This window comes from Mesoplodon densirostris, chromosome 9 (assembly GCF_025265405.1).
Source record: "Mesoplodon densirostris isolate mMesDen1 chromosome 9, mMesDen1 primary haplotype, whole genome shotgun sequence".
Classification (NCBI taxonomy): Eukaryota; Metazoa; Chordata; class Mammalia; order Artiodactyla; family Ziphiidae; genus Mesoplodon; species Mesoplodon densirostris.
The window spans coordinates 80,668,132-80,729,079 of NC_082669.1; the positions used below are offsets into that span (position 1 = coordinate 80,668,132).

The 60,948-nt window shown below is 38.7% G+C and overlaps 2 protein-coding genes and 1 pseudogene across 3 annotated transcripts in view; 2 read left to right on the forward strand and 1 right to left on the reverse strand.

The window, feature by feature from the left end:
* CAV2 (caveolin 2) overlaps positions 1 to 6,454 on the forward strand; it is a 7,599-nt gene extending 1,145 nt beyond the window's left edge. Inside the window, exon 3 of the mRNA XM_060108249.1 lies at positions 4,109 to 6,454. Within this exon, the coding sequence (XP_059964232.1) occupies positions 4,109 to 4,259 (151 nt within the window). The 3' untranslated portion in view covers positions 4,260 to 6,454. The remainder of the gene's footprint in view (positions 1 to 4,108) is intronic.
* A 7,129-nt stretch (positions 6,455 to 13,583) lies between these two features.
* Positions 13,584 to 14,475, reverse strand: LOC132496332 (mitochondrial carrier homolog 2-like; annotated as a pseudogene).
* An 8,501-nt stretch (positions 14,476 to 22,976) lies between these two features.
* CAV1 (caveolin 1) lies at positions 22,977 to 56,588 on the forward strand. 2 transcript variants are annotated; one of them, XM_060107651.1, is made up of 3 exons: positions 22,977 to 23,083; positions 24,512 to 24,676; positions 54,366 to 56,588. In XM_060107651.1, exons 1-3 carry the CDS (start codon positions 23,054 to 23,056, stop codon positions 54,705 to 54,707), a joined length of 537 nt encoding a protein of 178 aa, XP_059963634.1. In that variant the 5' UTR covers positions 22,977 to 23,053; the 3' UTR covers positions 54,708 to 56,588. The 2 variants fall into 2 exon arrangements, with proteins under 2 accessions (XP_059963634.1, XP_059963635.1); XM_060107652.1 differs by lacking the exon at positions 22,977 to 23,083 and adding an exon at positions 23,707 to 23,787.
* Positions 56,589 to 60,948: the final 4,360 nt, after the last annotated feature.

Consider the following 60,948-nt stretch of genomic DNA (forward strand, 5'->3'; position numbering starts at 1 on the left):
CCCTGTTTTGACTTGTGCCCGTGGTTCTGGGCAGGGCTCTTATTTCTTTCATCACCTTTTATTCAGTCACCACCTGTGCTTGGGGTAAAACAAGAGATCTCTGAGCAGAATGCCAGTGACAGTATCATTGCAGTGGGATGTCAGACCTGGTTATGGAGAGGCGGCTCCAATCCTGTCACTGACAAATGGCAAGGATGAGAACAGAGGAGAGGCAAGATGTGTGCAGTTAAGGTGAAGGGGCCCCCAGCACACATGAATGAAACTCAAACTGCAGGATAATGAAATGAGAAGGCTTCCAAGTTACTTTTTCACCTATGAGGCACCAACAGGAGTGGCATCTAGTAAAAGGGAAAATAAATATAGAAACCTGTTGGACATTTTGGGACATTTTGAGTAATTTTATTCACACACAAAATGCATCATAAAGCTATAGAGAACATTTCTAAGCGTTAAAAAATTTAAAAGGAAATGTCATATTTTACCAAGAAGTTTTGTTATTGTTGTTTTAAAAAATGTCCACTTTATTCTGAGAGGAAGAACATTCAGATTATCCCCTGTATGGCAACAATTGCCAAGCTTGTCTTTTAGGGCAGTCCTGCAGAAATGTATAACCCCAGATGTCTCCATGTCTTTCTTAATCACTTTATATGGTATTGCCACACCCTAATACATGTTTTATTCATTGTTAGAAGTTATGAAATTGTTCTCCATTCCCCTTTACCATCTGAATCAATTTCTTTAGTCAGTTAGCTAGCTAGTTAGTTCAACCAAGAAAATTTATTGAGTGCTTAGTTTGTGCTGGCCACTGGGCCCAGAATGAATAAGATGCAAGATCTGCCTTCAGCTTATTCACAGCACATCAGGACAACTGGCTAGGTACAGAGGTGGCTGCTGAGGAAAACCCAGCTAGATCTGTGGAGGAGGGAAGCACAGGGAAGGCTTTTAAAAAGAAAAGGGTCTACAGAGGCTTTTAAAGGATAAATTGAAGTTCACCCAATAAGTAAAGGATAAACAACAAACATCAATTTAATTTGATCACTAAAAACTGTAAACAACTAAACTATATTGAAAGTGCCAAAAAACTGACAGAGGAATGAAAATCTTTGCCTTTTTACATGAGCAGATCAACAAAGGATGTATAGTTAAGCTTATATTTTGACATTAGCACATGCATTTTTTTTAAAGATGCCCAAGTCAGCACATAAAATTTTGGATTCCTAATTGAATAAAACCAGTCATCTAAACTCTGTGTCCATTTTCTCACTTTCCAAAATGTGAAAAACTGAGTGACCACATAACATATTGTGAAATGTTGGCTATGAAGCTATTTGGAAACATGGAGTGCCAGTCAACAAAGCTAGGCTTTCCTAAAGCACTTGTGGAATAACTGACAACAAAAAGGTTTCCATTTACTAAATGGTGGAGAGATATAAGTAAAACTACAATTAACCAAATGATGCTTCTCTCCACCTGGCTCTCCTGAGAATGGGAGATGTTTTTTGTGTAGTGCTTGCAGAGGTGAATCATCAAACCACTTCTTTTTCAGCCACAGAAAATGTATTATTTAACTTCAGCTTATTTTTCCAAATTACATTCATGTGGGACATTAATATTTAACTGTCATACATTTGTCATCAGGCAGCTGTGATTGCAAGTAGAGGAGTAACTTCAAACAAAAATGTTTAAAAGTTAGTTTATACCATGATAAAATAGATTTATCATTAATGGATCACATTCCAGTGACACAATAAGACCAGATCAAGGAGAGGCCTTATAGAAGAGCAAACACATTTGAGTAAACTTTTTTTCTTGGTGATCAAAGCTATGAAAATATGCAGTAATAAGTTCTTTGAACCATACTGCATGGTCACAATGGATCTGACTTTAGATTATTTAAACAAACAAACAACAAAAACAAAACACTCAGAACTCAGTCTGGTGATGTTGGATCCTAGGCCAGAAGTACAGGTCATTAGGGACTGGTGAATTGGTTTGAGTCCATACCATAAACTGAGGTATATGCCATTTGGCAACCACAGGTTATTGGTCATAAGTGGATCATACCAAAGAAATGTGGCTTGGACCCCTCTACCTTTTATTTTTGCTGGGATGCAATTCAAATAAATGGTTCAACTGATGGAAGTCCAGTAGTAGCAGTCTCATTTCCCAGAAGATTCTTTAATATAGCAAATTGCTGTGACAAGGCAGTCTTATGACACTGTAGTTAATACAAAGCTAAACAAAAGTCCCAGTTCTAATGGATTTATTATCCAATGGATAAATATATACTCTTCCTAATTATAAGATTTATTTAAGCAATATTTGGTTGGTCACATAGAGCCCCAACCAAGTTTTGGGTCACTCCAAATTGCCTGGAGTTTCAGAAAGGAAACTAACTGGGATGTTGAGAACACAATTTAAGTTTGTTGTCAGTGGATCACTGGATCCTCTGATCCAAAGTGAGAGAACGGCAACTTGAAGAAAATAAAATTAAAATGAGTTCACCACATCCTATGAACTGAGTCCTCAAATGTGGGCAATTGCACTTTGCTGCACTTTTGTCCTGTGTTTAATTCCCTCTTAGGACATGGAGATCTAAGGAGTTAGGGGAAAGAAAATTTCTCAGCCTAAGAAAGAATGGAAAGTGCATTATATTCTGAGGGAAGTGAATTTGGTTAGGAAGCTTTCCAAACTAAACTTAAGTCAAATTGAGATTATTTTTTCGTAATTGTTTTCATTATATATTCTGACTTCAAAATAGTTCTATTTATTATTCATTATAATGACAGCATCATATGGACCTGTCAGGGATGCATAATAAGTGTTAATCCTGATAGCCGGTCTATAAGATTTCCTATTCTTACTTTAATTTGTAGTGATTTGCCCAAGGCCACATATCAAGTGAGAAACATAATGGGATAAGAAGTCAAAAGTTGCCATCATTCAGGTTTCTGTTAAACTATTTAGTTCTGAAACACCTAGTACTTTTCTTTAAAAAATTGCTTCAAGTCTTTAGCACTTGGAACAAAACACAAGATAAATATAATCTATGCAGGCAGTCAATATGAATAATTCAGTATTCTAAAAATATCTCAATCACTCAAATGCCTGATCTTCTCTTTGCTTTGGGCTAAATACAACAGACCTTTATTTAAGTCACATTTTAATAGTAAACCAAGAAAATCAACCTTACTTCTTTGTGCCCACCCGAGTAATAATAAAAATTCTATTGAAGCCCTCCAGCAATGCCTGAGAGTTCACAAATACTTTTGTGCCCAAAAAGCATTACTATGACAAAGAACATTATTCAGAGGACTACAGAAAAAATTAACCAGCCTGAGGAATATGAAAATATGTGGTTATCTTAAGAAAAGGCATAAAGAAAAAATAAATTCAGGATACTCTAGTTTTTCTTGTCTAAGAGTTCTGACATAATTGAAGGGCTCTTTTAACTGTACTACACAACCCTTTTCAGTGTGTGTAATTACTATGGAAAATTAATAATATAAAGCATATGAGAATGCTAAATTCACTTCAGCTCAAATATTTACTAAGGGTAAAGGATGTCCTAACTTAAAAAGCTTACATTCTAATAGGAAAGACAGAAATATAAGTGGTAAGCATCCATTATGATATCTTTTGGTAAATTTGAGGATTAAGAAGTTTGTTTCAGTACTTTAGATGCACAAAAAAGGGGTATCCAACCCAGCCTGGTCCAACAGGGAGGAAGTGGGATGAGACAACAGGAAAAGCTACCAGGAAGTAGAACCTCAGAGACATATGAAGATTTAGGCAGGTTAATGTTTAGGGGCAGAGATCAGGTAAATAAATTTACTATTTTCTTTATTTTTTGCTTTACTATTTTAGATTGCCTGCTACCAATAGAAAGAATATTGGTGTTTATCATGTACATTCTTGTTTATTTTTTTTAAGCAACATATGTTCTGTGCATCTTATCATGATGTGGGTCACTGTTCATTTGTTTCAAATGCTCAATCCGGCTTAGGTGAACTGGGCCATTGATATATCTTTTCATGCATGTGCAATAGTCAGTGGCCTTATTTGGTAACACTAATAATTTTTACACATCTCTCTTCCTCCATTCCAGGATTATAATGCCTTTTGTAAAGACCTGCCTAATGGTCCTGCCTTCAGTGCAGACAATATGGAAGAGCGTGACAGATGCTGTCATTGCCCCATTGTGTAGGAGCATAGGACGCAGCTTCTCTTCTGTCAGCCTGCAACTGAGCCATGACTGAATACTTGGACCCCAGGTCCAGAGATTTGGATACTGTAATACTTCTTTGTTGTTATAACATAAAGGCACTACTGTTCTGTTAATTCCCCAAATGTTCAAATTAAGAAAGCTATTAAGATGGGCAACCACATGTAGAAATGTTTATTTTCAGATCTTTTCAAATAATGCTTTTCTATATTAAAAGCCAAGGATTTCATATCTAACTTTATAACCAGAATTATTCAGTAGGTTGGCAACACTTAATTTTGAAGGCAGACAGTTCTTGCTTTAGTATGTAAGTATACATTTTGTAATGATGAATCTATAATGATCAAGGGACATTTCTCTCAAACACTACAGTAGTTTTGTGTACAACTGCTCATAAAAATATGGAATTTCTAATTTTTCTTTTACTTTGGAAGTAATACTTTTTAAACTACCTTTGCAGGTAAAGTCATGGGGATACTGAGAGATAAGATAATACAAAGATTCTAGAAATTATAGTAACAAAAGCATACAGTGATGATAGGGGCTCTCAAATATGATAAAACAAATGTGAAAATAGATTCATGAAAATATGTTCCTTTAAATAGGGCATAGTTAACCTACAGGCATATTTAACAAGATGTTTCAATTTACTGTATATTTTGTACTTATTGTAAATGTTACTCTAATCAGATTGCTTTAAAGAACTCATTATATTTGTTATCTTGTTGAGCTAATATATAGGAGTAAATGTATCTTCCACAAGGAACTTCACTGGAGAGATTGCACTGTCTTGATTACATAAGCATATGCATCTTCTTTGGTAATAGAATGGAAAAGAGAGATATACAAGGCTTTTCTTTCTAACTTTTCCAAGCAAAATCCTGAAGTGTTTTATGGCTGACGTTTATCTGGCTGTGATCTTAATACAAACCCAACTGATATTTCATCTAGGAGATGCTTTCTGTCTTGTAATTAGAAATTAAACCTGTATTCTGCATTCCTATTAATGTTTCACTTTACCTTCAAGTAATATTGCTGCTATTTAATAACATTTTAAAATAAAGGCTATTTCTAAAACTTAAGTACAATTTCAACTACAGTAATTCATGTAGTAATTTCAGGAGAGTTGTCAATTTACTGGGTCCATGCTACTGAGCTACGTATATATAAATTAAAAACTAACAGCTGCAAACTTTCAAGATGTTATCTAGTATGAGTCTTGTTACACAGTATAAAATTATTCTTATTATTTTTGAACTGTAGAGTCCTATGTCAGTGTTATGAGTCACTGTTGTTTTAAAAATCTCTATTGCAAAATGATAGGCATGTACAAAAGATGTCTCTGATGTGAGTGGTTAACTATAATTTGCATATCTTAAAAGTGTATAAATGCTCAAATTTCAGAATTACTATTAGAACTTGGATTAACATTCCTTTGAATATCTTCACAGAGGACAACTCCTCATTCAATGAAGATTAATTTTATTTTCCCAAATTCTAAGGCTGGTGAATATACAGGATGATTGAACTGGAATACTATTGGGGACCAAAGCAAATGAATGATCAGATTATGAAACTCATATCCTTTTTTTTTTGAAACTCATATCCTTTTGAAGGTAGCTACAAAAGAGATTTTTCAAAGCTGCCTTAGGCCATTCATCCTTAGAAAACACTCTCATGATCATTAACTTCAAGCATTACTACTCATTTGACTATATAGATGTTACTATATAGTTAGTTAAAAAGGTCAATAAGTCTCATGACTTTATACCTTGTATTTAAGATGTTTTTTAAAAATATTTGGATATGTTGATTGGGCAAATGTATTTGATTAATAAAATATCTATTTAAATAAATCATGAGCTTCTATCTTCTAGTTATTGGCAAGTTTTAAAGCCAAAATATATACACAGTCATATAACAAAACCTATTAACTTGCAAAAAGTAGAAAATATGATTTCCTTATTTCTGAATAACATTGATCATTTTCAAAATAACTTTTTATTGAGATTTGCCATTAACTATTTTATTTCAAAGATTGAAATTTTGTACCAAGTGAATCCAGGTTTCATGTGCAAATATGTTGGTTCTTTTATTTGGGGGTGGGGAAGCGGTGGGTGATGATGGGACTTTCCCAGTATCCATAATAAACTTTTAAAAAACTCATAAAATGTGTTTATTGCTTTTACTACATGTCAAACTCATCAATAAAGAACATTTTAAAACTAACTTTTCCTTATTAAAAAACTCATAATATATAAAAATACATGAGTTATTGCTTATTCAGGAATGTATTTGTGAAAAATTACAAGATTGGTAATTTAACTTTTTTGTTTTCCCAGCATTTAAGAGGTTCCCTATAAACATTTCTATCACTTGATGAATATGATAGAATAGCATGTTCTTAAACCAACCATACTTCATATTCTTCATGAAATAAAGTATCTTGCTAATGCTAAATAAACTCATATTTCTGTTTTCAATTTTTTAAATAAGAAAATAAAACAATATAAATCACATGTTCTTGGATACCAGTACCATGAAGCCAGACCAGAGTCCAAAATTATTTTTGGAAAGTCAATATGTGAAGAGTAGTTGCTGATATTGGCATAGATTTTCTTGTTGTGAGTTAATCTGGAAAAATGACCAATCTCCAATAACATAACATGCATTTAGCTTTTTAAAGTGCTCTTTTAAGTTGTGAAGAACTTAAAAGTCCCTCTTTTCAATAGTTGTCTACATCCCATGAATTTATTTAAATGCCTTTCTTGGGAAGCTGTTGGAGTTTAGTGAAAAGAGCCCTGCCCTCCAGGTCAGGCATCTGGATTCCTGTCTCAGCACTGCCATTACTGAGGTGTGTCACCTCCTGCAAATGGTTTAATCTCAAGGTCTCAGTTTTCTTATCTTTAATGAGAGGATTAGACTCAAGGATCTCTTAGGAGCGTCCCATCTCATTGTTTCCTGTGACTTCTGTAGAATGAAGACTTGGCTATGTATATGCATGTATATGCAATCTTGCTGTTCAGTCCAGGAATTTTTTTAAAGGCGTTTTTTAAAATCATGAATTTTCTATCAATTAAAGGACTGGCATGCTATAAACACAGGAATTAATGCATTCACTTTTCACAGTTCTGTTGATTATGAGACTGTGTATGTGGCTTTGATTCTTCATGACAGGGATTTCTAGATTTACAACAATTCTAAGTCTTTATTATTGTGACAGTTTCCCCCCAATAATATGTTACTCTGTATTTTAAATGAATTACAATTTATTTTATTTATAGATTTTTCTACCCAAATCACTGCTATACCACCATAATCACGGCCATCTTCATCTTTTGCCTGCCTAGTTGCCACAGCCTCTTAACTGGTCTCACTCCCAGCTTCAATATGATCTTTTCCAATCCATCTTCCCCTTCAATAAAGAAGTGATCTCATGAAGACTCCATGTCATTCCCCTGCTTAAACTATCAATTATATGCCATTGCCCTCAGAATAAAATCCAAACTCTTGAGCAGTGTTCACAAGGCCTTCACTATCAACCCACTGTTGTCTTCAGCAACTCTCTTCTGCAGCCCTCACTGAAGGGCCCAGCCCTCTCCTGTCCATGGCAGCATCACTCTTCCCCTCATGGCCTGTCTAACCCTTCCTGTTTCCAGAACTCCTCCACATTAAGTGCTGCTTCTATGTCTTCATATAAAATCTTGTACAAACCCCTATTATCACTTACCACATGGTAAAACAAACCCTGTTAAATAACCCCACTAGACTGCTGGTTAGGTCTTTGAAAACCAAAAATATGACTTCATCTTTGTTTCCTGGGGTTCTAAAATGGTGCCAAGCACTTAGTGAGGTCAATCAGTATTTTCTGAATGAACAACTACATGAATAAATAATTGAAGAAAATTTGGGATGATTGCAGAACTGGAGTGGGAATCACATTTTGACATCATAATTTTCTTCATTTGCATGAGGGGTTTGAAAAGTACTGATCCTAATAAGATTTTCCTTCTCATCATTTTCTCACTCATGAATCATTAAGTTGGGAAAATGAAAATGTATGTAAAGCATATCAAGTATATTTCATCTTTTGGGGTAATGCCTATCTTTACTCTCAATTTTCTTGCCTGAAATTTATTTTCACGGCTTCAGGGGTAGGAAATGCTAGTACTTAAAACTGGTTTGGAAACATTCTCTCTGGCATTTTAGAATGTTGCTATTTCTTTTACTATCCTATTTCCCATTTTGAAATTTATACTAAAACATTGTCTTTATCGAGTTTTACATGTTAGAAAACACAGTCCCATACACTGTCTCATTTGAATCCAGAACAAATTAAATAGCATAGTGGAGAAATCACATAAATAATGGCTCAGTTTCTTTAGCTTGCAATTTCATCATTTTTGAATGTTTACTTAAGATAACAAGAGCTTAAAGAATTTTTACAAGATTACATATTACTTTCAGATAAAAAAAAAAAGTAGGTAGTGTTGCAATGAAAATGTTGCACCACTAATGCAACTTATCATAAATCAGGATTTGGTATATTTCCTTCCTTCATGGTATATGTGTATGTAAGGAGGACAAGAGAAGGAATTGAAGGAGGAGGGAGCAGAAGATAAGGATATACTAGATATCTAGGTTATATTTTTTAGGAATAAAAATAATTTCGGCTTCCATACCTAATCTTCCCAATTTCTTCTCCCTCTTTACCCCCAAATAGCCAAATGAGCAAAAGAAGGCACACTGTTGTATTTTAAAACCATTTTTGCATCCACTCTTCAGCTTCTTTCTTCGGACTATATCTGAACTGCCACCACTGGAGCCTTACACCTTGATGCTTGTTTAAATGAATGATACCTTTGGGTGAGGTAACATTTCAGTCTATTAGTAGACATCCATTACTTCACTGTGAATGGATGATCTGAGAAGGGGATGCTGAAAACTATGTAAGGGGCCCTAGCATGAGGGCCTTGAGTGGAGTACCACCTGAGAGCATCTTACACATTAAAAGACATGCCACCTAAGTTAAAGTCAAGACAGAAAAGGGAGAACAGGAGGCTCCAATGACACAATCTTTACCCTTCACAGTTTTGCTTTTGGACACCTCTGTTCAAACCCCTAGTGAAGGGGTCAATAGAAACTGAACAGGGTGGAAGGAGTTGAAGTCAGCTAAGACCATAAAGGAAAGTTCCTTATGCCTTGTTAAATGAAAAGGGCCCTGGGAGGGGGCATGAGGGCTCTCCTAGAACCCTGTGCCCTAAAGACAATGGCAGAAGAGCAAAAGTTAAAATGAAAACTGTACTACAACTTGTGACCATCTGTCTCTCTTCCACCTCACCTCTCTGTGCTGTTGACTGTTGCCATGTATCTGTGGCAAAGAAAGAAGACCATGCAGCAGTCAGAGAAATCAGAAGACACCACTTCAACAATTATCCAAAAATAGGACAGACACCTATCTGCCTGCACTTGGACGTGTCAGGTCATTCAGCTTGGCTGCACAGCTGGAGAAGTTGTTTTGCCATTATAGGAAGAGGTAGGGGTGGAGAATGATGAAAGAAAGGAAGAGACATGATTCAGAGAGGGAAAGAGCACGTAACCAAGGGCAAATATTTCTCCCAGACATAAATGGATCAGGAAGAGATAGGAGCTACAGGTCATCTTTGGAGCATTCTTTTCTCTCCCTGCCTCTGAGTAGCCTGTCATCGAGCACCTGCCAGTAACAAAAGGGGAGAGAAGGGCAGGAGGCAGGACCTGCCTCTCTAACTGAATGGCACAACAGTTCCAGCCAAGTGCTGGCTCAGCTAACTGGGACAGTGAAACAAGGAGTCATTTGGAAAGTTGCAGGGATAAACACAGCATTTCCCAGGGAGGCAGGTGGCAAAGATAACATGTTTCTTTTACTGAGGAGGACACCGGTTGGAATCCTTCATGCATTACAACAGTGGGAGAATCCTGATCTCTGGTACAAATAATAACATTTCCATTTGTTAAGCATTTATTACTTGCTGGGCGTTTATTTAATCTGCACAATAACTCTATGATGTGGGTTCTATTATTGTTTTTCAGATGAGAAAACTGATGTCCTTAAGGTGAAGAATTTTCCCAAGATCACATGGGAGTCAAGATCTGAGCCAAGAGAGTCTGACACCAGAGTTCAGGCTCTTAATCACTACAGAGATTATCGGCTATTTCTAGGATGTGCATATGGCTGTTCTAATGTCTAATTCTGCCTTCCGACCAAAATCTTCTTTTTCATTCATTGTTCAGTCATGTCACCTTTCCTGCTATGACAAGCACCTTTTTTCTTTCCTTTCTCCCATAAATGGAGTCAGTTCAAAGTCCTCAGTGGTGGGAGCTCCCTACAACCTGGTATCTGGGCTCCCTGTACCTTCCTCACTCTGCCCCCTTCTAATCCCTGAGCCCTCCCCTAGCCCTATTATCTACTTTCCTGCGCACACCATTTCCTTCCCTGTATGATCTGTGCCCTAGGCCCTAACACTCCAGCTAATGCCAGAAAAATATCTTTCAGGGACTTCCCTGGCAGTCCAGTGGTTAAGACTTCACCTTCCAATGCAGGGGGTACAGGTTCTATCCCTGGTCAGGGAGCTAAGATCTCACATGCCCCAGGGCCAAAAAAACAAGACATAAAACAGAAGCAATATTGTAACAAATTCACATCAAGACTTTAAAAATGGTCCACATCAAAAAAAATCTTTTAAAAAAATTTTTTAAAAAAGAAAACTATCTTTCACATGTTATTATTCCCATGTTTTGTAAATTTCATAAAATTGTACTACCTTTAACAAAGACTTTCTTATTATGTATCAGAAACACAATGATGATCTTTCTTCTCAATACTAGACACCTAGACATGTAAAATCTTAATAATTACAGTAATAATTTCTAGTTAGGCTAAGCATATACCTTTCAAGATAGGGGCCATATTTCATATCTTCATTTGGTTGGAAATTTCTTATCAGTTTGTACAGCTTTTAGTATGTTATCCAATCCTACTGTCAGTTATTTTACCTTGAAAATTCTAGGGAAAACCATATATAATTTTATTTTCCTCCCATAGGATAATTTGCTCACGAGGAATTTTAAAAACAGAAAAACCAGATTGGTGTATACAATCATATTAATGGCTTGGTTGTATATTGTCATACTGCTTTTCAATAGGCTTGTACAATTTACAATTGCAATAGCAGTGTATGTGTCTCCACACATTATCAGCATTCATGTGTATATATGTATATCAGTAAAAGTTACTAAGATATTAGGTGGTATTATAGAACAACATTATAGTATTCCGTTTTGCACACATAAAATTTTAACAAACATTTTTCTACAGTGCTAACTAGTATTGTGATCCCCACACTCATTTTCCCCTAATTTTTCATTTACCTTTAATATAGTAATGTTGTCTGTGCTTTGCAATAACGGTTATGCTGAACACCTATCATAGGGCATGGTGTTTATATTTCCCACTATTGGCAATGGCTAGCAGAGATCCACCCACTCTTCTGCTCTTCCTTCCCTCTTTCTCCTCCTCTCTGCTCTCATCCAGTCCAGTGAACTGAATACTTTATATGGTTTTGAAGGGTGAAGGCTTACAATGTTTTGCTGTGAGACAAAGAAAAACTCAGTGGATCACACAATATGATCTTGATTTCTTTAGAACTCTGTCTTAAATGATCTAACGAAGTTTAATATTCTTTCTGATTGAAACTTTGCAAATAGTGCACCAAAATAAAGAAATCACCAAATGAACATGTCTGCAAAAACAAACATTTTTTACATACATATTTTCTCACAAAGCACTTGTGGTAAACTAGTCAATATCAAAATAGGGAGCCATATGGAAAAGGAGAAGTCATGACACTGGAATATATAGAAAGCATAAGATACAAGCAAGCCTTCCTTCCCAGTTTAGATATGACTGTGTTGAGGCAGTCACAGAAATAGCACACATTATTTAGGGTTAGGTAATATAAACTAAATGAAATCACAGAGTATCTAGCATATTCTATCAATTTCATGGTAGCCTCCGTGTGTGCAGGGGCCATGAAGAGGGCGGAAGGGGTGGGGGAGGGCCATGATCAAAGCATTGGAAATAAAACATCAAAAAAACTTTTTTATCATATAGAAAAAACAAGTGAGTAATCAACTGAATTATTTATGTACATTTTATTTAGACAAGAGGAAGATCTTATGATGATTATAAATTTGAAAATAGACCCCTGAAAAAGAGCCAGAGTTGTTATTATTTATTCTAAAGGTGAGTAAAGGGCCACATAAAAGATGAAAAATATTGTACAAAGAACGATTTTATTAAAACTTTTTTTTCTGAGAGAGAGAAAGACTAAGTGGGGTCATCTTAAGTGATAATTTTATTAGAGTAGGCACACGCAAAAAGAATTGTGATCCTAAATATATTGAACAAGAGGAAATGGCAAAAAAGATCCTAAACTATTTTTCATGTTAGAACTTTTGGAATGATGAGACAGATCAGATGCAGGCAGTCTCTATGCTGCATGATGAACTAGGGATTCATGTAAAGATTTCCATGATTTCATGATTCTTAGAGTTGAAGAAATATTCAGAATTGGAAAGGAAAATCCTCCCAGTCTTAAACTCTTCAATGAAGTTGGCCCAGCATGACACGCTTCTAGTGCAGGGTGGGTTTGGGCTACTTTGAAGCCCTCCCTAAGGCCAGTGCCGCCTCAGCTCTTGCCACAGCCAACACGTTTTGGGTGTGGCTAATGGGAGAATTTAATGCAGCTCAACTCCTTTCATAGCAAACAAACAAACAAACAAAGCAAAAAAAAAACAAAAAACAACCCAACAACAACAAAAACCCATCCTGGCTGCTGTCCAGTTTGTAATTCTTGATTTCACATTCCAAGAAGATTTCAGTTTACAGAAATGGAAAGAACTGCCAGTTCCCTGCAAACAACTTGGCCAACTTAGCCTGTAGGGTTTCCCCTTAAATGGTGCTTCCTTCAATTTCCTTCAAATATTTCTTTAATAGTATGTTACTTCTTTTTCGGAGTTGGGATTCCCTGTAAGTCAACCAGGCTGCCTTACTACTGCTCTTCCTATGATGATGTACAAGCTCTGTTATGCATGTATTTGTGGAGGTTTTTCTCCATTTGTGGTTCTTATATATGAGGATTTTTTGTTTTGCTTTGTTTTTTAGTTTATTTGCTGACATAACTTCTGCCTTTTTTTCATTTTCCCAAGACTGAATGATTATTTAATAAAAAGCACTCCACACTGTATAGAAACCAACACTCTCTCCCATAATTCTGTGTATATGGGACTACAGAAATGTCACTGTCCCTGTCCCACATCTTCAAATTGACATTCTCAGGTCACAATAATAAGTCTTCCTAAAGGGAACCTTCTGGAAAAACAAACTATTTCCTCGGCTCATACTTCCCTCTTTTTGTAGCAGGCACCAGCCATCTATCCAAGAAGTATATATTGGGGAGTAAGGAGGGCATCCATCAGCAAGCCCACAGCTGTTGACAGCCATAAGATCAGAGACAAGCACAAAGGGATAGGTCAACATACTGGCAAAAAATCCTGTGACAGCTAGGGAATAACTCATTTCATTCATGGGGGAAACCCCACCGTTTGGTGCAAGGACATTGATGAGGTAGGCCACTGAGTTACAGAGCCACAAAGAAATGATGTCACCTAGGAGGCGAGGAATAACACCCACAAAAATCCTAGTATGCCCTCTTCCTGATAGATAGTTACTATGGAGTCATGAAGCCCATGGTACTTGGATTCTCTGCCAATGAATTGTACCACAGATCTCAGGGTGCTCACGTGAAAGGGTTGAGTGATGAGAGCAGCAGCAGAAGAAGCCATCATCTCTCCAGTTGTCTCCTTGATAACTCGGTCAGAGATGAAACTTCTTTCTGCACATTTCCAAATCATGACTCCTCAACCTTGTCACACTACTGGTAATGTTGTAAAACTTTACCATGGACCACAGTTCCTAGGACCCCTGAACACAGTCTTGGAGTTAAGCCTGTGAACAACCCACGCTTCCCATGAATGTTTGCAATGTGCTGAGCCTAACAAAAAAGACCAGGAAGCTGACATACTTGCCACCCCAAAATATATTGTCCAACTGTTGGAGGAAGAGGCTCATATCCCACCTTCACATACAAGAGTGGCTGGGACAGGATGGTGAGACGAGAGCCCAGGAGCACCTGACTGGCCACGTCTGCCATGATGGCACCCACTGAGGGACATACAGACTGAGCCACCAAGCAACATAGCCGGTCCGGGATCATGTGCCAGGGCCACGGGGTTCACTGGCCCACCCTCGTGCGCACACACTCACTCCCTGCCCAGCTTCTGCCTAACACCTCCCTAACACCTTCAGAGAATAAGCATTTTCAAGTTTCCCCTAGAATGCTGCTTTTCAAAGTTTAATATGCATACGAATAACCTGGCGATCTTGTTAAAATGCAGATTCTGATTCAATAAATCTGGGATTGGACCTGAGATTCTGGTTTATAACAAGCTCCCAGCTGATGCTGCTGGTGATGCTGCAGGGGCCTTTGGGTAGCAAGGCCCTAGTAATTAGCTTGAGTAAGACATGGAGAGAGGTGAAGATGAAGTAGCTAAAGACAGAGAAAAGAAGAAACTGAAAGAGAGATTATTTGACCCTCTGAAAAGATTCTAGGGCTTACCTGGTGGCGCAGTGGTTAAGAATCTGCCTGCCAATTCAGGGGACACTGGTTCGAGCCCTCGTCCGGGAAGATCCCACATGCCCCAGAGCCACAACTACTGAACCCCCCGGGCCTAGAGCCCGTGCTCCTCAGCAAGAGAAGCCACCGCAATGAGAAGCCCGTGCACGGTAACGAAGACCCAACACAATCAAAAAAGAAAAAAGAAAAAAAAAGATTCTACAGTCTGTCCCATAACTATAATCCCCCATACTAGCTTTAAAACACATTTACATTCCCTCTGAAGTAAGTTGAACTGATTGACAGCAAAGCCAGCAGTGCCGAATTAAACCCATCCTCCAGTATGTACAAAAGCTGATGTTACAGACCAAAATTTTCCCTGGAATTGGTTAAAAAAAAAAAAAAAACCTTCAATATACTCAATATATAATTATACGAAAGTAAAGTTCTCTATAAAGACCACACCACTTAATAAATGGTCAATATGAACTGATATATACTTTTTGAAGAGTGAAATATTTTATAATTAAGCATTGTTGCCTCAAAGGGAGTGGTTGTAGACATAAATTTCCCCCAGGTAAAAGCAACTCCTGGTAAATAGTTTATTTACTAGGGAAAGGGCCAAAAGGAAAGAGAGTTTCCTTTGTTAAATAATAGAGCTCTGACAAAGCCAGATGGGTTAGTTACAAAACAAAGGGCTTTTGTAAAGGACTCCTCCCAAATATTTACACTAACTTAAGAAAAATATGAAAGTTTTACAGTGTATATCTCCTTATAATTTCACGGTAGTATTCAGGGACTACTACCATTTTTATTCTTTATCACTTCAGTAAAATAGAATTTTTTAATTAATTATTTGTTAAAATAAAATATGTGATGTTCTAAATTTAGATTTACTTGTAGGCTGTTCAAACACTCTACTAGTATACCATAAAATGCCATTTATCTCAGATATAGATTATATTACATTATATATTATATTACATTTTGTTGTCCTATTAGGTTTTCTGAGAGTTAGTCACACTTTGAATAAGATTTATGGAGTTTCCATATTTATAAAGGGTGATCAGAATTTTGTTTCACTTGAATAGGAGGAAATGTAGTCATTGTCCACATATCTAAAATTCTAATTCTCTCAACTAGAGGTAATGTAGCAATCTGGCTCACCACTTGACACCAATTTTTCTGAAAAATTGCTATATGCCTAAGCCTCATATTAAACATTTTCAATCTTGGATTAGTTAGGACTGTAATTAGCATTACTTTTATTATTTATATAAATCTACCTAGATAAAAACAAAATGAGCCAAATATTGATATTTTTACCTCTCTTTTCACACTTTCTGAACATATTATTCCTTGATTATATCAGTGTTTGGATTAAGACTTCCTCTCTCTAATAAATGTTGGAACAATTATTTTGGTAGGGCTATTATCCAGTTATTAAAATAGTCAAGGTAGGTAGATCCCCCAATTTCACAGCAGTTAGTTTGATTTCTTATATGGTATCATGATGAAACGAGGAACTGAACCTGGAATTTTAGCACAAATAAGAAAGAACTCAATGTGATTTATGTTTGCTTACATTTAGCATTTTCTCAATATTTAGATTTACTTGTATGCTGACAAATCAGATTGTATAATGATTTTGTTTTTAATGTAATTTATGGGGAAAAAACTCAAGGAAAAATTTACATATAAAAGAAAAAGGAAGTCTGTAAATTTTGAATACCTAGAGACAAAATTTCACGCATTTTCAAAGAAAAATCACAAGTTTCATCATATTGAGTTCTAAATCTGGAACAATAATAATGACGATGACAATAAGATGGCCTAATTTTTGAAAGTAAGGTAGACTGTCAGCTGCTCTGAAAATCATATTCTGCTTAAAGCCAAGAGAATGTATTTTGTAACCTGCTGGGCCCCTTGATCTGAGGCCCTCTGTCAAGCATCGTATTTGAGAATCCTCATATAGAAAATTTGCATTTAATGTAAGATTAAAAGATTTAGTTATTGTTGTTACCAACTGTTTAATAGAAAGATTTTTAAAACATATGTAAAGCTTTCTGAGAATGAAATAAAAGATAGCAAAGGGTATATCGCAGAAATTAGATTAAAACTTGAAAAATTGAAAGCCAGTCGCTAACGACCACACACAGGTGACGTAGATTTGGGCTTCTCACATCTTGCTGCATTCACACCCTCACCTTGGCCTCATCTTGGTGGGATTTACTTGTCAGTCCCTTGACTTTGGGCTGAGTCATATGACTTGCCTTGGCCAAGAGAACAGGACAGATGTGTCAGTATGTCATTTCCAAGTGTAGGCTTCTAGAAGTCTTGCATATTTTATCTTGTCTCTTGTGCCTCTGCTACTCCTTGGAGCATGAGAAGAACCTGCCCTAACTAGCTTGCTGGTCCAAGGAGGGTGAGAGACACATGGAGCAGAGCCAGCACAGGCCTGCCGTGGGAAGCAGAGCTGCCCCAGCCACCCCAGCCTAGACCAGCTGAGCCCCAGCTAAGCCAACCCATAAATCTGTGAAAATAAATGGTTGTTCTTTAGAACCACTGAGCTTTGTAGTACTTTATTTGTGCTGAATTATTGTAGCAATAATTGATACACCCTAAAATTCAATTTTAAAATATGTGTTAGATACATGATGACAAAGAAAGAACCAGTTCACTGCATCTTTTGCTTTTAATTAGCTGTTGTGAATTCAGACATAGTCATCTGTACTGATTTAGCACTTACAACTATATTTTTACCAATTTTAGTTAGGACACAGACAAGAATTGTACTTTTCTACACAAGATTTCCTACTCAAAACTTTTCCCAAGAATTAAACTTATTTCAATAATACTGAATAACCAGTCAGATTGATTTGGTCTTGAATAACAAAGATTTGACAGGAAAATTATATAGTAAACTGATACAGTAAAAGCTAAAGGCTAAAGATATTATTCCACCATCAATATTTTGAGCTAATTAGAAGGATAGAAGCCTTAATATAAGGCTATCAATGAAATATAAATGTTGGCAGAAGTTCTAAAAGTTATATATTTGGAATTTGAATTTGAGGGTTTGTTATAATTCAGAAAGACCAGATAGATCTTATATGTCACCAGCAAAATCTTACCAGGATTATGTTTTCTTCCAGTTTATTGAGATATAATTGATATACAGCACTACATAAGTTTAAGGTATATAGCATGATGATACATACATCATGAAATGATTATCCCAATAAATTCGGTGAACATTCATCATTTACTATATATATAAAATTAAAGAAATAGGAAAAAAAGGTTTTTCCTTGTGATGAGAACTCAAGATTTACTCTTTTAACAATTTTCATATATAACATACAGCAGCGTTAATTATGTGTATCATTCACACATTACATCTCTATTACTCTTATAACTGGAAGTTTTTACCTTTTGACTAGCTTCATCTAATTCCCCCTCCAAGGGAAAGAGGAAAACTAGTGAATGATGACACTTTTGAAATGTTTACTGATGTTCTTTTCTGGATGCCCATGGAGCCTTCCCCTACCTCACCTCCCACCATACCTAGGGAAGGATTATTACAACGAAAAAGCAGAGATAAAGCTTCTCTTGATTCCAAAAGCCTTGGTCCTGGGGGAATTCAGGGCATTAAAGAAATTGAGTGATATATGATGAGCAAGGCTTCCTGTTCAAGGGAGACGAAATTAGGAAAATAAGCAAAGTAATTTTTGACACACGTGCATCCCTAGCATGAACCCAGATAAAAGAGGATCTGAGAGCAGAGGTACTTGTGCCTCTTGCTTCTGAGTAGGGCCTGTAGAGATAGCAACCCTCTAGAGTTCCTCTGCACGGTGGTAGGGCATTAATTCTGTTCTCTACACCACATTTACCATAGGAGGCTCCGTGATGCTGCATCAGGCCTGCCCACCCAGATTCATCAGACTTGCACAGAGCCCCAAGAAAAGGACAGAAGTAGCAAAAGGTGTCTCTAGCCCTAAGGGTCATATTGAATCAGCATGAGGACATTATAGCAGCATCCTGAACGGACAAATGACAGACAGGATATGTACCTATCAGCAGATCCAAGATGTACAACTAAGGAAGAGACTCTCCTCCACAGACCCACCCTGAGACTCCTTGGCAATAAGCCCCTGGAACTTAGATGCAATACAACCTTAACAAAATGGAAGAAACTAGGACTTGACTGAGGTGAAGTTTCTGCCACCTGAAGGAATGGGGTTTGTAAAAGAAATTAAGTCCAGTTATTAATAAAAGAGAAAGTTATACCTCACAGGAGACCAGAATAATATCTATGTTTTCCACTTTAAAAATCTGAAGTGAACCAGGCAAAACAAAATTATTTGATCAGGCTTATGGTTAGTGTTCATTACACTATTTGGTATATCTTAGATGGCTGAACTATTTTACAATAAAAATACTATAAAAGAAAATACATTTATTCCAATCCTGAATCTGTGGACTGAAATTTATCTCCTTAACCCTAGCATCTGTTTTGATTTAGGCAGTATTCTCAGTGGTTTAAATGCATCACCTCATTGAATGTTCACAGCACCCCTCTTGGGTAGACGTCAATTATATTTTTCATTTTACAAATAAAGAAAGTAAAGCTAATTTAAAGAAACAGTATAAAAAGAATACTTTTTCAGCCATCTTGATCAGATTTTTAAGATGTAGAAATAGTTGTCCTTTTTTTTTTTTAAAGAAAATAAATAGAAAAAAAATCATTTAAGAGAGTCAAAATGGAAAGACCAATGAATTCCTCAAACTGAGGAAGATTCCAGTGAGGCCTTCAAACCAGAACAGGGATAGGAAGGGACTGGGTGATGAGGCAAAGTCTTCTTCTAGAAAGCCATTTCTTTCCATGTATAAAATGGAAGGTATGCAAGAAGGTATGGCAGGTATGGGAAGAAGGCCTGAATGGGATCTGGGGTATGGGGGTGAATAGGGGAAGGTATGAGAGGTGGTGATGGTGAAAACAGGGTAAATACTCAGCTGAAACACAGATTGTAAAAATATTGCCATTTATGTACTTGCGTATAAATAGTCACTGCTCTAAAATGTACTCCCTCCCCTCTTGTCCTTCTCCCAAGGGCCCCCAACTCCCAATAAGCCAGCAGCTAGCCAGCAGGACACTAAGGCACAGCTCCAGAGCTGTGACTCAAGACTAGAATGACTGCTTGGTGGCTCTGCCATACTATTTATAAAATTGTTTTTATATCACACCTAGTGATAATTCTTATTATAATCCAAGCTACACACACTTTTTTGAACTCATCAACAAAGGCACATTTGGGCAGTATCAAGCTTCTGAGTGTTGAGAAAGCTTGGAAAGATGACTGCTTTTTTAAACCTTCATATATGGTCAAACCTTAGACTCCTAATCTTGGAGTGGGAATGAAATGAAGCCAGCTGAGAGTATGAAGAGGACCTAGAGTGGAAGGGATGGGAAGAGGAAGCTGTGCTCAGGGGTTAGGGGGCCTAGAGAAAGAGATAAGAGAACACAAAAGGCAACAAACTTCACAGTATTGCCACAGCCGTCCTCATTACACTACTTAAGAATCCCACGCCTAGTAAGTTGTTAACAGGTGCTATAGTTATTTATGAATTTTAAAATGTTTCATTGCCCCACAAAACTCCTTAAGAACACATCATTTTCATGTATTTAAACTTCAGGTTCCTTATTTCGAAGATGGCTGGTTTGATGATCTGTGTCCTTTCAGCTCTCTATATAGTAACATATAATGCATGAGCTGACCTTTAAGGCTGCTTCCTAAAAAAAAAAAAAAAAAAAAGTAGAGGGCAAATGAGTTGCCATTTACCCATTTTTTTTTTTTTTTTTTTTAGTAAATGATTTGGAGAAGTTATTAACTTGCCTCTAAGCCTAAAGTTATCTCTGTGGGTATCAAAGAAAAAATATATATCTTTTTACATCATCTATTCATTTCAAATCTCTGCTAACAGTGTTCTACTTCATCTTTTCTTTGTATCTCGTAAAGTTGGATGGAGCCAATTATCCCAATCAGCTATTATAACCAGAATATGATCTGTTTCTCTTTGGTGTCAGCTTCTTGTTGGGGCAGGTTAATGAAGAGTTTGTGGTTTTTCTTCTCATTAGGAATTCATTTTGGCATTGACAATGCTTCACTGATCATTATGATTCCATGTGCTGTGCTGACTTTGGGGTGGACTTCCCCAGGGAGGCTGCTTTCCCTCCTTTGAGTGCTAGTTAAGCATTCACTCACGGGCCTCCCCACAAAGTCCATTCCTTGCTGGAATGCAGGACATGCTCTCTCCCTGTTCCTGTTGACTTTTTTCACAGTCAAGATTACTCATTGTAGCTGAAGACTGAATAACAAAAGATGGGAAACAGCTTCCACATTTTTCCATAGAACAAAACTCAACTGCTTTGCAGCCAACATTTTTATGAAGGAGGAGTTAGAGGAATAGCAATCTTTTCGCAATCATTAGAGGTAGACTAGGCACTACACAACACACTGACCCTGACACCTCCTTTTTCTAGAATATCATGTTTGTTAACATGTAATCTGTTCAAAGCATTTAGAAATGCAATTTGGCAGAAGTAAAATTAAGAAGACCCAACTTTGGGAAGATCTTTAATATTCTAATGATGACTAGTCAGCACAATTAAAGTCATGCCAACATTTGTGACATTTTCTCTGCCATCTAGTTGAAATTGATCTTTTCTCCAAAAACTGTATGGCCTTTCTGCTATCAACAACAACAAAAACCTGTGCTTTGTCATTCTCTTTTATGTTTATGTCTTCTCTCCACCTTGATAATCAACTCTAGGAGTTCCATCCTCTGTTTCCCTTTCTCCTTCTCCTTTTGTGTCCATCCCCATTTTCCCTCTTCTAGACTGCCAGTATTTTTAATGTATCCTGTGCCCTTTCAGGTAAAGTCCCAGCTTTTTCATTTCAAATCATAATTTGACTTTTGATCGCATGTGGAATGTAATGCAAAATGTCCTTTCCGTTTTTGGATAGTGAATTTCCTTATTATTTCCCCAAAGTAAAATGACTGATTATTGCTCAATTCATCTTGTGCCACTTTATAATAAGGTAAAGAAAACCCCGATTTAGGAACAGATAAAATATTTTCATTGCTAACAACTTTTTTTAAAATTCTAACCAATTACTAGAAAAACTAAGCCTCCTCTAACTCACAGCCAAGCACTTAAAAAAAAAAAAAGAATCTTCTCTGGTAAACTTGAAACTCCAATTAAATATTTGTACAATTGTAAATATTTTATGTATTTTGTAAATATGGCATCACCTGTTTCCTTTGTTCCGGGGGAAAACAGTAATAAATTAATAGAAGAGTTAAACATTTTTATTTCTTATTTCAAAGCATTTGAGAGACATTTCAGAAGCGGTTGGTAAATGTTAAATTCTGCATGCCTGTTTCTCCAAGTTTCCATCCACACAGACTAGATGTAAACCAGTGTCACCAAAAGCACATCACACACGCACCCACACAGATTCCTTCTTTGTGTTTAGATGTGAAATGCACCTAAAGGTTCCGGGTCATTTTTCATCCCTTCCTCTGTGAAACAGGGAGATAGTTGTGTCTTAACCAGCGAAGGAACGTGGGCGATGAGAAGAAAAGGCTTAGAACAGGGCAGAATTCTTTCTGAAGTTCGGTTGCCCATACTGGGCATCTCTGCAGGCACTCGACTTCCTCCACTCCCCACCCCTGCTAGGATGATGCACTGCGAAAACATTAGCTCCCCCGCCCGGACGCCTCTCAGTGGCTTAGAGTTGGAAAATGTTGCCCCAGGTTTAAAATATCTGCCCAAGCAGCCCAGCCGGTGAAAATGCTTTCTCACTGCTCTTTATTCCCTGCGAGCGCTCCCCGCCCTCTGCTGCCAAAACCTTGGGGATGTGCCTAGACCCGGCGCAGCACACATCCCGGCCAACCGCGAGCAGAACAAACCCTTGGCAGAGAGCCAGGAGGCTCCCTCCTAGCCACCGCCCACCCCCCACCCCCCATACAATACAAGATCTTCCTTCCTCAGTTCCCTTAAATCACAGCCCAGGGAAATCTCAGAGCCTTCATCCAGCCACGGGCCAGAATGTCGGGGGGCAAATACGTAGACTCAGAGGTAGGCTCGGGTGGGTGTGCTCCGGGATCGCGGCGCGCAAGAAGTGCTTCTTCTGCTATCCCCCACTCCAAATATTCCGACTGCTTTGCTTGCCTCAGCCCTCTCTCGACGTCGGAGCACTCCTCTCCCTGGCATTGCTGAGGAATGGGTCTGGGCGGGGAGGTGAAGAGGAGGCAGGAATGTTTTATGTTTTCCTGTTAGGAAGGGGGCCAAGGGAGCCCCTAAGCTAGAGGATCGCGGAAAAGGGGGTCGTCGGGGTCCTCAAGTTGGGTCTGCCAGACCGAGGGTGCGTTTCTGAATGGCTCAGGGGCACTGCCTTATTGCGGGACCCCCACGGTCCGGCCCCAGTCTGCTGGGAGGCAGAGAGCCAGAGCAGAGGGTGGGAGCTCATTCACTCGCAGTCTTGGGGACAGTCCCCCCCGACTCTCCGCCAGGCGCCTGAACCGGCTGGCCGGGGCGACAGCGCGCGTCTTGTTTGCACTTTCCAAAGCTCTTGGGCCACCTCAAGAACTCTTCCTGCATCTCGGCGCCTGGCAGGGGTGTTTGGAGAGGAGCGGCCCTCCCCTCCCCCTAACTACCACTCCCCACCCCCGGCCCTTCCAACCACCTCCCGGCGCTCGGTCTCCACCTGGGTGTGGAGACCTCGTTTTCCCAAACTCAGCCGCCGTTCAGCGACCGGCCGGCAGCCTGGGAGTGACCTGAGGGTGGGTCGGGGTGTTGTGCAGATTAGATACCGTTCTAGAGAGTTTAGGAGGGTCTAACACTTGGCTCGATCCAAAGATGGGGGATGCGGGATTGTGAGCACCAGGGGAGTGGTGGGAGCTGCGCAGGAACAGAGACTCCAAAGGGAGGGTGGGGGACGCGGACAGGTGCGAAGGATACTCGTCTAGGAAGGAAAGAAAACGGGGACACTCCATGGGTCGGGGGGGTTCCAGCTGGGTCTTAAGGATGAAGCTAGAAGGGATTGTGGAGGGAAGGGAAATGGAGGCCAGGGACGGGAACAGGTGAAGAGCTCGGGTAGAGGGTGGCGTGGCGGAGAGAGGGGCTGGAGAAAAGTCGGAAGTCTGGTCCTCTCCCCTGCGGGGGTCTCCGCGGGGTGCCGCGGGCAGGGCTTGCGCAGGCTGAAGCCGGGGCGGATCTTACGGCGGGGTCTGCCCTGACCCCTGGCGGTGGCGGGCGGGGGAGGCAAGAGCTCCCTGCCTGGTACCGAGGGGTGTGGTGTCCTCTCCTCGATCCTCTTAAAAAGCTTGCGGCTCCAGGGAGTTTACTGTGCGCGGAGCCACCGCTTCCGAAGCGGTTAGTTCGATTTTGAGCCTCGAGGTTTGCCGCGCTACTAGGCTGACTTTTCTGATCGCCGGTTTTTCTTTTTGAAATTTTCTTCCCACCGCCGGTGCCACCCTCCCCCTCCTGGCCGTCCGCCCTCCGCAGGGACATCTCTACACTGTTCCCATCCGGGAACAGGGCAACATCTACAAGCCCAACAACAAGGCCATGGCAGAAGAGATGAACGAGAAGCAAGTGTACGACGCGCACACCAAGGAGATCGACCTGGTCAACCGCGACCCCAAGCATCTCAACGACGACGTGGTCAAGGTAAGGTGAGGTGGCCAGCAAGGAAGGGATCTGCCCCGAGAAGACGCTGAGAGGGCCGGGACAGCTCTCCTCTGGCCAGCAGCCTGTGTATCTTTCCCTGTCTTTGCCACACACTCACCATTTTCTGGGCTTGATGTAAGGGAACTCCCGCGGTCGTCAGAAATGTCACATCTCCCTCCCCACTCCTGCCGGTTAGTTCATCTGGAACTTAGCTAACTTGAGTTTTGTAGGAGTTCATTTAACTGCACCCTTCTCCTGGCAAATGAACCTCTGGATCTCAGCAAGAAACAGCCCCGCACTCCTTGAGAGGGTGAGATGTTTGCGCTGCAGGTCACCCCTTTTCCGTTTTCAGGTTGAAAGTCTAAGTGAAGGGTGGCGCACCACTGTATATAGAATTAAGCAGTGAGACCGTTTGGTAAGGTCTTGTGCCAAAGGTGACAACCGGAATACTAAGTGAGCAGGTTCCCTCAGCTAAAATTAAGATAACCTGAAGTGATTTTCTTAAAAATAACAAAGTAGGTAGAAATGCTTCTGACTAAAGATGAAATATATATATGTGTGTGTGTATATATATGTATATATACACACACACATATATATACAGAATAGAATCAAATATTTAATATTTATATGAAGGGTATTTAACTGGAGAAACATGGCGCTTGTTGTACACAGCTATGCATATTTACACAACCAAAATAATATGTGCCTTTTGATTTCTCCTATAGACCTCTAGTTAGGTGTGGAAAGTTGCTTCTTTAGTGACTGCTTGGGTAAGCCTTCCCTGAGCTAATGGGATGTTCAGGTTGGAGTTCCTTTTCATACTTTAAGGATGTGCTTGGTAAGATTAAAAATAGGTTAACTGAATGGGTATTGGCTAAACTTAGATCTGACTGGGTGGTCACTTTTTGATTATGATTATGTTACTCAACTTTGACCCTCTGAACAAATCTCATCAGAGGAATTTGTTGCTTAAACCCATCTTGATTGGGAAATCATAGGCCTGAGCCATCCTTGGCAGAGGGTTTTCTTTCAGGAAGGGGGATGACCAAGGAAATTCCTGGCCTGGAAGATTAAAGTGTGAAGACCCCCAGAGCAGCCAATGGGGTGGATGAGCAGTTTCCACCCACCCAGCCTCCTATCCAGAATGGGAGGGGCCATAGTTCAGAGACTGTTCACATTTATAAATAATATATTTCAAAAAGGGGAACAATTTAATCTGCAACTAGAAGGAAAATGTAACTGTCAAAATTGACTCTCTTGGCTTGCTGGCGGAGGAAAAAGGAAAATTGGAGCCTTAGCAGGCTTTTCTACTAGCCAGATTATGGAATATTTAAAAGCAGCAGCAATAACAAAAATAGCTTATAAACTGGAAATTAGAATTGCTAAAAACTATTTACTAAAAACATTGCCTTAAAGGAGGAAAGGGCATTTTTGCTTGTTTCCCTTCTCATGTAGCTTTGGACAAGAAGGAAAAGTGCCAGGAAAAGATGCAGATTTCAGAAGGGCCTAGCTTCATTAGAGCCTCCCTGTTGTTCCACTGCAGTGTTGAGTGGGATTCCTGAAGCAAGTGAACCTCCCAGGATGAGTCAGAGAAGCCAGCAGTGTAGATGTGGGTCTCCACACATAGCATGACTAAGTTGAGAAAGAAAGGCCCCACTGGGAAAAGAGAATTCAACACAAATGGAAAAAAGGCATAAAAGACTTAGTGGAAATAGTTCACAAAATAGCATTTCAAAGAGCAAGTGTGGAGATCCTCATATTAAAGAAATTAAAAGGAAGAGTTAGAAAAAGCTTCTGCTGGCCTAGAGAAAGCAAACCCCACCCACTTGCTCAAAGAACTGTGAGCAAAACAAGACAATCAGACAGAAAAAATCTACCTCGAGAAGAATTTGGTAGGCCCGCTTACTCAGATGTCTTGCTTAAAGAGACCTTCAGAGAATGCCCTGCAAAGAGAGATGCAAAGAGTATATCTGCCAGTAGGGCCAGGAAAGGGGGCCTACACCCAGTGGAGACTCCTATTTTATAATTTTTTTTCTTTGAATCCAAGCACAAATCTAATGATAGAAACAGTGATGATCCTCTCCATGTTACCGAGACAGTAAATAATAAATTTCTCTAAATTTTACTTTTGATTACATAGACTTCTTAAAATAATAAAGACACCCAAAGCTTCACTCTTAATGCATGGTAGCTTAAAACTTCACATGATAATAAAGAAACGGTGGCCAACTGAATCTACTGTTAGAGTTACCAAATCAGGTAAGAAAAGGTCTGTTCTAAAAGCAAGCAGCTCTGTAAAAGCTGCCAATTCTGTCCGATTCTATAGTCACTAGCCACTTTTGGCTATTTCAATTTAAATTCCAAGTAATTAACATTAAATACAATTTAAAATACAGTCTTCGGTCACACTAGCTACATTTTGAGTTCTCAACACTTAAGGCTAGTAGCTACCATATTGGACAGCACAGATTTAGAACACTTCCACCTTCATGGAAATTACTATTGGACAGCATTGGACTAGAGTGCTCATTCTCTATATATTAAAAATGTCCCCATACCAAGTTCAGAAACTTATAAATGGAGAAGAAATGAAACACTGATGTACAGTGTGAGGAGCAGCATAGTGTATCTGCACAGTATCCTTTTAGTCCCATAAAACAGCTATTTAGGGTAGGGAAGAAAACTCAGAAGATGGATGTGCTGTGAATTTATACTTCAAGAAGGTAGAGTATTATCACCTATTCCACTAGTGATAGTGACATAAATTAGACTGAACAATTTAGTTCCAATAAAGTTGGTTTCTTATTTCACTAAAGGTTTGCTACACCATATTATGAGATGTCTGTATAGACATTTATTGAAAAAAAGAGTAAGTTATGAACGCTTTTTAAAATTTCTTCTAATTAAAATGGTCATACCTTCAGACTGTCCATTCTCCCTCTGAGATTTCTATGTTTTCTTATGCTCACATTTCATTCATATGTTTATTATGTACTATTTTGATTTTCTAATAAAGAAAATGGCTTCAAATTTATGATTCTGATATCACATTAGCCATCAATCAATTTGTTAAACTCATCATACGCTAGACTAGACACTGTGCTACATACTACAAAGTGTAATTCCTAAAATAAGTCCTAGAAATCACAAAGATTAGAGTTAGTGAAGACAAGATGCATACAGATTAAAAATACACACACACACATACATACATACACACACACACACAATATCACAACAGTAAGTCACTTCCAAATGCTATCTAATTGGTCCTTTTTTTATTTGCCAAGAAACATATAACTAGATTTTTAAGTTTCATTAATCCATGTTACTTATTCTCTCTCACATATGGGTTTGATTTTTCACTTTCTTTTTCAACTGGCATGCTTTTTTATGCAGTCTCTATTGTAAGGTTTCTCATTATAATTTTGGAAATATACCAAATATATACTATAATAAATCAAAAGTAAGTAGTATTGAATATTGCATAATAAAAAGTTTATTTAAAAGTGAATCATTAATTATCTTGATCTTGGTAATCATTTACAATATGGATGTATATCAAGTCATCATGTTGTACACTTTAAATATTATATTTGTAATTATTCCTCAATAAAGTTTTTTTGAAAGTGAATGGTACTGATATTAAGTGTTAGGGAGACCCTACTTGGATAGGGCATTAGGGTGAGAGAAGGATGCATTATAGATAGTTTAATGGAGAAGGGCATGAAGGAGGTGCAATGTGAGTTGGGTCATAATCGACAGATGGAATGCAAATAGCTGAGAAAAGTACAGAAGGACATTCTAAATGACAAGACATGGAGATGGGAATGTCACACACAGGTCATAAGTCTGGAAGGTTTAGCAGCCCATTTTGACTGAAATTAGAGTTCATGTGGCATAGTGGTAGGTCATAGAGATGAAACGACTGATCGTGGCCAGATGATAGAATCCTGAATCCAGTACTCCTGATAAGTTTGAACTTCATGTCAGCAGTGGGAAGCCAAGAAGATTTCAAGCTTGGAATGACATGATGAAGGTGGGCTCTTTGGAAGATGACTGGTTAAGGTACAGGATGTAATAAAAGGTAGCCAGTCTGAATGAGGAGCAAACAGTTATGATGTAATTGCATCATGGTCTGGACTTGAAATGAGAAGAACAGTATGCAGTGGCACTGGGAATAAAACCATATAGGCACAAAATGACAGAATTTTAGAATTGGAAGAGAATGTAATGGTTACCGGGTTAACCTCCAATTCCTTTTTTTAACATTAAGAGAAACTTAAGAGTTAAAAAAGTTTAAATTTCTATCCACGTTTTCACATGGTTAGTGTCCAAAACAGATATTTTGAAATATATCATAAGGCATGAATAGAAAAGATTATGTGATTTTCACGGATTATTGTCATGAGAGGAGAAATGAGCTGAGATGATTCTGAGCCTAGCTCTGAGACAAATCAGTACATCTGAGAGGAGGTCTTTGTTGAAAATAAAAATATGCATTTGTAACCTTCTTTTCTAAAATTTGAATATAATGATTCTTAAATATACACAGATACAAAATTTTCTTTAGCAGTCAAGAAAAGGGAGGCGCATGGTAATCAGTTTGGGTTTCAAAATAACAGCCTAATGCCGCCATGATCCCTTTCAACTATAAAGCATTCTAGAGCAATTAGTAATTAATATCAATATAACAGAGATTTTAAATTTCATGTTTGCTTGATATAATCAAAGCATAAGATTTAAAAGGTCAGACTGCCCCAAAGCACTCAGCACCATGTTAATAGTCTCTTCTATTGGAATTGGTATTGGTTTGGCTTATTTGTTTGTTTAGGAGATAGCCTCACAAGATGGTGACTGATACTCTGCCACACATGAGATTATGCATGGAGTTCAGAATCCCCAGCTTGTAAAAGAGCACTATGGTCATGTGTGGTGGGAAATTATTCTCACATCACTGAGCAAATAACAATATCAAAATGGGGGACATTATTCATTCATAACCATCTGAAACACTTTCAAATTCAGTCAACAGTGACATACATTTTAAATGCTTATTAAAATAAAGTATTTTTTCTTTCTCCACCTCCAAATTGTGGTCAAAAAAAATTGAAGAATTAGCTCAACTTTGGTTCTAAATGAATAAAATTTCATATTATTTATTAAAATTTAAGATAAGATACACCAAATATTCTTGAATTATGAAAAAGTTCATGATGTGGGTTATTCTTCCAATCGACAGCAGTGCTGGCTACCTTTTAAAGGGGTTTGAAGTAAGAACAGCTGCAAACTATTGCATCTGGAAAGTCCAATAATTTCAAAAACCACCTGCTTATGCATCCTGCCCACTCAAGTTCATAAAATAACAGACACTTTCATATTCTAAATTAAACTGCTTTTTAGTTTGCCCTACTTTTAACCGTAAGTTATTGTTCTCTATGATGAAATATCCAGAGTGAGCTGATCCCTAGAAGAATAGGGCTGTGTGCACTGGGCTATGGGCTCCTGGGCCCTTTCATGATCCTCCTGGCCAGATTTGCAGTGGGAAAAGGGTAGGGCTGCTATTTTCATACAAAGATGGTTTAGGCCAAGAAACACACACTCTTCTTCCACTCGCTGGACCCTATATATATTATCTAAGTTACTATACACTAAAGCCCTGGAGAAAAAGATTTGCATGCTATACTTCTGTTAAAAGAAGTTTTCTAAAAAGGTAGCCCTTAGCCCCTAGAAATATGCTTAACCACAGGTGCTCAGAGGCACCTGGACAGAGTAGAAAGAGTACTGTGCCAAGAAAAGAAATTTTTGTGACTTTTGTTAACTTTCTTTTTTAAAACTTGAATGTTAACGATTCTTAAATATATAGACACAAAATTCTGATTCTTTAAAAATCAAGAAAAGGCATGCACATAGTAATCAGATCAGTTTTGGTTTCAACCTAAGGGCCAAACTAGAAAGTGTCTAGTCCCATTAGTGTGGGACACCAAAGAAGGAGGGGGAAGGATTTCAGGGCAACAGATTTCTCTTTCTCAGCAGTCCCTGAGAGTGGAGCACATAAACAAAGAGCAAACTTGTTTAACTAATCAAAGCTAATAAACACCAGCCTTAAAAATATTTTGAGCAAGCTATTTTACATTTCTATGCTTCAATTTCTCTAACTATAAAGAAAAGAATGAGTCATTCTCATATAATAGCATTCCCCTCCCAAACCCATTCACCTTTCAATAAATGATTACTATATATCTATTATATGCCGTGCACTACAATATGGAACAAAGATAGATATGAGCACTGCCCACAAAGAGTTTATGACTATCTTCCTTGTCTCTCTTCATTGCAGTTTCCTTTGAAAACTTTTGCTGAAATTCCTTTACCAAATTCTACTGTATGGTAAAATCTTAAAATCTTTAGGGCATAGTTTAAAACATGCCTCATCTATAATGCCTCGAATTGTTCCTGAGCCAGTAAGTAAGGCTAGGGGAAAATAAGGAACATATATTTAAAATATACATATAAAATATGTAATATATATATATATATATATATATATATATATATTTTAGAGTCCAATGTACCACTTTTATTTAGGAAAACACCAAAGGAACATATACTTTTTAAACAATTTGCCCCTGTTTGGGTCCTATAAAAATTATAATTAACTTATAGAAAAGATTTTAGTTCTCTAATATTCTCCCTTCCCATATTGTTGCTTGACTTTTAATCTTCCTATTGAAAATTTAAAATTTTCAACCTTTTTAAAACCTCATATCCTCTTTACAAACCCAAGAGGGCTCTCATATTCACCTGGGCATCAGAATCATCACAGGAATTTTTTAAAATACAGATGCCTGGGCCCACTACATAGTTACTAAACTAGAGTATCTAGGGATGGGGCTTAATCTAGGGCCTCTAAGCTCCCTAGATTGTGAAGTCAGGCTTAGAAATTATTGTACCCAAGGCTGGCTTAAAGATATACACTTGAATGGTTCTACCCTAAGAGAACAGTTCAGTCACACTATGTAATTCTAGATGCTCTTCCTGCCAGAAGAACACTTGAAGGTTAGGCCAGTTTAAACTCTGCCAAGGAGTTCTGAAACACCATAGAGGGTTCCCAAATCAGCCTTGCTCAGTGGTCCTCCATCCCTTGAGGCCACTTGGGCTTACAGCCAACTGCAAGCTTAGAGCCTCAGAGTGACCTAGGGGCGGGGTGGCCATATGTTCTAGGGTGTCCCATGCAGACAAGTTAATAATGGTCAATAGCTATCCTGAATAACTATTAATTATTTTAATTATTAATTATAATTAATTACTAATAATGCCCCTTTCATTCTCAGAATTGTCCCAGTTTGGAAGAAAAATTATATGGTCATGAATGAATTGGCAATGACCTGTCACTGATTCCTGTACCTGAAATACATTGGAAGTCCCTACTTGCACTATTTTTTTAGCAAAATGGGCAAAATTTCCATTTAAGAATGTCATGCTTTTCTTTCCTCTGCAGTCTCCAGTGTCACCTCTCTCCTATCCTTCATTGGCCACCAAGCTGTACTATAACTTGGAGGAGTTGCTCTTAAGGGCCAATCTACTCTACCCTCAGACCTTAGTTTCTTTCCCTGCAACACAGGGTTAATGAAACTGACATCCTTCCATCACATATTTTTTCAACTACTCAATCAAAGATTAAAATGTTTAAAATAGTTTTAATTTTTTTCAGTTACTCCAGGAAACATAAAATGGCATGCTTTCACATGAGCCATTGTTTAGAGTGGGGAAGTGCTTTTAATTTTGTCTTAAAGGAAATCTGCATGATCCATGTACTGAGCACCTACCAAAGGAATTTAATTGGTAGAACAGATTTACACCTTCACAGAATACATATTTCCTGACTCTCCTATGCTGATGTTTTAGATATAAAATATATTTTGTTTTCTTTATTAAACCTTGAGAAGATGTCTCTTGTTGGTCATTTCATAGCAGGGGAAGTACATATTCCTAAAGACACAACTGAGCTTCCCTTTAGCCACTGTTAGTTATTTAGGTAATTAAGAAGCAGGCATTTTTAATTTTGAGAAGGCTTAAATAAGTTTTGATGGTGTATGTATGTGCTTAATATATTATTTCATAGCAATTTAAAAGTGAAAAATTTTAAAGATGCATTCAGTATTTAAACCTTTCTTGAGCCCAGCAAGGACATTATAATATAAATGGACATTGATAGATTCTATGTAAAAAGATAAATTGCATCTAGAGATTACACCGGGTCATCTCACTGATGTAGGCATCAAACGCAATTATGGTTTCTCATTTATAATGAAGAACTGAAAAAGATTCTGATTTCTGAACCCAAGTAGTGAGAAAGTAGGAAACTGGGAGGAAAAGAAGCAAAGACAAAGAAAGGACAACAAGGCCCCTTCTCCCTGCCCTGCCACCCGCCCTGTGCTGGACTGGGCTTTGCACGTGCCAACTCCAGGAGCCCCCCACATCCATTGCTTTGCACGGTGCTGTCATGTCTGATGACACGATCAGGTTCAGGCATTGACTGAGTATTAACTCTCAGCTCCTGCCCCGAAGAGTTTATCAGGAAAGCAAATATATAAACAAATCTGAGTGAGTTCACTGTAACTTAGGGATGTGCTATAGTTGGACACAAAGCAGAGAGTTCTCAACAATCTCCAAGGCTGAGCACCAGGCATGTGTGGCTGGAAAGGGATGCCAGCAGAGGGAGCAGCAGGAGCAAAGCTACAGAGACCTGAGGGCACCTAACACGTTCTGGGCACCAGTGGCAGGTCAGTGTAGCCAGAGCAAGGGACACAAGCAGGAGCCAGATCAGCATGACCTTCTGTGCCCAGCCAAAGCACCCATCCCTTTGTAGGCCACAGCAACCCACAGAGGTGTTTTTAGGCCAGGAAGTGACCTGATGAGATATGACCTCTGCTAACAGAAAGGGCTAACTTCAGTGCAACAGGGCAAACCAAGGGATGCCAAATGTGCAGGTGGGAGTGAAACAGGACATGGAAGGCTTCCTCCAGCACTTTCTACAGGCTAGCTTGCTGGCACAGATTATTTTACTTATTCCTCCAACAGCCCTTTGAGGAGGTGCTATCATTTTCAGTTATATTCATCTGGCAGATAAGGAAATTCAGACCTGACCATTTGCTCAGGATTTCATAGATAGGAAATGGTACACTCAGAATTTGAACCCAGACAATTAGACCCCAGGACCAGGGTTCTTAACCACTGTGCTCCAGTGCCTCTCTGTAATAGGTCATGATCCAAGCAGACAGTGGTATCTCCATAGTGAGGAAAGACATGACTGTGTTCTCAGAGTGGCTGAGCAGCATTTGGCAGGGGAATTCCAGACATGGTCTGCTTTGGGAGTGACAGGCCTACAGTTCTAAGGTCAGACTTTAAATCCTGGTAGGTGAGTTGGGAAAGGAGGAGGAAGGACCAACGTAAAGACCAAGATAAAACCCCACACACCTCAAGAAATATGCAAGCTGCCAACAAGGCAGGGAGGGTCAAATCCCAAAGACAAAAGTGGGGTACAAAGTGGGGATGTGTCCCAGTGATTAGAAGTGGAACACACACTCAGGACCAGACAAGCTGCAATGCTGGCTTGTGCTGAATTACCTGAGTCTTTAAAGCACGCTGACTGCCCAGGTTGGCCACAGCTCCTGGGCTGCAGCCGATCCTGCCTGGATGTGCAGGGAGGGCTAGGTGGGAGAAAATGAAGCAGGTCCTGACAGGCACTTTGCATCTAATAGCTTCATTTAAGATTCTCAATTTGCCTGTTCAGTTTCTACAGATATTCGTGCCATTACAGCAATACATTGTAAAAATAGGAAACAACTGAGAAAAATCCTAGTTTTATGCTAGTGGGAGAAATGCCTATTTAATCCTGAAAGTAGTTTCTATGAGACTTCCTCCCTAATAACTACACATTTGTTCTCAAAAACAAATACCAGAAGTAAGGAACAGTGCATTTTTACAACGTACCATTAATCTCTCAGAAGAACAATTAAAATGTTCCATCAATCATGGCTCACTGTTTTTTTTCTATATTAGTAATAATAATATATAGCTGGAAGTGGGCATACCAAAACGTGTCAAGGAAATGCAACTGCATTCATTGGATTTCATTGCCAGTTATTTTGGTTAGGTCAACAGAGCCCTCTTTCTCACTTGTTCTTAAGTGTCAGGCTTTTTAGTAGGGAGAGAAATTGTTTGTCTAAAATGGTTAATAACCACCAGTTCACCAAGATATTTTGGGTAAGCCTATTATTCTAGTTATAAAGGTAGGAATGAGAGTCATTCTCAGATGGGTGCTCCCTAGAAAGGCCATTCAGCAAATATTTAGGAAGCACTTACTCTGCACCATGCATGGAGCCTGCCATGCATCCTTGTGCACCAGAGCCTGCCTGACAGAACCACAGCCATCCACCAAGGCTCGCCTCAGATATCTGGGCCTCTGTCAGCCTTCCCTGACTGCCCTCATCAGAACTGGTTATCTCTTTTCTTGGCTCCCACCACATTCTGTTTTTGTTTCTATTTTAGCATGTATCAAAGCCCTCTAAGCATTCTGCTTCTCTATCCCCATGCCTCTCTCCCCCCTCTTCTCTTCCCACATCATGTGTAAGTCCTTCAGGACAGAACAGTGGCCCCTGGTGGCCCCAGGACTGTGGCTGCCCAGTGCCTACCCAGGGCCCCACACCGAGTCTGCTGTCAGAAAATGGATACCAACATCATCAAAAAATCTACAAACAATAAATTCTGGAGAGGGTGTGGAGAAAAGGGAACCCTCCTGCACTGTTGGTGGGAATGTAAATTGATACAGCCACTATGGAGAACAGTATTATGGAGGTTCCTTAAAAAAATAAAAATAGAACTACCATACAACCCAGCAATCCCACTACTGGGCATATGCCCAGAGAAAACCATAATTCAAAAAGAGTCATGTACCACAATGTTCATTGCAGCTCTATTTACAATAGCCAGGACATGGAAGCAACCTAAGTGCCCATCGACAGATGAATTGATAAAGAAGATGTGGCACATATATACAATGGAGTATTGCTCAGCCATAAAAAGAAACAAAATTGAGTTATTTGTAGTGAGGTGGATGGACCTAGAGTCTGTCATACACAGCAAAGTCAGTCAGAAAGAGAAAAACAAATACCGTATGCTAACACATATATATGGAATCTAAAAAAAAAAAAAAAAGGCCATGAAGAACCTAGGGGCAAGACGGGAATAAAGACGCAGACCTACTAGAGAATGGACTTGAGGACACAGGGAGGGGGAAGGGTAAGCTGGGACAAAGTGAGAGAGTGGTAGTGTATATATGGACATATATACACTACAAAATATAAAATAGATAGCTAGTGGGAAGCAGTCGCATAGCACAGGGAGATCAGCTTGGTGCTTTGTGACCAGCTAGAAGGGTGGGATAGGGAGGGTGGGAGACGCAAGAGGGAGGAGATATGGGGATATATGTATATGTATAACTGATTCACTTTGTTATAAAGCAGAAACTAACACACCATTGTAAAGCAATTATACTCCCATAAAAATGTTAAAAAAAAAAACCAACTTCGTGTCTAGAGGAAAAGTGGACATGCAAAAAGACCAATTAAATAAAAATATGCATGTACTTTAGTAAAAAAAAAAAAAAGAAGAAGAAAGAAAGAAAATGGATGCCAAACTGAATCTGCTGAAAAGAATCTGAAATTTCTTTTTTAAGTAATTGAATGTCTTCAGTGAGCTAAAAGACAGTAGGATTATGTCATTGAGTGCATTCCTTTGCTCCTTTTCTCTGCAGCGGCCACATTTAAAGCCTTGTAAGGAAAAACATATCCAAATAATTAAGAAAGAAATCCAAAAACATTCACTCTATTTACTAAGGTAAAGAGACAACTTGCTCTAATATGTATATAAATTTATTATTTAGAATTTTTTAATCTCCAGTTTGAAGAGGACACAGATACATCTCTCCTGAGCCTTCCAATAAGCAGGCTGAGGCACCTGGATGACTTCCCAGGGCCTGCAGAATAAGGCTAATCTCCTAAGTATCTGGCAGGCAGGGCAGGCAGATTCCTAGAATACCAAGAGATGCCATTGCTGCTGCTTGGCACTGCCCCCTGGGGCCAGAAGTATGAAGGCTGAGAGTTGGGTCTCAGGCCACATGAGAGCTCCCCTGCCAAGAGAGGGGTAGAAGGACTCCCTGTCTGAATCCCCATACACCTTTGCACAAATGCAAACATCAGAGGAATGACTAGGTCTGGAGACAGTCCTGACGAAAAATCTAAAACCTTTCTCAAAGCCTAAAGGAGACAACAGCTTTGAGAAACCCAAGCCTCTTCTTCCTTCTCTTTCGCTTTATTACTTCTAGATATTAAGTACACAGAGATATGAGATTTTACTAGCGGGGATGTGGTATTCACTATTTCAACAGCATAGAAGTTTCTTTGTACCTCATAGGTGGTCTGTCAGAGATCTCAGAAGAAAAAAAAACAAAAAACAAGCAAAACACTTAAATGTTTCTAGAAGGGGTCAGACATCATTTGTTTCATTATTGATGTCTGGGCCAAGTGAAATGAATGTTAGCTCCTTTTCCAGATATGCTTCTTTCTATCATTTCCTGTGATAGGAGGTTGATTTACTCTAATAAGGATAAGAGTAAGATGTGTCAATTTGACCCCAAATAGTTTTCTCATCAATAAGCTAAGTATAGGAAATCAGGGTCATTATTCAGTTAAGCATAGGTAGGACTAGAAAGTTGCCATTAAAAAAGGGTGATGATGTGTAATGTGAATTTTAGGTGTGACTGATATCTAATATACAGCCAAGATCACAGTCCTAGCACATTTAATACTTTATCAATGACTGGAATGAACAAGTTAAAGAGGACTCTCAACTTACAAATGACACCAATTACAATGACCTTATTAACATATATAAAAAAATAACATCAAAGTGATTTTTGGCAAATTACAAATAGTCCATAAAAATAAGATAAAAACCAATACAAAGTAAGATAATGTTAAAAGACTAGGAATAAAACATATAGCTATTAAGTGGGAAAGAAATAGGTAAATATATGAAAAATAAGAAAATATCAGGAGAGGGTTGTCATTTCTGTGGGAGCTTGTGATGTGGAAAATCAAGATGCTTGGTAAACACAATGGATATAGAAACCCCTTGTAATAATTCCACAGCCCCTAAGGGACCAAGATCTCCTGGGTGAGAATCACTATTGTAAACACACCCTTAAATGAATCCATCATGCTCCATACCCCTTGAGCAATAGGGGACCAAAACTAAGTCTATCAATTGTTTCTGAACATTAAACATCTCAATAATTTAATGATATTTTAAAGGAAGCACAATGAATGGAATCAAAAGGAGAATGTAATCCAAAAAAAAAATGTCACAGACAAGATTCTCTACTTTATTTGCTATTGGTCAGACTTATTAAATATAGGATCTGTTTTGATCTTATGAGGGAGGTAGAGATGCTGGAAAGATCCTAGGAAAGAGCAAAAGGAAGGAGATAAGAGATGAAGAGAAACACCCAGGTAGGGCTGGGGAGGGACTGTTTTGTCTGGCAGTTTGTTAGAAGAGTTGAAAGTAAACATAAAATGACAACTGCCTTTAGTTACTGCTAGGTTCTTATGAGACTTAACAAGGAAAATAGTGCTCAGACACAATCATCATTCAGGACAAGGAAAAAGGAGGAAGGGGTTAGTTTAAAAAAAAAGAAAAGTTAGGTTACATGGGAGAAGAAATTCCAAGTAATGAGAGCGGTTAATCCCAGGAATGTGTCACAAGAGGTTGTTTTGTAAGAGTAGTGTGTTAAATTACTTACTTGTTTATGTAGCTTCTCAAATCCTTCTACCTCTACAGTTACAATTTGGTGTATAAGAATACTGACACAGTCTCATAATTAAGCACACGCATATGTATGAACACTTTCCTCTATTCCTGCAGGATACCTGGTTTGTTTGGGGGCAAAGAGGAGTTGATGTGGCATTGTGTTAACAGTGGTTGAGAATGCAAGTGGTAAACATCTGAAAGTAGAATACTGCAAAATGCATGCATTGTATGTACCAAAAGGTCAGTATGAAACATTATCTTTATGGCAAGCCTGCCCATCCAATCCCTCCTACACATTGCATAGTCACACAATTTTGCAGCTTGTATAAATCCCTATTGTGATTTAAACTCATGAGAGAGTGTGGCTTCTGCAAAGGGTGGCTGTTTTGTGACTTTAGACCAGTGGTCCTTTACCCTAGCTGCAAATCATCTGGGGAACATTTAAAAATACTGTTGTACACGCTCCATCCCTAGAAATTCTGATTGAATTGGTCTAGGATGGGGCCCAGGCCTATGTATTCTTTTTCCTTTGGAAAGCTCCCCAGGTGATGCTAATGTACAGCTGGAATTGAGTCTGGTTTCAACTCGCAGAATTTCTTAATAATAAAACTGTGTATCATGACAAAACTTTCAGGAGTGTAAGGGCTGCAGTGGGGAAATTATTACTTCTCTAGGTCCTCATCGTGCAGAGTCCTTAGAATTTTTATTAGAATATGATATTTATCACTCAAATTCCTATCACAAAAAAAATGCTTTCTGGAACTCTGCTATAGCAACTACATAAGATAGACTTTGTATGTGGGATAAATCTCATGTCACTTATGTAATTCAGTCCTGGTGTTTTTCCCTTTCCTTTGCTCATTCTTTCTATTCTCCCCAAGAGGAAGATCAGCAGGTTAGAGTGTCAGAACGTCATCCCTATGCCTCTTTTTCACTTGGGTTCATGGTTCAGGCATACTAGGAATGGAGCTGACAATATGCACTGGTTTTTCTCCTAATGGTGCGGAGGCCACAGGAAGCTTCACTGGACCTAGGGATGGCAGGTGTCCCACACTTCTCCAGGGCCTGGCACAGAGAAGAGAGAAGTCACTGAGAAGTGCTTTACTGATGCCAATCACTCCTCAGAGCAGATGGGGAAACAGCCTCAGATGAAACCTGAATTCCAGATCTCTCTTGGACACTGACCTCAAGTGTTACCTTGGGCCTTGGAAAAGTCACTTGGTCCCTTTGGACAGCAGTTTATTCATCTAACAATCAATAAGTTGAACTAGAAGATCGCTAAGTCACTTTTATTTCTAAAATTCTGTGATTCCAGTTAACCAGTATTCATAAAAGTGTGGAATGCTGTAAACGTGTGTAAAAGTCCATGCAGAGATAACGGTGGAGGACCCCCTCATCAATACTATTTTTATTACCTTCTTCCTAGATTTTACCAATTGCCATTCTTACTCTTAATATTAAGGCTGTGGGACTTAACTAAATCATCTTTGAAATACTGAGCTATCAACAGATGGCATGCTGAATGCAAATATACTGCAAATAAATATTTGGTCCTGAAGAAGATCAAGAGCTGGAGTTCATTTCCCCTTCTCATTTGGGCTCAGAGCTCTGTGGTCTTTCCTTTTACCGCCCTTGCCTCCAAACTGGCTGTTTGTGTTCAAAGATGGATCAGAAAATCAGTTCCAAAGTTGGTTACAAACTTTCAGTAATTTTTGTTGTTTTTTTTTTGTAACCAGCCAATTTCTCTTAGTTCATATAACAAAGAAGTGCATAATTATTTGCAACTTTAGTTAGAGCAATGGTCTTAAAAAGGTCTAGCTAAATAGAAAATGCTCAGACTTTCTGAGTGCTGACAGTTATCAAATTCACCTAGTTCATATGGCCACATTTCGGAAGTTCTTTTAACAGCCCATCTGTGAGCAGTAGGATCAGATGACTAAGAACTACAGGACAGAAGCACTATTACTTTGAATCGTATTTTCTCATTACCCAGCTATAAAGAGTGTTTCTCTCTGACCTATATAAAGTTCAGAATTTAGGACCCTATGTGATTTTAATCCCATCATTTAGCACCCCAGCTGTATGAATCTGAAAGTAAAAATGAAGTTGTTTGAATTCCAGACCCCCTGAACATTCATTCTCAGGGAGCTCATCAGCTCCCTAAGCTAAGCTATAGGTTTAAATCTAAACCTAAATCTGTAGGTATGAACCCAAATTTCATGATAAACAAAAACTGAATAGATCTGTCTTCCCTGACATTACTCACCTTTTGATCATTCTTTTACCAAAATTACTATGACTGGGTTAGAATAATAGAATGCAATCAATAAATGCAATCACTAGCCCCTGGCCAGATAATAACACATTCAGAACTTTCTTTCCTAAAGGAGATTTTATCGTGTTTGTGCTCTTGTAAATAGGAGAAAGAGAGAAATATAACTTAATAAATGGAAGCATTCACTAATTTATTCATTTATATATTCAACAAATATTAATTTAGTATCTACTACATTCCAGGGAGCTTACAGTCTAGTAGCAGAAATAATCTCACACACATACAAAATCTAACCATTAAATAAGTGTGGGCTGTGGGGTAGGCTGGATGAAAAAAATGGTCTGGTCTAAATTCAAGAGGTTAGTGATTTGGGGAGGGGCAAGAAAGTGACTTCCTCTATTACCCTAAAAGTAAGCTTGAGCAGCCAGACGCCATGTCTATTTTATTTGCACTGTCCCCTTTTCAGTGACAACCGTAGCCAGCTCATAGACCCTATCCTGGCTCTGTTTGCTTGGTTCATTTATTCCATCCTCAAAAAGTAGGTATTTCATAACTACTGAATGAAGGAATGAATGAACTCACAAGGCCATAGTACTGTAAACCAAAAGTGCCTGCAATAAATATGCATGCATTCTAGGCTATAAATGTTTCTAAAGTTCAGGTACAGTCTCATCAAATTGTATTCTGATTTTCTAGAGCACCAGTTTGCAACCAGGGATAATTTTTTGCTCCCCCTCCCAGGGGACACTTGGCAATGTCTGGAGACATTTTTAGTTGTCACAATTTAGGAGGTGCTACAGGCATCTGGTGGGTAGAGGACAGAGATGTTGAGAATCACCCTACAGTTCCCAGGACAGCACCCTCACCCTAACAACAAGGAATTATCTGGCCCAAAATGCCAACAGTGCCCAGATGGAGTAACCCTGTGGTAGAGCTTGGGAGCTGTGTCTTGGGAGCCACATAATGGGCTGTGATTATCCTTGCTTAGACCTTACAAGGACCCTAGTGTAAATCCTTTTCCTCACTAGCCAAGCAATGTTCAAACCTACAGAGATTTATTTCATTAATTTTCCATTTGTTTAATAAACAGACTTAAAGCACTGGAGGGAAAAATATTCAAGCAGTGAGGTAAGACGAAAACTATTAGTAACACTAGTTTGACTTAAGTGAATGGTAGGAAACAACCTCTGCCATCAGGAAGTGAGTTGTAGAAACTGAAAAAAAGTTAAGAGTGTTTAAAAAGCTCTGGTTCAAACAAATGTCTATGTGAACCAATGGGTAGCTTGAAAACAGTGAAGACATTTCCGTCTCTTATGTCTTTGATAGAATGGAAAGAGCTTTTATTTTCTTTAGTGCAGTGATCATTCATATTTTTCCCATGACATGCCCAGAAGTTTAAAGAATAACAAACTCCCAAGTGTAAACACAGAATTTTGTGAGAAAGTGAGCCCTCTGGATGAATCCTTATCACTGTATGTTTGGATAAAATAAGACTTCCATGCATTAAACAATACAGGACTTTCTATTTGAGAAGTAAGCTTCCAACACTTTGAAGGGCTGCAGTTATTTCTCCTCAAGGATGACAAACATAAGCGCCCCCAAGGTATGGCTCCTCCCTGTTCAAGTTCAATGCTCTAGTCTCAGTGCTCCTATCACTGGCCCTTGCTTGGCCTATTTTTACAATGTGCACTGTTCCATGTCATTTGTTTGGTAACACTCAACATCAACAACTGCCACCAAATCAATACCAGAAGGCTGAAGATTTTAAAAAAAGGAATCAAAAGATATGTAGCCTGCTTTGTACCAAGCCACCTGAAACTAGGTGCTTTTTGTAATAATGAAAATGTGAGGCCACGTGGACAGGAGAGATAGTTCCAGATTCCTGAAGAAGGCTCACGGCCAATTGGTCTCAGGTACACCAAATGTGGTTTTAGGTTCATGACTGGGATACCCAGAAGAAAGAGTGCACAGCATACTCAAGGAGGTATGAAAATGCTCTGGAACCCCCAAATCATCTCATCATCAAGGACAGTTTTTAGCAATTTCAAAAGGATGTATATTCGTTTCCAAGGGATGCCTTAAAAAGTATCACAAACTAGGTGGCTTAAAGCAATAGAAATTCACAGTCTCATGGTTCTGGAGTCTGGATGTCCAAAATCAAAACGTCAGCAGGCCCATGCTCCCTCTGAGACCTGAAGGGGAATCCATCCTTGTCTCTCCCTAGCTTCTGGTTTTCTGGCAATCTTTGGCATTCCTTGGCTTACAGCTGCATAACTCAAATCAATCATATGGCCTTCTCCTTGCGTCTTCACATTACCATCTACTTATAAGGATGCCAGCCATCTCAGATGGGGAGCCCCCTTCTACACCAGGGTGACCTCATCCTAATTATATCTACAAGACCCTGTCTCCAAATAAGGTCACATTCTGAGGTACTGGGGATTAGGACTTCATTGTATCTTTTTGAGAGGAACACAATTTTGAGAGGAACACAGTTTACATAACAGGATGTAAACTAGGAGTGTATATTTTTGTTATCAGAGCAGGGAAATTTAACTTAAATTTTCAAAGTGTAATACAAACCCAAGGATCATTTATTCTCCCTCCTAAGAAGAGCAAAAGATGGAGAAACCTGGTGGTTGCCTTCAGGTGAAAGGCAAAAGGAAAGGAAGAATAAGGCAAAAAGGAATTAATCTAAAGCAAAGAGAGTCTTGTCTGCTTGGTGTTGCTGCCACTTTCAGACACATCCAGTCAGTCAGCTGGAGCATCTTCTCCCCCGGGGCATGTATGCCTCATGTTTACAATAAACTCCAGAAGGCTAACCGCACATGCAAGAGATGAGCTAATCCTTCTTATTTGCTTAATGGCAGAATGCAAAATAAGCACCCATCTGCACAAAATGATTTCAGGAATGCCAAGAGGTTCTCCTGTTCCAAGATAGCTCCTCCATCCTCCCAACACTGCTACTGAAATCCCTGACACTTCCCCACTTCTCCTGGTTTGGGTGCCTGGGCCAGAAGCTCCTGATGTAGTATTGACCATTGCCCCTGGCACTGTCCCAAATATTTTGCATAAGTTAAGTCATTTAATACACAGAATAATCTTATGAAGTATGTACCATTATACCCACAATTTACAGATAAGAAACTAAGGCACAGGGAGTTTTAGTAGCTTAGCAAAGCTGAGATTCAAAGCAGCCCTCATGCTATCAATCAGGGTACCATATTGCCTTTCAACAGTAGAGAGCAACACAGCAACTAACTTAATATCATGCCCACTCAGATCTGAGTGTTAGGTTTTTCAGATCCTCTCACCTAGCAGAGAGCTAAGACAGCCTAAGACAGTTTTTTTTTTTTTTTTCTCAAAGTGTCTTACCTATAACCACTTGCATCAAAATGAGGGAGGAGGTACAGACACCAGGACCCTACTCTCAGACACAACTGATTCAGAATCTCAGTGCCCAGAAATCTGCATTTTAACAAAGAAATGAGTGGACTAATGTTTGAGAACCACTGGCCCTACAGGAATGGAATAGGGAAAGGTACAATGTTATGGTAAACCAGAAAAAGCCACAGAGAGGTGACAAGGCAATGGGGACCCTCGTAACCAATGGTCAATGACTCACGGGGTCCTGACCAGAGAAGAGCTTGGTTGCTGGAGAGTGAGGGTAATGCTGAGCATGGAGGTTTGACAGCAGAAGGAGGCCAGCCACATCCTCTGGCTTGGATTCACATGCCCTGTCCTGGTAGAAATGGTTATGCTGAGTCAGGGCAGCATTTTCTGTTAGTTTGGATGGGAAGCATGGTTGCAGGCCAGGGAGAGCAACCAGAGCATGTGGATTCAGAAATTCCTATGTGACTCTGATTGAGTAGGGCTTCATAAACAGAATAAGGACTGGTGTGGGGTTAAAGAGAGTTGTGTGATGGAGGATCCAAGAGACCTAAGTCCTGCGTTTGGTTCAGTCACTGATTACAACCTCCCTGAGACTCAGGTTCCTGGTCTGTAAAATGGGGGAAATAACACCTGCTTTGAAGGTCCTCACATACAGGATGTGATGAACCAATTGAGGCATATAGTACTCTATAATGTATGTCACTGCTTTTCCAAAACCTCTGTACAACTCTCCTGCCTCAGAATATATCTGCCACACTCATGCCCTAAGTCCATTAATGACACAATAAAGGACAGTTGGAGATGATGCTCTGCCTTGCTCTGTGCATCCCCCTATAACCCTTGCCAGGAAAAAGAACATAGTCACCTAAATTCATTCTAAAGTACAAATTACAATGTAGGCCTCCTGCACTGGGGAAACACACACACACACACACACACACACACACACACACAGAGGAAAACATGAGGGAAAGTGGAGACTAGAGACACCAAAGAACAAATTCACTCTCCTCACTCTATCTCTTCCCCACTGGTGTGCTCTACTGATCCCCCGAAGAGCTGGGCTGCTACTTCTGCTTCTACCCCTGCTTCCCCTCCTCAACATACTCCAGTGCGTGCCCCCTGCTTTGGGGCCAGGTCTACACAATTGTAGTTATTCAGATCATTGAGGCAAAACCCAACCAAGCAAAAACATGCTTTAATCAATATTTTCTAAATCATTCTTCCTTAAAGCTAAAGACTTCTGAGTTTGAATGGCCCCCTCCTCTGTAGGCTTTCCATGCTGTTCAAGTAATTTAAATGGTAACCAACCCTACACTTCATTTTGATCAGGTCGTGGTATTATAGAGCTATGGTGAAAAGAACATCTCTTTTAATAAAATGGGATACCAAAAATATCAATAAATAAAAGTGCACTTGTGAAATCGGAAAAGAATTCATAGTAGTTAATATGATAGTTAATGTATGCCTACATTCTTTCAATGGACATTTATAGCTCCTTTAAAATACTATACATATTGAAGGAATATTTGCTAATTAATGTGTGCATAGTACTACTAGGAATTGTGGAGGATACCAAGATGGGTACAACAGATACAGACCTGCCCTAGGTCCTGGTTTGGTCCATTCATTTATTAGTTAAGTGACCTTTCCTTATTCTTGTTATGAAGATAACCTAGAACTTCACAAGTTTGTGAAGAGAAGCAGATGAGTGAAATAGGACACCATATGTATAAAATATCATTATTCTGTGGTCTCTGTAATGTCTGAGAAGCAACAACAGGGAGGTCAATCCAAAGAGAGACACTCAAGGGTCCCAGCTAGAGGCCCAGGCCAGGGACTGCAGGTCCCCTCTGCACCCCTCTTTCTACACCCAGCCCTCTTCTGTCACTCAGAGGTAGGTATATACCCACCTTTCTGTCCTCTTCCAGCTTGAAACCCTGGTTAGTAATGCAGCCCTCTCCCTTCAGGCAATCCTGTGCTCTCCCACAAGGTGAAGTTGCCTAGCACCTGCCAGCCCAAAGCAGCCCAAGAACACTTCAATGTTCCCACCCCAGGTTTACATTTTTCCTAGGACTGTGTGTGGATCCTCTGGAAATCCAAGCAATCACGAGCATTAAGGATACAGTCCAGGCCTCCTCTTTTCAGTCTGGGCTGCAAGAACACTGCAGCTTTTTTCCTGCAGTGGTGCTAGTTCAGCCCAGTAAACAAATGGGTATTTTGCCCTTGCCCCTGAGAAAACACATAGGCATTAGAGCAAAGTTCCTGTGTTCTGGTAACATTTAATTGTGTTAGTTCTCAGCCCTCTCTACACCCACACACTCATGGACAACATTTATTCCACTGATTTCAAAGGCTGTTCAACATGTTGGAAATATGTGAGAGAACACTGAGGGGAATTTGAAATTAGTCTCAACCCTCCTTCTGTATGTGTGGGTTTGGTTCATGTGTTAGGATTTTAGATTTGATTTTTAAAACATGCATTTGTTTATACTGGGTTTAGAGTCATGAAAAATAAATCAGGGTTTCTATTGCCAGTTTTTGTGTTTTTCATAATAAATAGTAGTCATTCATCCTTGTCCAATAATAAATATTTATAGGTTTAAATTAGGAAAAGCTTTTCAAGAGAATTTCCATTCATTCATTATCCATCAACTTCCAGATGCCAGCCAGCACGTGAGGAGTTTCCAGAAAGAAGCAGGAAGCAGACTAGGGCTTCCAGGCATGGAGGGGAAAGAGTATCAGCAACAAAAAGTTGTCACTAAATCCAAATGGATGTGTCAATCGCTAGTTCAGTCTTTTTCATAAGATTCCCCAGGCCCCAACCCAGAGAGTGTGATCTGAGTCTGAAATGGGCTTGAGCATCTGCATTTTAACAAGCATCCTCCCTCCAGTTGATTCTTTTGCAACCCCTGTGCTGGTGCATTCAAGACATTATATTCAGAAGTCAAGATTCAGTGATGCGTCTTCTAGGTGGAGCTGGCTCTTAGTCTTTGGTGCATATCTGGGTAGAAAGCCAAGCACTTTATGGATATGCGCTGATAACACTATCAATTGCCTAAAACTTTTCTAATATTCAGTTTGATATGAATTGTAGAAAGTTGAAAATGCTGCATTTCCTTCTCATATATTTCTAGACTTTGCTCCAGGACCAAATTCCAGGATATTTATGTACATTCATTATATACATTTTTCTATAAGCTTAAAAATTAAATTATCTAACAGAAAAAGAGCAATGTAATAGAAAATAAAACATGATCATCAAAATAAAGATGGTTTGTTTTAGTCATCTCTAGCTGCATAACCAATGACCCCCAAATTTAGTAGCTTAGAACAACAAATATTTACCATCTAACAGTGTGTCAGAAATCCAAGTGTGACTTAGCTGAGTAGTTCTGGTTCAGGGCCTCTCACAGGCTGCAGTCCAGGTGTCAGGGCTGGAGTCATCTCAAAGCCCGACTAGGAGAAGACCCATTTCCAAGCTCACTCGCATGGCCAATGGTAGGATTCAGTTCCTCCCAGGCTGCTGGATTGAGGACTCAGTTTTTTAGTGGCTGTTGGCTAGAGTTCTCCCTCAGTTAACTTCCACACAGACCTCTCCATAGGGCCGCTTACAACATGGCAGCTGGCTTCCAGCAGAGCAAGCAAGCAAGAGAGCAAGAAAGGAAGCAAGATGATGCCATGGTCTTTTGTAACCTAATCTTGGAAGTGACCACCCCATCACTTTTGCCACATTTTACTATTTAGAAGCAAATCAAAGCATGAATTACACATGCTTTTTTTTTACACATTACACATGTTACACAAAGCATGAATACCAAGAAGTGGGGGAGGAGGGATCACTGGGAGTCATCTTAGATGCTATCACAGAATACATGAATTTGCTTTTTCATAGTCAATTTATCATCCTACTTACACTTTGCTAAAACTAAATGTTAATGTAAAACAAACTCTTCTGATACAGGTTAAGGAGTACATTCTGGGGGTAGAGTCTAGTAGTGTTGAAAAGATATTTTGAGGTTATTAATTGAAGCCAGGTTTCTAGATGAGGAGCTGTACACCTACTATGCCAACCAACAGGAAAGAGTGTTAGTTACTATATCACTTAAGAATGCTCTCTGCTATAGGTAATAGAAAATCTGAAGAGCTGTGGCTTAAAAATAAGAGCATAAGGAGAAGTCTAGAGGCAGACAGCTACTGGCATTGTTTCAGTAGTTTGGTAATAGCAAAAGCAGCATCTTCTATTCTCTTGGTCTTTTAATTATACATGTCACCTCATGGTCACAAGATGACTTCTCTACACTAAGGCAACACATCATTTTCTAAGTAGGATGAAAGGGGCAAAGGGCCACACCATATGCCTCTGTTTCTTTTCATAAGGAAGATAAAGCTTTCCTGGAAGTCTTGCCCAGCAGACTTCTACTTAGATCTCATTGGCCAGAATTGGGTCACATGTCTGCTCTAAACTGACCACTCACCAAGGAGACTAAGATTACCCTGGCAAGTCTAAACCAACTATAACTTAACTCTGAGATAAAAGAATTACTTCCAAGACCTGAATAAACTAAGATTCACTTGGCAGAGAAGTGGGACTGTGGATTTAGAGCAGGCAACACACGTCTTCTGTAAACATCTTGTTTGTTATTATTTATGTGCTCCATATATCCAATACAATCACAATTTTGTGATTTTTTCACAGTTTTCACAAAAGTCTAAAAAGATATTTTCCCACAGAAACAGAAAAGGCAAGCATCATTGCTTATTAAATCTCAAATATACTTAAAGTTTCCTTCTTGAAAATTCCTTATTCATAAATAAAATGTCCAAATTTTGAGACAAAAAATGACCCCATGGTTTTTTAATCCTGTGTACATATAAAATGTTTTTTAAATATTTCCATTGCATACATTTAACAAGATGAAATATTCTGAGACTTACTGTATTAGCCAGCTATTATTAAAACACAATGAGACAGATTGCTTTTCTTGAACATCTGCTGATAGATTTTTGTTAAGTTATGTTTCCAAAATTATAGCATCATAAGTCAATGTTGCACAAAAGTATTTAATGTCATTTATAAAAATCTAGTTATATAAACTGTTGACTCCTTATAAAGCATCTATTAAGACACAGAAATATCACTGAAGCATATTTATGCCTTTGATCTTGCGGTCTGCATAATGATTCGGGCCAGAGGCGCAACTTGTTCCATAGACTACAGAACAGAAAATCAGTTCTTGGAGAAGCTGCTCAGCCTCATCTGAGGCATCCCATTCTAAGAAACTAAATGGCACCTGCATGTCTTGGTTTTTGTGTTTGTTTAAAAGCAAATCTCTAACTGCTGTTCTGCTCCAAATCTAGGTGAGTAGATAAAGTTCTGCTCTGAGCAAGACCTGCCCTCCTATAGAGGGATAAGAGGAGTATGTCCCTGAGGGAATGGGACACCAGAGTGACAGCTTTGATAAGGGATAAATCAAACCGATGATGCATGTGAACGATGAGTACACTGGGGATTGTCAGAAACAGGCATCGTCATTCATTCAATGATGTTCAAATTCACATACAAGCCTAGCTGCTTTTTACATTGACCACGGAATGTAGCATCCAGATGATTGAGGGTGTGTGGTGACAGCAGACAGCTGTGGAAGAGCCTAGGAGAGTTTCTAAGTCTGAATTCCAATCCTGTGCCTGCCATTAAGTGGGAAATTATTCTTGATCCAGTCATCTGACAGCTTTGCCCATCGATTTCTCTATCTCAAATGGGACTCCTTTTCTTTAAGGATCCCTTCAGCTTTAAATACCTATGAATCTGCTAAAGCAACTATGCTTTGATTGATGGAATTGTGAACTACCTTTAGATGGAATGACTGATTACTAACAGAACTTTGTTGGGTTCAGTGCATTATGAATACATATCAAAATGCACAATGAGGATATTTTTCAAAATATTCCCTCCAGTTTTCTTCACCCTAGATAAATGTACAGAAATGTCTGTATTAGTGTTGAGAAAAGGACATTTCTCCTAACCTCACACAGAGATACATTTCAAGTCTATGTCTTAGAAGACAGTGAGAGACTTACAGGAGACCTAGAGATACACGAATAGGGTAGGCAGAGAAGGGACCTGGGGAGAGAGATGTAAGTTCCTAGGGAAATTGTGTGAAGGGCAGGGCTGGACCTAGGCCTGGGAATCAGGAAGTTACAGTTCTAATTTCAGCCTTTCCACTGATTCACTTGGGACCTTGAGAATGTCTGGCCCATTTAAATCGTGCCTCAGTTTCCTTATCTGCCAATTAGAGAGAGTCCTTAGCTAGGTGCCCAGAATTGTGAGAACATAATGTTCAGGGCCATGGAAATTCAATCAGTACCAAAAATGCAAAACATCCTAGTTACTAGATGTCCTAACTTAAAATGGAAACATTAACAAGAGTAATTCCTTTAATAATCAAAATGTGAATGTTTTAGAAAGCATATCTATATGGGTGAAACTTAAGCAAATAAGGCTACTGGAAGAGCTTATAGTCCTAGGGATACATAAGCAAAAAAAGGTCAAACTTGGAGTAGAACAAGTTCCAGTTTTGCCACTTATCATCCTTGTGACCTTGGGTAATTTCTTAACCTCCCACAGTAGCCCCATATGTAAAATGAGAATAAGAGCATGCATCTCAGAGGGTTGTGGTAAAGATGATTACAGATGGAAGTTAGTTCTTTTGAAGCATTGATGAGGTTTGAATTCACAGCCACCATATACTTTGCAGCTGATAGTTTCTCTTATTGCAATTAAAAAGCTTAGTCACCCAGAGCAAGTAATTTTTTAATGCCGTTTATTAAGCATTTACTGTATTGCAATGCTCTATCCCCATGCTAAGCACTTTGCATAAATTTTCTCATGTTCTCCTCACAAAAAACCTATTACTATTACTGCTGCAAAAATGGAGGTGGAGAGAAATTAAACATTATTTCTGGCTTCATTGTGTTTCCTTAACCTGCCTTATTTTTTTTCTCAGCTGCATCTAATTGGCTCTACTTTTAATATTATTTTAAGCCACTTAAAGTTTTTAAGACTAAAGCCGCAATTAACTGAATATATTTATATAACATGTTAGTTTTGTCATGTTGCTGTCCACCCCTGGAGACCTGCTCTAAATTTACTTGGATATTTGAGGATAAATAAATCATGCTCACTGCAGTTTCTGGAAAGCACTAAAAAAGCACTAAACTTGCTTTGAAATAAAGCAAGTTAAAATAAAGCTTAAGAATTTCCAAAATGTTCATCGAAAAAAGCATTTATATTTATGTTTAGAAAAATTAACTTATCATTGAGAAATCTTACACACATGCATATGTTCATAGATCTTCACTAAGGACCAATTGTGTATAATATGTGTATGACCTCATCATAACACGGTCCTCAGAGACCACACTGTGGGAATTCTTACAGTTACCAGAGGGTTAAATTCAGTAAACTCTTTTTTGTTAATGTTCCTTTTAATTATGAAATACTATAATTGTCTTAGAGAAAATTTGAGAAATATTTTTTTAAGCAATGTGGTATTGAAGAAAGAGTCGGTATCTTTCAAACCAGATTAGAAATTCAAATCCACCTCTTATTTACCTGGACAACTTATTAAACCTTACATTTTTCTATGAAATGGGAATAATAAATTACAGAGGTGCTGTAAGTTAAATGAGAACAGTGTTTGATCATGATAGCCGATCAACAAATGTTAGTAACTATCCATTCCCTTGGAAAAGAATCTCTAGGCAGACATGCTTAAATTCTGTTCTGTAAAGAGATAGGAACCCTCTGTTCCCATAAAGTGCTTACCAGCCTTCTTTGGTAATAGACTATTTTCTAATAAAAAGCAATGGACCCTTTTCTACTGTACACTCAAAATGTATGCACCCACCAGGGCATTCATGGACCAACACTGCCCATTCCTTTGACTCAGATTAAGAACTCCTGCTCTAGTGCATTCATTCTGACTTCACCAAATCCTCTTACAAAATAAGGTCATCTTTAAAAAATAAAATTCTTTGGGTACCTTTCAGTTGAATGAAGGAAAACAGCAGGGCTTTATTTTTAATAGCTCTAGGAAAATGCATTATCTGAGCAAAACGCCACAGTAGACAAGTAAACTGCACAGAAACTTCATTAAAGGACTGATCTGACTTGCCGCATAATTTAGAACAGCCTTTGAAAACACACAAGTAAATGTTTACTTCTGAGTCTAGATCTAAATGAAGAAAGAAAACATTAGAACAACAATAAATTTACTTCATTTAGATAATTGTGGACATACCATTTTTATATATTACATATTCTTAGGACATTGGACAACAGATCAAGAAACAGCATGTTCTAGAAAATAAACCTTAACTATTGGTAAGTATTATGTACTTTTTACGAAAGAGGTTTTATTGTGTTGAATCAAAAGTGGCTCCTTGGCACTGAGAGGCTCCATGGAGTCACCCAAGTCCTAATTCCCTAATCCTGAGATTAGCTGGATTGCTGCTAGCAGTCATCAACTTGTTTGGATTTCAAACTACATTAGATCCCTTCATATAGCTGCCACCACCAAGCAGTTAAGCTGGCTCTGTCCTATTCTTTTGGTGGTAATTTTTTTACCCTATGCTTAAGTTTAGTCTATATAATCCTTCCAGAGGGATAAAAGCTCCTGGGAATTAATTGCTAAAGTGAACACGTACTGTGGGAGAGAATGCTATTTGGGAAAGGGGCCAAGTTTGCATTCTGTCCCCACCATTGCTTTGTGTTTGACTTTAGCAAGTCACCTTCACCTCTCTAAACCTAAGTATCTTCTTTTGTAAAATGACAACCTACCTTCCCAGATTGGTTTGAAACCCCAGATCACATGCAGACAATGCATGTAGAAGCACTTGGTAACTGTTAAGTGCTATGTGACTGCAAACTCATTTGATTACTTCCTAGTGGCCACCAAAAGGGACTAGTACAGGTGTGGACCACTGATGTTTGCATCTGTCCTTATTCAAAACCTTACTGTTAGCTCAATTCAAAAATTAAGTTCTCTCTTAACATTTTCTTAACTGCCTTCCTAATTTTCTTCTTGCTTTTAATGTCACCTCTGCTCTCTCTAGCAGGAAAACCTGAAGCTCAAAGCTCAAAGCTCATCTTAGGCTTTTCTCTCTCCCTATCCTTGAAGTAATTAAGTCCTGTGGATTCTTCCTTTAACATCCTGAAATTCATTATTTTTTCTTTTCTTTTTTCTTTTTCATGGCCTATTCCAGTTTTGGCCCTACCATCTCAAACTTGGGATACAGACTCTCTGCCTTGAGTCTCTTCCTTTATTCTGGGGCTGGACACTGATATCAAATTCATGTTGATAAATGACTGCACTGATTGTGGCTACATACCTCTGCTCCAACATCTTCAATAGACCCCCACTGTATATAAAATAAAATTGAATCTGGCCTCAACCCATCTTTCCAGCCGTGGCCACACAGGTCTATCTGCCTGTGACTGACACTCACTGTATCATCCTTCCTTGTTCCTGGGGCCTTGCTCACTGCATTTTCAAGATCCCTTCTTCCTTCCTTTCCAAATCATACCCCATTTTCCAATCCCTGCTCAAGTCCCACCACCCCATGAAGACTTCTTGAATCCTCAGAGCTCACAATGATCTAATTTCCTGAAGATATTCTACCAGTTGAGTGTTTGAAGAGTTGATAATCAGTTATGAACTAACTACCCCTTAACATTGTGTGTGTAGTTGTCTTGGAGTCAATTAACTTAGGTCATGTCATTTACATTTTATTGAGTGCCATGTATACTTATCCATGTTGCTGGGTTTTACTTGAAGGCAGGAATTTTATCATATCCTTTTAGTTTCCCTCAGAGCAGCAGTTTTCAACCTTTCACACAGCAAAGAAGCACCTGGAGGACGTGTTAGAAAATCTCCTTGATGCCACTCCTAGGGATTTTTGTGGGGCCCAAATCTCTGAATTTCCTACAGATTCCAAGCGAGGCTTATGCTGCTGGGTGCCTTTTAGCACCTTACACAGAACCTGTACTTAAAAGCTAATATATATTTATGCATACTCAGAAATGGTTTTTTTTTCTTTTTTTCTTCTATTTCATGCTCATGTTCTGTCACTTCTTCCTTTTAGATTGATTTTGAAGATGTGATTGCAGAACCAGAAGGGACACACAGTTTCGATGGCATCTGGAAGGCCAGCTTCACCACCTTCACTGTGACGAAGTACTGGTTTTACCGTTTGCTGTCTGCCCTCTTTGGCATCCCAATGGCACTCATCTGGGGCATTTACTTTGCCATTCTCTCTTTTCTGCACATCTGGGCAGTTGTACCGTGCATTAAGAGTTTCTTGATTGAGATTCAGTGCATCAGCCGTGTCTATTCCATCTACGTCCACACCTTCTGTGACCCGCTATTTGAGTCTATTGGCAAAATATTCAGCAATATCCACATCAACACGCAGAAAGAAATTTAAATGACATTTCAAGGATAGAAGTATATCCAATTCTTTTTGTCCCTTTTAATTTTCTTGGTGCCAATTTCAAGTTTCAAGTTGTTAGCAACAACATATGAATGAATTTTCTTGGTTCAGAGCAAAGAAATCACTCAGTTTTCATAACTATTATTTGTCTCTTCTGAGCTATGTCTTCTATTTTTGGGGTGGTATGAATTTTTAAAACTCATTTAAAATATTTTCCTTACATTTGGATCATTGTTTTATTGGCTGAGATATGAACCTATTGTTGAAAGATAATTTGAGAGAAATATGAAGAACTGAGGAGGAAAAAAAAAGAGAACTAACAACCTCAACTGCCTATTCTAAAATGTTGATCATTTTATGGTAAGGGAAGAATTCCAGGCTACTGCCATTGAGTGCACAGGTATGTGGGCAGTTTTCAACCAACTCTTCCCTCTGAACTGTTAGTGAATTGCTGCCATTCACTTTAATGATCCAGTGGAATATAGTGATCTTTATCAAGTTAGAAAATATAATCTGCACATGATCCGACTAATGCCTTACTCTCCTGAAATTTTAACCTGTGATACTTTCTATGCCTGAATATTTGTTATATAGATGGTGACACCTAAGTGCCTTCCTGTTCTTCAGGTTTTCCTTTTCAAATAGTGTCCACCTCATCAACTTTCATTAGGTCAGCAGCCTCCCTGAAGACCAAAATTAGAAAAATCTATTACCTAGTTCTTCACACTTGTTTCTGACTCTGAGATACAGAATCAGATGAAGTTCATGTCTGCAACTGATGACACAACATCTTTACCCATATCGAGTATGGTCCACATCAGCCCCATTAAACGAATTAAGGTGGATAAATGGGGCCAAGCCCTCTCTGGGCTGGCAGGAGTAGAAGCCAACTTTCCCTGTCTCTCACCAGCTGAATGAGGTCAGCATGTCTATTCAGCTTCGTTTATTTTCAAGAATAATCAGGCTTTCCTGACTCCAAACTAATCCATCACTGGGGTGGTTTAGTGGCTGAACATTGTGTTCCCTTTTCAGCTGATCAGTGGGCCTCCGGGGAAGGGCTCATAAAATGGAGGCCATTGTGTGAGACTGTCAGAGTTGTTGCAAATGTGACCCCTTCAAAGTAAAGCACTTGCAACTGTCTGTAATGCTGTGACACATGGCCCCTCCCCCTGCCAGGATCTTTGGACCTAATCCAAGCATCACTTTGCTCAGAGAGAAGATGGGGGTGGGGGGGCAGTAATAAAAGATTGAGGTAATTTTGCTGGAATAAATTCAAATTCTTCTGAACTCAAACTGAGGAATTTTACCTGTAAACCTGAGTCATACAGAAAGCTGCCTGGTACATCGAAAAGCTTTTTATTCCTCCTGCTCATATTAAGATTCTTCCAAGGGGGACTTTATTTTTAACCTTCAGTTATGCTTTTATTTTTATTTCCATACACCTGTTGTAATTCTGCTTATTTTTTGTTTTTTTGTTTGTTTGTTTTTTGGCCTCTTCCAGTTTTCCTGACACTTTAATTGCCAACCTGTTACCTACTTAGGTTTTTTGCATTTAAAACAGACACTGGCATGGACATAGTTTTACTTTTAAACTGTGTACATAACTGAAAATGTACTATACTGAATAATTTTTAAGTGCAAAGATATTTTTATCTTTATATGAGGAAAATCACTTGGGAAATTTCTTTGTGATTCAATCTGTAAACTGTGTATCCCAAGACATGTCTGTTCTATATAGATGCTTAGTCCCTTGTACAAATCAAGTGCTGGTCCAAAAGATTGCTGAAATTTTATATGCTTACTGATATTTTACACTTTTTTATCCTGCATGTCCTGTAAAGTTATAAGTCTGCACAATAAAAATGTTTAACAGTTTGTCAGCTTTATTATTTTTCCTCAAAACAGGTCTGTATGTGTTGATTTCTGTGGGGTGTGTGTGTGTGTGTGTGTGTGTGTGTGTAATAAGCATATTCATGGTGTGTGTACATATTTGTAGTATGTTTTTGGGGGGGTGGTCTTCCACTTTTCAAGACCACATTTTCCACAGTTAGTTGGGCTCTTCTAAGACCATCAACATTCATGAGTTACTTCAGGTGAAAGTTATAATTAATAAGAAATATTTGTTTAGCAGTTTACTCCATGTTTTTTTTTATGTCACCTAATTTGAGCTCCCAACAACTTTATGTGATAGATATTAACTTTCTCCACTGATAAATGATACATTCAGGGAGGGGGCTTTGCTTTGAATTTTTGCCATTTCTTAACTGGAATTTTTTAAGACGCACATTTCAGAAATTATTTTGGCCTTGGCTAAGTTTACATTAAGAGCTTCTGTATTAGTCAGGGTGCTCCACAGAAACAGAACCAATAGGAAATATATATATAAAATATACATATATGAATATATTAGGAAACTACATATAGAGAAAGAGAGAGAGAGATTAAGGAGTAAGAAAGTGGTCCATACAAGTTAAGGAAGCTAAAAAGTCTCAAGGTCTGCAGGGTAAGTTAACAAGCTGGAGACCCAGGAGAACTGATGGTGTAGTTCTAGTCCAAAAGCTGTCAGGCTGAGACCCAGGAAAAGCTGATGGTTCACTTTGAGTTCAAAGGCAGGACAAAACCAATGTTCCAGTACAAAAGAAGTCAGGCAGTAGGAATTCTCTCTTCCTCAGGAAAGGATCAGTCTTTTTGTTCTATTCAGTCCTTCAACTGATTGGATGAGGCCCACCCACATTAGAGAGGGCAATCTGCTTTACTCAGTCTACCAATTTATTTTTTTAATGTTTTTATTTCCTTATTAGTCAGCCATTTTATACACATCAGTGTATACATGTCAATCCCAATCTCCCAATTCATCACACCACAACCCCCACCTCTTGCCGCTTTCCCCTCTTGGTGTCCATATGTTTTTTCTCTACTTCTGTGTCTCAATTTCTGCTCGGCAAACCAGTTCATCTGTACCATTTTCTAGGTTCCACATATATGCGTTAATATACGATATTTGTTTTTCTCTTTCTGACTTACTTCACTCTGTATGACAGTCTCTAGATCCATCCACATATCTACAAATGAACCAATTTAGTTATCTGAGTCCTCTCCCTCATTTTCTTGATGATTCTGGCTAATGGTTTATCAATTTTGTTTATCTTCTCAAAGAACCAGCTTTTAGTTTTATTGATCTTTGCTATTGTTTTCTTTGTTTCTATTTCATTTGTTTCTGCTCTGATCTTTATGATTTCTTTCCTTCTGCTAACTTTGGGTTTTGTTTGTTCTTCTTTCTCTAGTTCCTTTAGGTGTAACGTTAGATTGTTTTTTGAGAATTTTCTTGTTTCTTGAGGTAGGCTTGTATAGCTATAAACTTCCCTCTTAAAACTGCTTTTGCTGCATCCCATAGGTTTTGGATTGTCGTGTTTTCATTGTCATTTGTCTCTAGGTATTTTTTGATTTCCTCTTTGATTTCTTCAGTGATCTCTTGGTTATTTAGTAACGTATTGTTTAGCCTCCATGTGTTTGTGTTTTTTACATTTTTTTCCCTGTAATTCATTTCTAATCTCATAGTGTTGTGGTCAGAAAAGATGCTTGATATGATTTCAATTTTCTTAAATTTACTGAGGCTTGATTTGTGACCCAAGATGTGATCTATCCTGGAGAATGTTCCGTGCTCACTTGAGAAGAAAATGTAATCTGATGTTTTTGGATGGAATGCCCTATAAATATCAATTAAATCTATCTGGTCTATTGTGTCATTTAAAGCTTGTGTTTCCTTATTAATTTTCTGTTTGGATGATCTGTCCATTTGTGTAATTGAGGTGTTAAAGTCCCCCACTATTATTGTTTTACTGTCGATTTCCTCTTTAAAGCTGTTAGCAGTTGCCTTATGTATTGAGGTGCTCCTATGTTGGATGCATATATATTTATCATTGTTATATCTTCTTCTTGGATTGATCCCTTGATCATTATGTAGTGTCCTTCCTTGTCTCTTATAACATTATTTTAAAGTCTATTTTACCTGATATGAGTATTGCTACTCCAGCTTTCTTTTGATTTCCATTTGCATGGAATATCTTTTTCCAACTCCTCATTTTCAGTCTGTATGTGTCCCTAGGTCTGAAGTGGGTCTCTTGTAGACAGCATATATATGGGTCTTGTTTTTGTATCCATTCAGCGGGCCTGTGTCTTTTGGTTGGAGCATTTAATCCATTCATGTTTAAGGTAATTATCGATATGTATGTTCCTATGACCATTTTCTTAATTGTTTTGGGTGTGTTTTTGTAGGTCCTTTTCTTCTCTTGTGTTTCCCACTTAGAGAAGTTCCTTTAGCATTTGTTGTAGAGCTGGTTTGGTGGTGCTGAATTCTCTTAGCTTTTGCTTGTCTGTAAAGCTTTTGATTTATCCGTTGAATCTGAATGAGATCCTTGCTGGGTAGAGTAATCTTGGTTGTAGGTTCTTCCCTTTCACCACTTTAAGTATATCATGCCACTCCCTTCTGGCTTGTAGAGTTTCTGCTGAGAAATCAGCTGTTAGCTGTATGGGAGTTCCCTTGTAGGTTACTTGTCATTTTTCCCTTGCTGCTTTCAATAATTTTCCTTCATCTTTAATTTTTGCCAAGTTGATTACTATGTGTCTCAGTGTGTTTCTCCTTGGGTTTATCCTGTATGGGACTCTCTGTGCTTCCTGGACTTGGGTGGCTATTTCCTTTCCCGTGTTAGGGAAGTTTTCGACTATAATCTCTTCAAATATTTTCTCGGGTCCTTTCTCTCTCTCTTCTCCTTCTGGGGCCCCTATAATGCGAATATTGTTGCATTTAATGTCTTCCCAGAGGTTTCTAAGGCTGTCTTCATTTCTTTTCATTCTTTTTTCTTTATTCTGTTCCACAGCAGTGAATTCCACCATTATGTCTTCCAGGTCACTTACCCGTTCTTCTGCCTCAGTTATTCTGCTATTGATTCCTTCTAGTGTAGTTTTCATTTTAGTTATTGTATTGTTCATCTCTGTTTGTTTGTTCTTTAATTCTTCTGGATCTTTGTTAAACGTTTCTTGCATCTTATCGATCTTTGCCTCCATTCTTTTTCCGAGGTCCTGGATCATCTTCCCTATCATTTTTCTGAATTCTTTTTCTGGAAGATTGCCTATCTCCATTTCATTTAGTTGTTTTTCTGGGGTTTTATCTTGTTCCTTTGTCTGGTACATAGCCCTCTGCCTTTCCATCTTGTCTTTCTGTGAATGTGGTTTTTGTTCCACAGGCTGCAGGATTGTAGTTCTTCTTGCTTCTGCTGTCTGCCCTCCCAGTCTACCAATTTAAATGTTAATCTCATCCAAGAACATCCTCATAGCAACACCCAGAATAATGTTTGACCAAATATCTGGGTACTCCAGTCAAGCTGACACATAAAATTAACCATCACAGCTTCCAAAAAAAATTTTTGCAAAGGGATCTTCTCCTAATTTCTCTCCCCCTGAAACTCCTTTCATGTTGTTAACAGAGTCCCTCCCTTTGCTGGGCTCTCAAGCAAGCACTGAGGCTGATTATTTAGTAACCCAGGCTGGCATTTGTGTTTACCCAGTAAATCCATTTCTAGTATGCAGTGTGGAGACATGCTTTTGACCGTGGCAGCATGTCAGATCTTGGCCAAAGTTAGGCCAAAGTTATTCAAGAAGAATCAGTGTAGTGACTTTAAAGAAAAGCTTTTGTACAGCAAAGGAAACCATTGACAAAACAAAAAGACAGCATACTGAATGGGAGAAAATATTTGCAAATGATATGACTGATAAGGGGTTAATATCCAAAATATATAAACAGCTCATACAACTCAACATCAAAAAAATAAACAGCTTGATTGAAAAATGGGCAGAAGATCTGAACAGACATTTTTCCAAAGAGGAAATGCAGATGCCAACAGGCACATGAAAAGGTGCTTGATATCACCAATCATTAGCATTAGGAAATGCAAATCAAAACCATAATGAGATATCACATCACATTTGTCAGAATGGCTATCATCAAAAAGAACACAACTAACAAATGTTGGAGAGGATATGGAGAAAAGGGAACCCTCCTACACTGTTGGTAGGAATGTAAATTGGTACAACCACTGTAGAAAACAGTATGGAGCTTTCTCAAAAAACTAAAAATAGAGCTACCATATGATCCAGCAATTCCACTCCTGGGTATATATCCAAAAAAACCCAAAACACTAACTCGAAAAGAAACACAAATCCCAATCTTCATAGCAGC

What these genes read in the sequence shown, in the direction of transcription:
- CAV1 (XM_060107651.1), top strand. Translation starts at nt 23,054, where the DNA reads ATGTCGGGGGGCAAATACGTAGACTCAGAG. An exon ending in GCAAATACGTAGACTCAGAG is followed by an intron (nt 23,084 to 24,511) that starts GTAGGCTCGGGT and finishes CGCCCTCCGCAG; the next exon opens with GGACATCTCTACACTGTTCC. An exon ending in TCAACGACGACGTGGTCAAG is followed by an intron (nt 24,677 to 54,365) that starts GTAAGGTGAGGT and finishes TCTTCCTTTTAG; the next exon opens with ATTGATTTTGAAGATGTGAT.